Source organism: Stegastes partitus, unplaced genomic scaffold (assembly GCF_000690725.1).
Source record: "Stegastes partitus isolate 25-593 unplaced genomic scaffold, Stegastes_partitus-1.0.2 Scaffold1286, whole genome shotgun sequence".
NCBI lineage: Eukaryota > Metazoa > Chordata > Actinopteri > Pomacentridae > Stegastes > Stegastes partitus.
The window spans coordinates 1-53,308 of NW_007579017.1; the positions used below are offsets into that span (position 1 = coordinate 1).

General features: G+C 40.5%; 1 protein-coding gene across 3 annotated transcripts; it reads left to right on the plus strand.

Moving 5' to 3' along the window:
- Positions 1-9,630: 9,630 nt before the first annotated feature.
- On the plus strand, positions 9,631-50,864 carry senp6a (SUMO specific peptidase 6a). 3 transcript variants are annotated; one of them, XM_008298136.1, is made up of 23 exons: positions 9,631-9,773; positions 18,317-18,410; positions 20,541-20,604; positions 22,599-22,705; positions 23,981-24,124; positions 26,228-26,298; positions 27,730-27,824; positions 29,428-29,812; positions 33,631-33,872; positions 34,078-34,218; positions 36,552-36,585; positions 37,183-37,371; positions 38,115-38,308; positions 38,821-39,044; positions 39,985-40,101; positions 40,210-40,332; positions 40,424-40,516; positions 41,225-41,550; positions 44,651-44,739; positions 44,845-44,933; positions 45,061-45,129; positions 49,168-49,318; positions 50,057-50,864. In XM_008298136.1, the coding sequence occupies exons 1-23, from the start codon at positions 9,743-9,745 to the stop codon at positions 50,291-50,293; spliced, it is 3,309 nt and encodes a 1,102-aa protein (XP_008296358.1). In that variant the 5' UTR covers positions 9,631-9,742; the 3' UTR covers positions 50,294-50,864. The 3 variants fall into 3 exon arrangements, with proteins under 3 accessions (XP_008296358.1, XP_008296359.1, XP_008296360.1); XM_008298137.1 differs by having other exon boundaries at positions 38,875-39,044; XM_008298138.1 differs by lacking the exon at positions 18,317-18,410.
- The last annotated feature ends 2,444 nt before the right edge of the window (positions 50,865-53,308 follow it).

The window sequence follows — 53,308 nt, forward strand, 5'->3', positions numbered from 1 at the left end:
CACTTGTTTTTGTCATTTCCAACCACAAGAATCCCTTTTAGTCGAATCCACTATAAATCTAAATGTGCAATACATGTAAATAAGTTGGGGCTTAACTGTCCTTCTGCAGTTTGCAGCATCTAAGCATGTGATTCTGATCAACATGTCCCGTTTTCCTACTGACATCACAGAGTGCCGTCACTTGAATGTAATCTGTCATTTTTACAACTGACGCTGACAAGATGCTCTAAACTCACGAAGCAGATCAGTAAATTCAGACAAGAGAAACATTTCAAACTATTATCATAAGGTTGGATTATTCAAGTCAGGTGAGTCTTAACATCATGTTTTCTTTTTCTGATCAAAGGTTCAGAAACTTTCAAAGTGTTCAGTTGCCAACAATATGAATCAAAATCACATTTGTGAAGCTGTCGTGACATCACATCTGGAATATTTACATTTTAATGTGTATGGGAATTTTTTTTTAACCAACATATCCATTTGAGTTGAAGTTTGATATTATAATATCACCACAAATCTTTATTTTATCTCACACTTTGGATGTATTTTACATGATAATTTTTAAAAATTATTTTAACCCACTGATTTAGATTTTTGCACAAAATCATTATTCGTACTTATTAATAATCTTTGTTTACTAAAAAAAACAAACATCTTAAACTTCTCACTCCTCAATTAACTGTTGACTGCCGGAGATATGGAAGAAAAAATAATTTTTTTTTTCTTTTCTTTTGTTAGATAATAGTCGCCTTTCTGTCCCCTATTGTTTTAAAATTCATTTATCTACAATTTATTTGTGGGAGAGGGTTTGGTTTGCTTTCTCTTCTGCATAAGCTCTCCATTGCTTTGGATCCTTTTGCGTATCTGTCAGTAAAAGTCTGTTCATGCATACAAATATCAATTATATTTTTGAACAATTACATACATATCCTCATTTAGTTTTTCTTTTACAAGCTAAAGTCCAAAAGTGTTTCAACCTGTTGAGTGATGATATCAAACTTACTCACCTGGTTTCTCAGCACTTCCAAGGTGTCACAGCTGTTCAGTCCCAAAACGACTTCAGTCCTTATTGAGAAGTTTCCCGCCAAGAGTCACAGCATCACAATATGCTTGTTTTCTTTTCCTTTAATTCTTAAAATCCAACCTTTTTACTTTTTCTTCTTCTCTGCCAAAGTTGGAGGCGCAGTGTGAGAGCAGCGTGAAGCTTCGTCCTCTCCAAGTTTGGTCTGTAGGCTCGCTACAGAGTGTGACTTAGAACTGAGGAGAGAGAGAGCAGTGTGAGGGCAGAGATGAGAATGAACAGACTCTTTCTTTCAGCAGAAATTGAAATCAGTTCTTCTTTTTATCACAGGATGTTGAGCCTCTCTGGTTGAGGCAGTTTGTTGCCGGTCATCAGGAGTGAGACTCTGCTCTATATTTAACCTGTGCTCTCAGTCTGTGTTAGCAGCTCAACTGACTCACTGAGGCTTTTCCAAACCCCCAACAGCTGAACTATGAGCCGGTCCAGCAGCCTGACCACTCCTCCTGCTGCTCACAGCCAGGGGCTTGGCTTGGTGAAGTTAGTGTTGGTTTCATGAGGTTTGCTTTGGTTTTGTTCAGTTTAGCTGCATGTTTTGTTTCATTTCTTTGTTTTTAAATCATTTCCAGCAGCTTCACCCTTAATGCCAAAACAGTGTGATGGAACTGGACTTAGGCTGATGAATACATCTGAGTCACTGCACGTAAAACCAGCCGAGTGAAGCTGATTGAACTTGACAAAACACGTTCAATAAACCTGGAATGATAATGTTGAACCAACAACTGAGAGCTGTGGCTGTTACACTTTAAAAAACAAACCTAACATGTGAGGCAGAATGAATTCAACACTTCACGTTTATTGATTTTAGTAATTTTGTTATTATGAAAAGAAACAGATTTATGTTAACATATTAAGATGAACCACCGGTTTCCATCGTGCCTGTTGCATGTTCAGACTGTCAAAACAAATAGGCTGTGAAGTGTTTCAATTCTTAAACAAGCTGGGAAGTCTGCTGATGTGCTCGTTTTGTTTCACTTAATTTAATCAATACAGTCGACTTCATGAAACTCACCATTTCCAGTCACAACAGTTTAAGTGAGAACAGCTCCAGTGTATAACTTCTGACTTGGTCTGACAATAAAACATTTTTAAGTCAACTCAACTTGAAATAAACTGAATTTTAATCAATGAGAAAACATTAGTTGACTCCATCTAATTTCTATGTGATGTTTTAAGGCTGCTACACACTGAGCGATTTTCGGCCATCCCAGACAAAAGATAGCAACCATGAGAGGATCGTGGTGATATCTTTGGTCTTGGCTCTAAATCGGCGGTCCTACGTCGCGCTGTGAGACAGGTTCACGGACGGCTGTTTTCATTGTCTTGCGACCAAACACAACCTACGTTAAAATTCTGACAGTGTCACAGATTAGGGGTGATCATCTCACAGTGTGACGGCTGCAGCGACCTACGTCAACTAACTGACCAATAGAAATGCAGAATGAAATGACGTAGTCATCAGAGCAACACCAGCTCCCTTTGAATAATTGGCATCCTGAGTTGGCCTCTCTTTCAGAGCCACGACCACGTCCATATTCTCCTCCTTCTCCGTTTTTGGGATTCCTTTCCAGACATAAATTTCACAAGGATGAGGGCTCCGTTCAAGCTTCGCAAGTTTCTTTTTGGTGGATGGATGGCGCACACTTAGGACCTTTTATTCAACTCACGTACATCGTAGGCTGCGACTCAGCTTGAATTTTCATCATGCAATCTGCACACAGCAAACTTCATGTCGTGCCCAAAGTTTATTAGATTGATGTTGTACATCGTAGCTGTGAACTTATAAGATTGTTATAATCGCACAGTTTGTAGGCGGCCTTACAGAGCAGCAGCCCTTAAGTTGGAATCAATACCAACTATTTCAAGTTGCCTTTTAAAAATGTAATTAGTTTCTTCTGGAAAACTGCTTTTGTTATTGAAGCTTTTATTGCTATGAAGTCAGTGACTGTGTTACCATCACCCATAAACAAAGATCAGACCATAACAAATAAATAAACAAAGATGTTCTTTGATGAATAAAGATTTATAAACCAGTAAATGAAACAATGGAATGCAACTGAGATTATGCCTAATGTGCACTACTGAACTAACAAGGCCCCTTCTATGAAAGACAAAATCTTATCACTGACAAACAACTATGATTATAGAGTTATGCAAGTTTGCTGTCATTAACTCAAATAGTGCATCATTACCCCAACCAGATTTTAACACTTGAATTTGAAAGTAAAATGTCAAAGCAAAGGAAATGTCCAGGCATAATTTCAGTAAGGTAGCGGATACTGTATCTCTGTAGAGGATGGACAGTCTTCTGAATGGACTGTTTGAAACAAAGAACGTGATTTAAAATGTTCAAAATTGGCCGTAATAATACAACTTATTTACTAATGATCCTCAGAAGATGAGTCCTGTTTTAACTTTTCACCTTTTTGTGGTTCTAGTCAGCTCTTGGTTAAGCTTCAGGGTTCTGGTTTAATACAGAGAAGGTTCACAGTAACTAAGACGCCACATATTTACTTACATTTAACTAAAACCACAAGTTTTTTCAAACCCTAACCATATAGTTTGAGTTGCCGAAACCACAGGCAGGATTCTGGATGTGGACCCAGGCTTTGTACGCCCTCCATCCACCCCGACCTCCACCTCCTGCTGATTCTGATGCAGTTCATAAATGTGGCGCCTCTATCATTTAAGATATTTCCTCTGAACGTTATCCAGTCAGGAACTCAGTTGGCACCAAGAACAGTTTCATAGTATATCAATATAATTACACACAATGGTTAAGCTCCAGGGATAAAAACAACTTCAGCTTCCTCAACCCCACTGACCCAGCCATTGGTCAGATGTTACAAACTCTTGCTGAGCAGCCAAAGTTTGTTCCAAATCACAAAATTTGGAACAGTGCAGCCATAAAACAAAGATGTTTGGGCCTGAATATTATATTTGAGCATCATGAAGCTTCAATCAAAGGCTGGAACATCCTGATACAGAATACAACATATGTGATGGTGTGGATAAGAGATGTAAACTGCCTGAATGAGGGACAGAACCACCAGTGGTACAAGTCAAGATGAAGAAAAAGAAGATGTTAAAGAACGAAAGTAACTCCAGAAATACATAAATCAATCAGGCTGTTTATGCTGGCATGGTTATAGATGCACAAAAACTTTGAGGGTCTGATATTTGTCTTGATTATTTAAGATACTTAATTAAAGATCTGCAGACACCAAATATTAAAATTTTTTTGTGCCATGTTACGGTTTATTATAGCCAACAATCAGCTTGTATTTTACATTTTTTTGAGTGTTCTACAGCTCAGAGTTAGTTTGGCTCTGCTGTGTGTCAGAGCGGGTGTGGTGGCTCGCTAATTTTTCTTTATTCATTGTTTTCTTTTCTTCCTTTTTTTTTTTTTTAAATCTCTTGGACCTGCTCTCCAGACTGTCTCAGCAGTTTTACCGAAGCTGGATCAGATGAGCCTTTTCAAACACAAAATGATTTATTCGCGGCCGTAAATACAAGAACATTTGTTCCTAATAAAAGCGAGTCAGGGTTCGGCGTTGTAAATGAGAACGAGTGAGAATTTGAGCTCTGTGCTGTTACACAATGTGACAGGCAGCCGGAGCAGACACAACACAGCTGACTTTAAAGGCTTGTGTGGCGTTCAACATCAGCCCCGGAGTGATTTTCTTATCATGAAGATATTATATGAATAAACACACTTTAAAGAAATTTTGTTTTATCCTTCAACACGTTAAATCATGTCAGCACTTTGACAAATAATCACATCGTTTTATCAAACAAAGCAGCAAAGCCAGGACGGCCGGCATAATTGCACAAAAACACGCATATACACACACACACACATGTTTCTGGAGGTCATCATGTTCTTCCTGGAAACATTTAATCTTATGAAAGTGCCAAATATGTCCACACACAGACATGATGTGTGAAAGATCACTCCAAGAAATGAAACAGTTGCTGGACGGCGACGTGTTCACACACCCACACACTGACAGGAGGTCAGCGTACGACAAGGTTCAGGTTGTCCATTTGTGTTGGACGGAGTCGTGAAGACGTGAGGTTTTGTCCAACTTTTCTCTTTTTAGTCAGTTTATTATATTAAACAATATTATTATGTTGAAGAGTTCCATCACTGGCACCTCCTAGTGGTATTATCAAGAAGACATTGTGAAACCTTGAGCCTCCAAAATAGGAATTTGTTTCAAATAAAAAATACTGTGTGCTGGAGTATAAGTACATTTATATCTAATCTCTATGTTTTACAGTAAAAACTTCCATTTAGTAACGGTCATAACGCTTTCAATATTATCACACAATGTCTATTTCTAAGCGCTTTTAACAACCCTGGTGAGACAACACCAATGTCTACAGTTTGTTTTCATGTGAAAGCTGCTCATTAACCAGATTTGTAGACTGTACCAGACATATTCAAGTTACAAAAGTAGGAGTAGCCTAAAATATTCCTACAGGCATTATTTTATGTGATAGCTCCTCGAACGCTATACCTTATACAACTCTAACCACACTTGTAATAACAACAATCCAGCAGAAAATGTGCTCCAAAGTCATAGAGGCACATGTCTTTATATTTTCTCAAAAACACTTAACAATGTGTCTCCTATTCATCTGTTCATGAACACATCTCAGAAATCTCACATTTCAGATGGTAACAAGCTAACTAAACAGCTGAAGTGACAAAACACAGCTAACTAAACAGCTAAAATCACAGAAGGAAAGCTAACCACACAGCTTATGTCAGAAACATGATGAACTATACAGAAAAAGACACAAAGACAGCTAACCACCAAGGTGAAGTCATAGAACAACAGCTAACTATGCAACAACATTTTTTAAAAGTTAACTATATAGCTAAATTCAGAAAGACAGCTAACTACATAGCTAGAGTAATAGAAAAACAGCTAACTACATAGCTAAAGTCATAAAAATATGGTTAATACACACAGCTAAAGTCACAGAAAAACAGCTAGCTTCATAGCTAAAGTCATAGAAAAACAGCTAACTACACAGCTAAAATCAGACAGACAGCTAACTCCATAGCTAAAGTGAGGGAAAGACAGCTAACTAACAGGTCAAATCAGAGAAGGCTAAAGAAGGACAGCCAACTACTGCAGACTGTAAGCTATGTCCATTCATTGATAGTCCCTCAGTTGTTATATGTAAATTTTGACTGCGCGGTTACTTTTTGGTTAAATGACATTTTGGTTCTTCTATTAATTATACCACGTAATTAAACAAGGCAGCAGCTAAATCAGTTCTTAAATTCCTCTTAAAGCTAGCTAGCATAGCTAATCTTAGCAGCTTCTAGCTACAAAATGTGAATAATAATCAAACAAAATTTACATTTTTTAAAGAAACTTATTAAAATGGATGAGAAAGCTGAGAGGACAGTGTTTGTTGGTATGTTTCTTTGAGCATCTGCAGTTTTCTTGGTAAAAACTGGTCAAACTGTTTATAGAAGAAGCTTTTTTTTTTTGTTTTCTCAGCGTCTGTACTTACTGGACTCTGAACCCTTCAACACATTTCATATGAAAAACAACAGACGAACTGAAAATTCTTAACGTAACTTGAGAATGTCCCTTTAACATCTTGTAACACCGGGGTAATAGATGATGCAAACAGCAGGGTATCAGCCCTTAAACATGCAGGAGTCCAACATAATCGGTGTTTTGTTTCTGGTGCAGAGGCATCTCTCACCCACACTTCCTCCTGCACTCACACAGTTAACAAACGACCGCCACCGCTCCTGTTTAATCTGTAATTTTCCATTAATTCGAACCTCTGCAGGGACGGCAGATGAATGAGAGAAGTGCTGTGTGATAATCATCGCAGTGCATTAACGAAGGGGAAGGCCATGACTCAGTTCGCTCTAATGAGCTGCTCCTGCAACGCGGCACATTTCCCTGTGAATGATCAGACTGGGAAAGACCACATATACCTCTGCAAACGGAGGAATTAACCTTTCCTCAGTGCCGTTCTCTCATCTGACGCGATATGACTCATATACGGGGATGAGAAATCACAGGGTTTCAAAATATTTGCTTAAACATTTTGGGAATTAGTCTTCCAAAACAGATTTATATCAATCACACTGAGTCATAAGGGAATTAGCGTAGCTTAGCATAAAGACTAGAAGTGTGGGAAAACAGCTCGCTTGGCTCCAACCAAAGATCTGACAAGTTATGATGTTTAAATATCTTTATCTCAAACTGAATTAGTAATACGTGGTCCTGTGTATGTCATAAGAAATGTTTGCTCTGCGTAGCATTTGAATGGCGTCAATCTTGAACACAAAATATGAATTTAATACCTTTAAGTTGCGGTGTGTTGGTCAGACAAAAACAGATATTTAAAGAAGCTGAGGAACAGTTTTCAATATTTCCTGAAATTTTGTAGATTACAGAATAATTCAATTAGAGTGAAAAAAAATCAATTATGAAAATAACAGTTAAAATCACTATCACTTAAGCAATGTTAAAATTAGAAGAGATAAATAATTTAGTGTCTTATTTTACATTTTAAAATGTGTTTTTGTTAATTGGTGGTGTATGAATGAAGTTAATCATTCTAATTATTAATTTTGTAGTTGCTGTTATTGCCATTATTATAGAAATAAATCAGATATACAGAAAGATGTCATTCTAAGCAGTTTAAACTGTGCCAGTGTGGAGCTGTTGTCAGGACCGGAGGAGGAATGTGAGCATGACATCATGGTACTGGAGGTAATTATTCATGTCTGCTCTGTGAGGAACATCGCCATCTAGCTCTGATCATCGTCTCTTCATGAAACCAGAGAACATGAACGATGATGATAACCTGCTAATTGTTCACTATCAGGATGAATTATTGTTTATGTTTATTATTTATGTCTCTGACTATTGAATGATCCTGCAGTGGCACACCTGGGGGGAAAAATGAAAATTAAGACCCTGAAGTTTTTTGCAATAGGATTTAGAATGTGTTCACAGCAGGTGATTTTATCTCAATATGTTTGGTCTCAAAATTTCTTAAATAAAACATTATTAGGAGCTTATTTTACCCTTTATTGCTTTATTTTTGTGTCTCCTGTAGTTTTTTTAAACATTTATTTTACTGATTTACGGACATAAACCAAGTCATTTGTGTGCAAATGGCTATAAAACGTAAGTAAATAATTGTCAGGATAAAAAAAAAGTTGTCATCCAAACTCCACTCTTGTGCAGAGCAGGTTTGCAGGGAATGAATGTCACCCAATCTGAAGCTGGGAATATCCTGAAGGTACCTTCAAAATAATACAGACTGTGGTTGGACTCACTCGTCCAGTAATAAGTAATTAAATGTACATATTCAGTTAAATGTAGAGAGAATTATAATGACTGATTTGTTTCAACCTATAGGTATGAGTTAATCATGTTTTTTTTGTTTGTTTTGAACAAATGCATTTCAAAGTGCTTTAAAGTGATATTTTTCTGTTGTGAGATTTTATTTACTTTCTACTTACTTGAGTCTTAAATGATCAAAGATGCTACTTGGCCTGAAACATGAAGGCAAAAACATGAGGAGACTTGACTTGGCGAACCAAAAATAGTGGAAAAATCTTGAGTGAATGTCGTTTTGTCTTTTAGAGCTAAACTGGCGTGAATAATAAATAACAGCAGCAGGATGCCACATCTTTCTAACCAGACGGACACATTCAGGTTCATCAGGGAATCTCTGAAACAAGCTGAACTTTAAATACTCTGAGACTTTATTTAAAAGTAGTGTTTAGCTTGATACTAGCTACTGTGATTTTTTTTTTCTCATTTTAATATAACCATCAATATCAGCTGATAAAGGCTTTAAAATGAAATATCGACCCAAAATGAATGATAAAAGGCAGATAGTGACTGTCAGGCTGAGAGCTTTGTATGAAAACGTTACCTCACAATAAATATGGCATGTTGGCAATGTTTTGTTATTTTGTATTGGGCTTTTTTCTTTCTTTCTTTCTTTCTTTCTTTCTTTCTTTCTTTCTTTCTTCTTATTTTTTTTTAACATTTTAGTATTTTTGCATTTATTTTGTATTTTAAACCTGTGCCTTTCACTGGGATATCATGATAAAAGTAAGAATCTTATATGTTATTGCCACTACAGGAGAATTCTGCTGTTCACTGTAAGTAGATTGAACAAATATGTGCCTTTACTGACATCAGTAATCAGAAAAAATGAGTCTAAAAATAGTGACATATTGGATATATTCATATATAATCCAACATCCTTCATCTAGCCCTTTAATCACTTCAGATCTGACTTGGACAAGCTCTCCTAAAACCTGGGATGTGACTTTAACAAGTCCAAGAAGTCCAGAAAACTTGAAAACAGTTTTGTTTTGACCTTTTTTTTTTTCTGTGCATTGCATATCATTATTACATGAAGGGTTTTGTGTGTGTATTTTGCCAGGCTGTTGAAAAATGTCTGCAGTGGTGCCGTCTGCTGTTCCACCGTCTACATGGTTTTATTATGAAGGTGGTCCGGAAGTGTGATTGTACTTTGTGCTGCTCACTTTGCTCTGAGCAGATCGCAGCAGCAGCAGCAGTCAGGCAGCTACATACAGCCGATCTGCTGCCCTGATGAGCAACACTATCATCTGAGGAGGATCATGGAATAAACATGGCCCACAATAGAAGCTTTTTCCTTGAAGGTAAGCTGTGACACTCCGTTCTGCAGCTCCGGCCGGCCAGCAGCCATTTTACCCGCACAAAGCCTCCGGACTCCCGCTGCCAGACACAGATTCTGGTCCGTTGGTGTCAGACACCAGAATATGTGGGACCCAGAGCGAGTTGGCTAACGTTAGCTAGCCTCGTAAAGCTGCCGCTGCTCTGCACTCATCCTCAGACACTGGCGGGGTGATACGAGCGCTGCCAGGCCGGTGGCAGTGCCACATGTTCGGGCCTGGAGAGGCAAGACGAGGCGCCGGCGGGGCGGTCCGGTCCGGCGGGGTTTAAACGGAATGTGGGCTTGTAAGCCGGAGCTAACCCCGTTAGCGCTGACGTTAGCTGGGTTTGCAATGTGGGAGCTGGATGGAGCGGCAGCACAGGCAGGCCTTCCTGTGTTTGCTCTGCTGCTAGCAACCACAGAGCGTGTACACAAGCCAGAAAGATGCACAAACATTTTAATATTAACCTCAAAAACATGAAGTGTGTGAGCTGACAGCCAGACAGCAGCTGGAGGCTCCTCACTGACATGCTAACCTCGTAGCTTCGCACATTAGCTGGCTAACGTTAACAAGTTAAAATGTAAACATGAACAGTGTTTCTTGGGCTTGTTGTGTTTTTACTCAGCCTGCTTTCTCTGTCTCATAGTTCACGTTTTGAATTCACTGCCTATGTGCTTAAAAACTTGAATAACATACATTTCAACAATAATAAAATGGGTTCACCTGCCTCCTCACAAGTAGAAGTAAAGTAATTGGGGTTAGTTTGCTGCCTTGCTCAATGGCACTGCCAGCCACAGCAGTGGTACTGGGGGATGTTTGTGAGCTGTCATTTTGAATTGTCAGTATAGTATCCCAATACCAAAACAAACACCTTCTTTGAAACCTTACTTCAAGAAGTATAATAATGTTGAAACTCTTTCTAAGTAAAGACCAACCTGTGGTTATCAACATAATCACTGAAGTCATCCTACAAACAATTGTTCTGTACATATACATCCAAGTCAGGACTCATTCATTTGTAATATTCACAAGAGAATCACGTGGATTCATCAACCACTGCTAGCGATCCCCAACAAATGTCCCTTTTTTGTCCGTTTAGCCTAATGTTTGTTTGAAAGAGGAGCGACTGAGGATTCTACAAACTGATTTACTTGTGAGTTGTTTCTCTAAATGTGTGTCTTCAGCCTCAGACAGAGATGTAAGAAGTGTTTGGAGATAGGCAAGCAGTTGTTGGTTTCTGGGGTTTTTCTTGACTGAAGTTAGAATTAAAGTAATGAAAGCCTTTCTGTTTTTAACAAATAAACCGTAGCTGTAAAACATTTAACATGTTTAATGTCTGATTTAGCCCAAATAAAATAGTTTAAACTTAACCTTTTTAATCGTACTTCACACGTATTCCAATTTGGCAGGAATTGTTGAACAGCTTTCTTCACCAGAACGATACATAAATGATTGTCACTTGCACAGGGATCTCGCACGTATGTTTTTACTTCAGTTTTTAAAAAATGTGTTTATTGTTTAGGTGGATATTGAGAAGGGATGAAATAATATGAGGAAGAGATGCAACAAATATCCTTCATTCATTGTCAGGGTCTTATCCCCGCAGCGACAGGAAAGGATTTGATCTCTTGTTGCAGATTTGGAAAACCCGGCTCCAGGAATGCGTCAGGAACGCTGCGTTTCAGGTCGTTGAATATATGTTTCATGTACAGATGAGTTGCTTTTCCTCTGAGGTTTTGGGTGCAGTTAAGATGTCAATGGGCCTTTTGGATTTGAACATCATGTGAGAGTCGAAGCTCTCCGTCGGCTGCTGGAATGTCTGTCTGGATAAATCACGTCTCTGTGGTTGTAGCTGTTACAGATCCCCTATCATGGATTTGTCCTGCAGGAAATCCATTGTTAGACCCTCCGCGGACCAAATAAATGAGCGTACCAAAGCTCGGTAGGAACCTAAATGTCCCCTCACTAACATTATCAGGGCATTTGTTGTGATTTATGAAGCTGGAAAATGGAGCACAACACGGAGCTCGCAGAGTGTGGGGTCGACTCAGTCTGTTAGCTGCAAGAGATAGGAACAGGCTCAATTAGGTTTGTGCAGGATTGAACTAGATGACTGAACCAACCGAGGCAGAAGAGCTGTGGGAGCATAATCCAATATGCGATTTTTAAACTTTTGAAGATTATGTTTCTTGTCATTTAAAAAGCCCATGAAATGGATAATTCACTAAAAACAGGCAGATGTGTGTTTTTCCCCTAAATGTTCAGAGCGTTCTAGTCACTTCAGCGCCTGCTAATCCACGACTGCAGCGACACAGGCAGCGCAGAGGCATTATGTATGAGGCTGGGAGGAAAACTGGCCTAGATGCTCAGGATTTGGTTTTCTGGATACACAGAAAAAGACATTCTGGCTTTTAACGGCCTGTGTTTTGGCCACATGAGCCGAAGGGAGCTGACTCTGATAGGGCCGAGGTTCAAGTAGTGTTTACCTGCTGGGCTCGCAGCCACGTGGAAAACCTGCATTAACGTGATTATGTCGGTGATGTTTGTCACTCCACCGGGTTCAGTTTCCAAATGGAACACATCACCCGAATACGATATTTTTTATTAACTCCTCAGATCGTGTTTTCGTGGTTTAATGAAGCGAAACCGCCCCGCATTTGAATCCTCTGCCGTGTGTTTTGTTGTTGCTTTGAAAACTGCCTCGAAAAAATTCGGTTGATTTTTTGGGAGGAAATAGGAAGCCAGAATGTTGTGGCTCGCGCCGCTCGACAACATCCAGCAGATGCTGTTTGTGTTGGTTTGTGCATCAACAACATTGTGGATCGTTTCTGTTTTTGGTTCCTGAGCTCGACTGTCAGTTTCTAGTGTGAACTGATGCATAAAACAAAAGAAGGAAAAATAAGAAAATAACAGGATGGGGAAAAAAAAAAGCATGAAAATCAAACACTTTGCAGAAAAAATATTGATCCTAAGAGGACTTTAGCATGTCGTATTTGCACGGAGGCATGCTAAATGAAATCAAGTATTAAAGAAAATGCTGAGTTGACATTAAAAAGCTGTATTTAGTATATTCCTGACTGCATCTGTGGCTGTATTAGTTATGTTTGCAAATATTTGGCTCCCCAAATGAGAACTCAAATTTTGTAGGCAGCAGTCTGACAGGAATAAACTGTTGTAAAACATTTAGATTATTAAAGGCAACAACCATTGTGTCGTTTTTTGCCAAATTGAGCTGCTGTTGCTCTGTTAGCCCTCGTTTATTTATGGAAAAATGACATCTGATGTCCAATACAGTTCTGAAACAAACTTGGATTAAATAAAATCTGCAAAGCTGAAGATATTCTAACAAGTCAAACATCTGCATCATACAGAAGATGCACCTCCACTGCCTGGGACAAAGTCATCTATCATGATGGTGTGTCCACACTAATACTGGGTTTCTGCAGCAGATTTCAAATGTATAAAAAAGATAGTTTACTCTGATAACACATAGCATCTAACCACCTCTTTAATATATCAGCCAGTGCAAATCTAAATGACACTCATCACCAGGATACAGTCACTTAAATGACTTGTGTTTTACATTGGTTGATTTTTGACAGTGAGATCTGCATCAAATGAATTCTTTGCATAACTTGGGGCTGAATGATTTTGTAGAATACCTAACTTGTGATGTAATTTAAAGTCGAGCTTCAGTTCAGTGTCCTTCTGATTGATAGATTTACAACCATTTTTACGAGATGCTTTCAAACAGTTTTAGATTCCAAGGTGAGAATTTAAACATATGAACTTCTTCCAACCTGTTTTTATTACATCTTTGAATTGGCATAGATAATGGAAGAGCTGACACAAAAGCTGTGAGTGTGTAAAGTTAAATAAATAAAGTAGTAACACAGTATGTAAGGTAATATAGGACTCGACTGTAAGTAATCTCTAATATTGGAACAGGTGGTTCATTCATTGCTCAGAAGCAGCATGTGAGCAGCACACATCCTGCAGTTAAGTTGTTATGATAATAAAGAAAGAAAAAAAACATCCATCCATGATCTGTACATCGCTTAATCCTCACTAGGGTTGTGGGGGGCTGGAGTCTATCCCAGCTGACTGAGACAACCAAGCACACTCACATTCACACCTACGGACAATTTAGAATCACCAATTAACCTCAGCATGTTTTTAGACCTTGTGGGAGGAAGAACCCTGAGAGAACCCACGCTGCACGGGGAGAACATGCAAACTCCACACAGAAAGATCCCAGGTGTCCTCACCAGGAAATGAACTGGCGACCTTCTTGCTGCGAGGCAACAGTGCTAACCACTGTGTCACCTTGCAGCCCCCAAAATAAATAAACCCTGAACTAAAATGTAGCCTTTTGTCATTTGCAAAGTGCATTGCTTCACATTGCAATTTTGATTTAAAATCAATTCAGTATTCAGCCTTAGCACAGTAGCAACCAATCAGAGAGCTCCGTCAGGTCACATGTTTATCAAAAGCTGAAGGATCCACAGACACACATTTGTCTTGAACCTTTCAAACAAATGAAATGTATTCATGCAGAAATGAAACAAACAACATTAGAAAGCCACTTGTAATAAATGCTGACATTCTTGACAGGCTCATAGTACGTCAAAGCAATTTTTTGCAATCAAATTAATTTATGTTTAACATGTTGTAGCCGGCCTTCGCTTGGTAATTGACTGTCTGCCGTTGCATCAGCCACAACCGTCAAACCACCTGCCTAATACTGTGTAGTTCCACCAATACAGCTCTGACCCGTCGGACCTTGAACCACTGGTCCTCCGAGGGTGTCCCATGGTGTCCGGCAGAGGATCCTTCGGGTCTCATGGGTTTGCATAGTGGGGCCTGTAAATCTGCAGTTTCTGAAAAAGGTCAAAATAGCTGTATCGTTTAACTAATGTAACAATCTCTGTCTACATTCTGCGCATCAGCCATCATACCTCTCACTACATCTGTGAGACGCCTCCTCCAGTCTGCAGTGTGGGTTTGTTTACTCTGTAAGGGGGTGGACTTCCTCTCCACCTGGACCACTATCGCCTGGTGGAAGGAGATTAGCTTCATTATGTGAGTTTGAATGGCTTTTTGGGGTGTCGTTTGGCCATCACTGGTAGAAATCAATGTAATTCAGCTGTGTATTTTACTGCAGAGTGATAGAGGTGATTATATTTCAGCAGTGAGAGAAAAAATATTGAGATAATAGATGTTTTATCATCCAGCACTTTAGGGGCCTCATTATTCCAATAGAGCTGCGTATGAATGCACCAGCAGGCTTTAATCAATCCACACTTGGAACTGAATTTCCATGCAGACTCCTGAGAGGAATAAATAAGCAGAAAGATTGGATGGTATCAAATCTACATGAGTGAGTGATCCAAAATAGTTCGACAGTGAAACAGCACTTTTTACTCACAGAAATATGAACACCAGATATGTTCCTCTGCTCCTCAGCCTGATGGATGAATGAGCAAAGAAAGTCAGAGTTTACCCCCCTGTTAGAATTCAAGGCCCTGTTGGGAATCGGACCCCAGACCGCTGATAGCTTCCTGTGCGCGGTGAGCTTTGCTGCTGGCTGGCTGTGAATGTTGGACCACAGTAGTTGAGTTCATCCAAGGCAGGACTTATTTCATTCAGGTTGAGCTTAAATATGTCAGCTTTCTGTTCTCTTGGCTTGCCTCTTGGATTTATTTTTGTCTTTTCGGAGCAGCTTTCTTGATGGACTTTTCTCTACACAGCAACTTTTTTTTCCCCCTCCAATACCCGTTTAAGAGCTTAAATTGATTTTGCAGACTCTTCTGTAGAGAACTAGAGAGCTGCCCTCTCAGAGCTGTAGAGTCAAATGATCTGTTTCTTAGTTGACCCCGGGCCGGGAAAATTGGCAAAGGGCAGTAGGGCTGCATATTTTACTTTATCACTGCCTGAAACGAGGACTTCATGCATTGTAGGAAGAGTAGCACTCGAATCCTAATGTGTACATGGAGGAGCATCAGTGATGATACTCACTTCTTTCAGTGGTGCTGACTCTTTATTGACTTGGACGATGCAGACTCAGGCCTGAAGAACTGCAAAACCAGTTTCATGGCTGTCGTGTAATGATATAAGAGAGTGATGCGTCTTTTAGTGGCTGCAAGGTGGCTTGGTGGTTAGCATCGTTGCCTCGCAGCAAGAAGGTCGCCGGTTCTCATCCCGGTGAGGACACCAGGATCTTTCTGCGTGGAGTTTGCATGTTCTCCCGGTGCAGCGTGGGTTCTCTCCGGGTTCTCTGGCTTCCTCCCACACAGTCCAAAAACATGTTGAGGTTCATTGGTGATTGTAAATTGTCCGTAGGCGTGAGTGTGCTTGATTGTCTGTCTCTAAGTGTAGCCCTGTGATGGACTGGTGACCTGTCCAGGGTGTCCCCTGCCTTCACCCTGAGTTGACTGGAATAGACTCCAGCACCCCGAGACCCTAGTGAGGATCAAGCAGTGTATAGATGATGGATGACTGGATGTGTCTTTTAAAGTTCACACACATATTAACCACCAGACTGAAGTTTCACTATTTACTGAATTATTATTAATTAGCTACAGCTGATCTTGCGTACCCCTGCTGACGTTGGTCCACTGATATCATTGTTTGATAGTGAAGGAAAAAGTCTTCACATTATCTGTAGATGAACTAAATGGGCCACTCTATCTGCTCGCCTTATTTGTCTAAATGAAACATATTAAGAAGCATAATAAGTCACTTGGACCTTGATATTATATATTGAAATAATAACAATATACTTAGATCAGACCAGCATGCACCTGCCCATAGTCATGTGTTCTGGTAGTACAACTACATTAACTCAAAAGCATGACAAGAACTATTGAGGACTATTAGGGAGACAAGTCTACCTTTATGTAGGTGAGTTACTGTGTTTGTTGTTGAGCTGTGATATACAAACTAGTATGGCTGGACCCAAATAATCAAATATCTGAATATTTGGTTATTGTGATGGTATCCGGATATCAATTTTCAGATCCATATAGTTGCCCCCCCACATACATTTAAATGGGATATTTAGCAATTTTGCATCCCATCAGCTTCTTTTATTGTTGTTGACTGTATGTAAAAATTGCATTGACTGGTAAAGTTCAAACCATTTTGGACTGAACTGTGATGGATTTTTATTTTTTGTAAGCTTTCTGTCACATCCATTCATATCAGTGGATTTTGTCAATTTTTGACAGTTGAAACCAGAAGTTTACATACACTGTATAAAAGGACACACAACCTTTTTTTTCTCCAAGCTTCCCCCTTTTCCCCCAAAAGGAAACAAGAGCAATAAGGGCAAAAAAGTCAAGTTTAAGTTCAACAAAACAAAAGAAAAGGCCCCAAAAAAGAAAGGCCTTGGCCCCGGGGGCAATTACAAAACGGAAACCGGCATTTTGATGTTGCTTTTGGAGTAATGTCTCCTCCCTCTCTGAGTATCCTTCCAGCCCATCTCAGTACAGGACTGGTTTCACTGTGGATAATGACCCTCTGACCAGCTTCAGCAGCATCTTCACAAGGTCTTTAGCTGTTGTTCTGGGGTTGATGCGCACATTTCACACCAAAACAATTGTTTAAGGTGTGCCTTAAAAAACATGCACAGGTGTGCCTCCAATTAACTTAAATGTTGTCAATTAATCCATCAAAAGCTTCCAAAGCCATGACATCATCATCTGGGCTTTCCCAAATAGTTTGAAGGCATCTTAGTGTATGTAAACTTCTGACTTTGAAGAAAGTAGTAAAAAGAAAGTCTCTAAAAAAAGTTCTCTCTCTCATTATTCTGGCATTTAGCAAATAGAAATGATTTTGGTAAAACTAACTGACCTATAACAGCAAAAGTCGGATTTAATGTCAGACGGTGAGAGAAAAAAAAGGCTTTATGTCTTTTTATACAGTGCATGTAAACATCTGGTTTCAACTGTCAAACACTTGAAAAAACAAAGTTTACTTGTAACCTTCAACGTTTACCTCAAAATATCTGAGATTGTGGTTTTGTGCATTTGAGGAAATTTCACCTTTCATTCGTAACTCTGCTCACAGTTTGGGGAAAATTCAGACAATTCCACTGATTTGAATGGGATTTCCAGTTGAAAATGAGAAAACTGAAAATATTCCTGAATAATTGAACCCATGTTGTTGACCTACACTCATGTCACAGATTAGAACATTAAGCGCTTTTAGAATGAACTACTTACAGAAGGATACTGACCACACATTCTCATTGATCATGATCACTAAACAAATTAACCAAATCTAAATCACATAATAGCGTGGCCTTTGATTAAACTTGACTGCAGTGACATGAGTGTAATTCTGTGGAATGATGCTTTTGCAGTTGCAGCAGGTTTCCCCCTTTTGCTGACTCTAACCAGTTCTTCATATCGTCTAGCTGAAACGACCAGGCCTGAAATGTGGCTTCATATAAATGGTCATTTCAGCTGATGCCTGTGTTGTGGTCTGTTCTGCCTGCACTGATGCGCTTTATTATTCAATTCAAGCCCTGGATAGATCAGAGACAAGGCGAGATGGAGGGTACAAGCACAACTGGAGCTTTTCTCTTTCTGATGACAGTGAAGAGGAAAGGAGACATGAGTAAGCACTTCTGCGGCCCTCGTTTTTCAGCACTGCATCACTCCTCCACCACACAGCTCTCCCTCCACACACGGGCAGGAAAAGACCTCAGCGGCACCTCTGCTGATGAGCAGGCTATTCCCGTCTCTCATGATAAACTCACTGGTCTTTTAGCACAGCAGTGCAGATCCGTGCGCTCCTCTAAACCGCCGTCTGCATGCAAATCCTCTGCTGCTAGGGCTGGACCGACACGTTGGCTAATCAGGACGGAAGGTGGAAACAGTAGTTACACCTGCAGAGAAATGTGGCTTTCCTTTTAGCTTTCTTTCTTTTTTTTAAATTATTGAAATGTTTTTTTGTATGTTTAGGCTCCATATAAAGGTAGCAGGTAAAGGATTACTTTCTGTATCTGTTCAGTTTATAAATTATTAAAAATAGTTTCAAAAAGCTTTTGTAAAATGTTCGATGCCCTCGTTTGTCTGGCCAGCAGCATGAAAAGCAAGGACAGCCAGTTTACAGTGATATAAAACTAGTGCCAACAGCAAGTTTGCTCAACAAATAACTAATTAAACTATCGTCAGAAATTATAAACTGACCCAACAGTGTATTATTGAAATATTTTTCACACCTGCTTCCAGTCCCGTGCCGTCGCCCTCCTCTCTGATTTGGACAATAGCTGGGTTTCCATTCAAACTTGTAACCAAATTTTTTAATTTAAAAAAAAAAATCTCCGATAGGGAAATAAAAAACTCTGTAGCTTGTGCCATCAAACATCACAAAAAAGGCAGGATTTGAAAGAGCACCAGTCAAAAGTATATCAGAAGAAGTTAGGGAAATGTGGCGATGGTTACAGCGTCCTCATCGCTCCACGTACATCTAATGATCTCATTATTTAAGTCAATTTAAGTCTATCTCTATTGCACGAATCTCCTATTAATAATACACTAACACTTCTGCCTTGACATTAGCAATTCATTTAGATTTTTAGCAAATTTTCTTAATTAGCAAATAGCAAATTGATAACGGATAAAAACAGGTGGATGGAAGCAGTGATTTCTTCAGTCAACCAAAGTCTGATTGGTGGGCTTATGGGGATGTCATCTTCCTACATAGTGAACTTCCAGAGCTTCTTACAGAGAAAACAATCTTTGGTCAGTTTTTTTTTATCTTCTGTTGCTACTGCAGCTTTGACGTTAGACATCATGTGCTTGAAAACTGATTGGTGTTAGATTCTAACACATTGGAAGTAGTGGATTCTGTGAGACGTGAAGCTTGTTAACGTGTGTTTGCGCCTATCTTAATCCAAACATTAACAAGTCATGTCTTCTAATGCTTAACCCCAGCACTAACCAGTTCACGCTACCTGCTCCTGAACATTGGACTCCAATGCTTCACTTTGCTGGAAGCCTGCTGGCTGTAAAATGACGTGTTGAGCTTATTGGAAAGCTGCTTCTCTTGGTGCTGGTTTGAAGATTCCCTCCTGACAAGCTGAAAGAAAAATCTTTTTAGATGTCTACCTATATAATTTAAATGTAATTATGATATATTGGCTGAAAAGTCTTTTTAAGTTAAGTAATCAATGGAAAATAAATAAATAGAAAAACCTTTTTGGTGCCCTTTGGAGAAAAAATAATATAATGATGACAGCATTATGACTGATTGGTCACATCTGCGACTGTAGAAATACCCCAAAACACTTGATAATGTTGTATTTTTCAGTGTGAAAGTGATAAATTCTCAGCTATTGTAGGGCTGCACGGATTAATCCTAATAGTGTTTTTGTCAGAAAGTGGCAATCGCAATTTTGCAGAGTCCAAGATCATTAACATTTAGTTTTTATTTAACCAACAATCCAAAACCTGAAGATGTTCAGTTAACCACCATATAATTCCTTAAAATGTTACCGTCTCATATTCAGCTGTTTACACGTTCAGTATGAGAATAAACAAATATAACCAGTGAGGATAATGAAAATCCATCGGTCAAACCCTACGGTCCACCCTGTCCTCATCAATGTGCAGATGTGTCATTTTATACACACACAGACACACACACAGACTCATCGAACCACAATAAATATGCTGAATATAATTTATTAAGGCTGAGAATACACAGGATTTTCACCGTGTCCTCTTGTTTCTCTTCTCTCAGTGTGAGTGTGGTGAGCATGGAGGAGATGGACCGGCAGCAGCCGACCTCCCCCGAGGAGAAAAAGGTAAAGCGTTCACTCTGTCCTCTCTCTCGTTTCCTGCCTCCCTCCCCCCCACGGTACCATAGAGTCCCAGCGGGGCCTCAGGGCTCTTCGATCACCCCTGCAGTCGGTGCAGATGATGCCCGAGCCTTCCTGGCGCCTGGCGCTGCAGGGCAGTGGCACCCAAAGGACCCTAGCAGTCCATGAGCTAACACTGCTGAGGCGTTCTGGGAGTCATTTTCAAGGGCTGCTGCTGCTGCTGTTGTTGTTGTTGTTGCTCTCGGTGAAATGTGAGTGGTGGGTGTTGGCCTCTGATTGTTCCATTGAGGATTATATTCATACTAAGGTTTTCTTTTTTTTTTTTTCTCAGAATTAAATAATATGCTTTTGTATGCTTTGCACAGTGCCGGACATCATAATGTTGTAATGTCAGTCTACGACGTTGATCAGAGTGAAATTTCATGATAACTATTGAAAAAGCTTGGGTGAAATTTGCGATCTAGGTTTTCCTGTAGCCTCACCAGCAGGTTTAGACTTCCACTTGTCCAACACTTTGGTTCATGCCAGGAGTTCTTGACAATCTCAGCCTGCCAACTTTGGCTCACTGAAATGTTTACACACCTCTCAATGTGCAAATCTGTACATACAGTACTGTGCAAAGGATGTAGGCACTTTATATGTTTAAATTCATGTCCATCTGGGAGGCGTCTGATGGTCCAAAATTTATTCTGCAGCAGGACAACGAGCCCAAACATTCAATCGCTCATAAAGAACCATCAGTCAGCCACAAGAAGAACAAGGAGTCCTGCAACAGATGGTGCTTTTTATTTAAACGGGAAAAGCTGTCAAGAGTGTCTGGCCAAAGCCGGTCTCTCACACACTCATAGTTTTCTTCTCTTTACTTCCCTTTCTGATAAAAAAAAAAAAATTAATTATTCCTGGCATTCGTTTTGAAGGCCCTCCAAGAACTTTTGCACAGTATTGTGTGTTAACATGTAACTTGCCAGTTCCCTGAGCTGTACATAGAAGACGGAGGTAGCCTCTGGAAAGTGCCTTAAACCTGCATTCTTTACTTTAGCCAGCAGAGGGCGACTTCTCTGGGTGCAAAGAAGTAAGATTGCATAGAAGTCTATGAGAAAATGATCCCACTTCTCACTTGATCTGTTACCTCAGTAAACTTTTTCTTAATAAGTTTATGGTCTCAAGCTGTAGTGTCAAGCTTTCTTTAATACAGAATGATGTTCATTTGATACATTATGGTACCATTTAGAATAAAATACAGATAAAAGCAGGATCTATTTTAGGTGTGGCTACCTTGTGATTGACAGATCACCACTGTATAAGTGTCAGATCTACCGTTCTGTCATTATGTGTGGTTTCCAAAGACCAACATGGCGATGACCAAATACGGAAGTCAAAGGTTCAGAATGGTGCTGCTGCACCTTGCTGAGGTTGAGCTTCCTGTCAGCTGCCTGGACTGGGTGTCACTGGAGGGTCTCAGCACCGGCCTTCATGTGCACCCAACGTAGAGTCCATCAGCCCTCAGAACAGCCTCAGGTTGTTATGAAGTAACTCACTTCAGGAAACCTGCGTGGAATCCACAGGGAGAATAAGACGAAGGGGCTCCATTATCAAGGAATAGGAAAGGCTCTTATGATCCAGGGACCTAACTTTGTGTTTGCAACATGTGCTCTCATGGCGGTCTGCGTCTAATGCTTTAAGTGCTTCAAGGGAAACTATCAAATATTCTATTGAACTACTTTCTTACTGCTATGGATGAAGTGTTGCTGGTGCATGTGGCTATTGTTTTGTTGCCCAGGTCTAACCTGTTATAGAAAAAAAACCTTCCAAATGTTTGGCTGGTAGAAACAACAAATCACACATCCCATCATCACCATTCACAGACGCCCGTTCTGGGTAGAAAGAAGCAAAACTTAAAGGTTCAGGTGTTCTTTAGTGTGACTGTCGACCTGTTCCCCTTAACTGACGACCCTCTCGTGTGTGTGTTGTGTCTCCAGTCTCCCACTCTACGGCACTTCACAATGTCTGATTCCTTGAGAACATATGAAAACCGGCCAAATAATCACATGAGGCCTCTGAGCAAGCTGGCACCCAAAAGGCTCGGGTATGGTATATCCTGTTTATACAAGCTCTGCTCTGCTTTTCTAATAAGTGCAGTGTTGCTTCACAGCTCTAAAAAGTGGAGAACATGATTGTTGTCATGTGGTTTTGAAATGAAAACTCTACAGGGGTTTTAAAACAGATTAAATAAATAAAGAAAAAAGAAAAGATGGTTTTGTTTCCTCTCCAAACAATAAATTAAGTAGGAATCAACAGGTGCATTTTTGTTGCTTTTAATTCTTTTGTTTTAACCTGTAAAACAGAAAAAGAATAATTTCTGCCATGTTTTTAGGAATAAAATGTTCGATCAGTTAGGCTATGATTGACATGTGAACAAACCTCATGTTAAAAACCTTCAGTTTATACAAAGTGATAAAACAGGAGAGTCTGGTGTATGTAAGTGCTACTGAATGGAGATTTGGAGGAAGTAGGTTTTAAAGATAATAAAGGCTTGTTAAATTCATGTTTATTGTAAACCACTATTTGTAGGTAAAACATTAACAAAGAGATGTTACCATGAAACTCCCCCAGTTGATTGCTTACAGTAAAACTAGTGGTGCACGATATATTAAAATATTAATAATATATTCTGCCGATATCCAACAATAAGATTCCTGATATCGCGATAACCGGAATTACCGATGTCGATATTCAATTTTTGTTCACACTGAAAAATGAGTCTAAGTACGCACTGTGAGAACGTGAAAACTATTCAAAAGAAATTAGACCACATAATCTTCTTTATTACGTAGCAAAAGTAAATTATGTTTAAACATACTTCAACATATTTTAAGTCCAGGAACATTTGAGTAAAAACATCTGCGAAATAGCAGCAATATTAAATGTAGAGACGAAGGCGCTAATGTTAGACAGTCATCTGTAAATTTGTTCATCAGACTGATACCGATGTGGTCCCTGATATATCGTGCATCCCTAAATAAAACACTTTTTTGTTTTGTTTTCTGGAATTCTATGTTTAATATGCAAATTTGCTTTTTCCATTGACAAATAAATTGTAGTAAACTAAACACCTTAATCTGTATTTTGGATGCTTTTTTTCTCCCCTCTAGTCTAAAAGAATTTTGTAAGACAAATATCCTAAAATCTGAAACGTGCCCAGTGCATGAACAAAAGTAGTGTTTCCCTGTAGTGGTTCTACTAAATGAGGATTTAAAAGGTGAAACCGTTTTTAGCTCATCATAATAAATTTGACTAAGTACTGCTTAAGTCACTTTCAATGTGACGGTGTTTGACTTCATGTGATCTTCCTCTCCTACAGCGAAGCCCCTCTCACAGTAGCAGCGTCCCCCCCCATGCCCAACTATTTCATCATCAGTCCCACGTCTTCACAAGGAATCGTTTTACAAGGACGGCACTTTCAGCACGCACAGATGCCCTCGGCAATAAGAAAACCAGTTCAAAGGTAAGACGCGGCGAGTCCGAGCAGCACTTGAAATTTGTCCTTGCTTGTTGTTTTGGGAAGGAATTTATTTAGCAGATCGAAGAAGAAGAAGAAAAAAAAAGGAGGTCAGTTCTGTTTCCCTGATCATGCCGCTCTCTGTTCTCCTCTCTGAGACACAGCTCACTTCTGCGACTGTAATGCCCACAATAGTACCATGGACTCTGAGAGTTAAGCCCTTTTGTTTTGGCCTGGATTTGTTTACACATTAGCAGACTGGCACCATTAGAAGTATGCCAAATGAGCTAGTAGCTTTTCCTGTTTGCAGAGTACTCAAGGATGTGCAGACTACTATTGCTGAGTTATTTTGATACTGAGGAAAACTTAAAAATGTGGTGATTCCCAGTCAAATTCTGTGCTGCTGTTCTGATTTCTAAGCACATTTATGGACATTTCTTTATAGTTGACATTGGAGTTAATGATGTTCTTGGAAAATCGAAGTCAGACTGAATCTTGAGCTTTAACAGAGTTATGACTCCAGGAATCAGGTTAACAGCCTCCATGTGACCTGTGTGAGGACAGAGTTACTGGAAAATTACACATAAAATTTAGTTTGAATATCTTCGGACACATCATCTACATTTAGTTTGAAGAAATGAGAGAGTGTATTTTCTTGAACTAGATGAAACTGAGCTTGTATTAGATGCACACGAGATATTCTTGAATATAGATGAAGATCATTTGAATGTGAAACTGTGCTCCGGTTCATTACGTTCATCTTCTGGATAGATGTGAGTCCAACGAAGAAAAATCAGTTTAATTGAACTGCAGGCTGTGGGGAAAAAAAAAAAAAAAGAATTAAGGCACATGAGTTGATTGCATTAGTGAGATGTTTCTCTCTTTGATTTTCATCTTCAAGCAGCCTTGATTTGAAGGAAAGGTAAGACTTTGATCCTGCCACATCACCCAGAGTGAACCTTTGTTAACAAACTGGATCTCATTTCACGCCTTTTTCACATCCCCCAGAACATCGAAGTCTTCATTTATTTTAGGGTTCGTTTTTGTGAGTCAGCAGCATCTCTGCAGTCGTACTGTCATATTCTGTCAGTGTGTGGTTTCCTTCCCTTTCATGATATGTTGGTTGTTGTGTGAAATGCAGTTTAGGTATGACTGTGACAGAAACTAACTGCCTACAGAAGTTAGATGAAAACCTCAGACTGCACGGTGATGATGTTCAACGCTTTGTTGTTTAAGTGGAAGCAAGTGTGTGCTTCCAGCGCTGTGTACTGGTAGTTTGTGTGTTATCTGAATGTTGCTGAGGGGGTTTGACTTCATTACATGCGGACAGAGGATCACCGTCTTAAGGTTATCTCTAAAATTTGGGCTTGACTGGACACAGGTTTGATGGATTCAGGCTCAGCTGGAGCTGGACAATGTTTTTCAAGTGAAAATCCATCTTTTCAAGCTAAATGTTGAAAGTTTCTTATACTCCCAGTGAGTCTTAATTCACTTAGAACAAAATTTTAAATTTCTAAATGTAATTAAAGCGTGCAAGATTTTCAACATTAAAACCGCAGAGGAATTGCTGAGTTTCATTCATTGCAGCTTAACATCATCTGGCAAAATTGACTTCTGTTTTTTTTAGCACAGCAGGGAGAAATCATCACTCCAACCCAAAGCGGTTTTATGTGGCATCAAAGGAAAATTACCAGTGCAGGAATTATGTTTTGCTAATTGGAGTTGAACTTACTCAATCATAAAAAAACATTTTTTATTTATTTATTTTTTAATTTAACCTTTCAGTAAGTTAATGGAGAACTGGTTGTCATTTTCAATAACGACCTGGTCAAGAGGCGGCATACAAACGACAAAAACAGATTACATGTGCATAGGGCTACAAAGTTTGTCAATTTGCTTAAACTTTAGATAGAGAGTGAAAAGACCTTAATTTGCTTGAAATGTTGCCACAAAAATCAACTGACAACTTTCCATCATTTATTTACCCTAATAGATACTAAATGTAAAAAGTTGAAAGCCATTATAAAGTTGTTGTAGTGTTAAAGCCTGCTTCAAGCTGCTGGTGGATGAAGTGATTCACTGACCAACTTGTGCATTTGTCCCCTACAGAAACGACTTCTCCACCACACAACAAGCTGTAGAAGTGGACAGCATCGTCCTCACCTGTCCAGAGGTCCCAGGTAGAGTTCACAGCCTGCTGATCACATCACACAAGGTTTCTTTAAAGCCATTCTCAAGCTGTTTTTGAGCAGAACAGTGTGCTGGTGACTACAGGAGGGAGGCTGGTGTTGAATTTTGATGGGCACACAGTGTTCCTCTGGCTGGGAGAGAAGGACTAGAACATGAATGTGTGTGTGTGCATGGATGTGGTGTGTTAAGCATCTGTGACACAAGTGTGTGTCTCTGACATGAGCACTGCTCGCTATCTGTGTATTTGTGGAATATGTGTGCCAGTAGCTTGTGCAGTGAATTAATGTGACAGCCAGCAGGGCTGCAGATCTGGAGTGAACTTCCTCCCTGTTCCTGCCAGAGGACGACGAGATCTCTGGCCTCCCAGATTAATCCTCCAACCTCCTGGCTGAGGGAGGAGAACTTAAGAAACATTTGTTTGGTTAGCCTTGGTTCACAAAAAACTGTAAAATTAAAGTGAACTTGAAGAGAGGGAAATCCCAACACAGTTTTTGTGATTGTTCAGTTTATTTTTTATGTTAGCAGACAAACAAAATATGATTAAAAGGATACTGAGACACCTCAGAGAGAGAATAAAACAGAGTGCAGTTCTGCAGTGAGATGCTTGTTCAAGCTCTGCTGTTCAGAGTAACAAGCTATCAGAGTCAGATAATGTATGCAGATACATAGATTCATAATTGGTGGTCTCATTTTGGTCCGCAGGGCATCCTTTCCACTTAAAAATGACATGTACACTTTTACAGTTTCAATTAATAAGCTCATCTGAGACGCCTTTAGTTATTACTGCTCACAGCAGCAAGATTAACGAGATAGAGCTCTCACACTATCCCATCCGAGGTTTTACCTCTTAGGCTGCAAATAAGCTGGGCTTTTTGCAGAATTTTAATGAAACCTGAAAAGGAGTCATCAGGCAGAACTCGAGGCTGCAGCTTCGGTTTAAAAAGCAAATCTATTTATCTCTGTTTATGATTACAGACAATATTTGATAGACTCAGTAGAACATTAGATATAAGAAACTGTGGCTTGTTTGTGTTTGTAAATCACACCAAATGATGTTACGTTTGGAGTCATAATCTTGGAGAGGGCAGTGTAGTAGCCGGTTGTAGATGCAAAGCATGTTTAATTTTTTGATACTAGCAAAAGCAGTACTGGCATCAGCAGATTCTGTATGTTCACTGTTCATTTATGGGTTCTTTTACCCATCGAAGACACAAATATTGGTTCCGTCGCTTCAAATGTAATTCCTAAGCCCCGCCCCCTTCTTTGTCTGAGGTTTTTCTGTTAAATTACTTTCTTGCATTGAAAGAATTGCTACGTAGTTTATTGTAACGTTTCCTAAAAAGTTGGGACTATGTAAATCAATATAACATATTAATAAATGAGGAACTTTGTGTTGATTGTTTTGTGATTTTACCTTACAGAAGAGGGCCCCCTGAACATTAAACGTCGCGTCCAGCAGAAGAGGATTCCGTTGGATGGCTGCCGTAGTTTTCCCTCAGAGGTCAAAGCATCAGAGGTTTGGACTTCAGTACCCAGAAATCATGACATTCGCACTTATTTGTGACTCACTTAAAGGTTCTGATAGTTGCCATCTCAGTCTAAGCTGGAGGAGGCAAATCTAGGAAAGTGACCGTTTCCAGCAGCTAATTTCTTTTCTGTTTTAATCCGCCTGAAAACAAACATTTGAAAGGATTCATGAAGAAGTTTTTGGGTTTTTTTGGAAAGGTGCAGGCAGCTTGCGTTATATGCTCCGATATATATTTATATACTTTTTGTGCAACTTCCTGTTTTCTCTAATCTCTTCAACGGACCCATAGAAATATTCCTACCAATGGGAAATATAGAAGGTTGGAATAAATCAGAATTATCCCTTCAATTTGAGATGTCATGTGCACCCTCTCACAAAGCTGGGCTTCTCTCCTCTCTCTGACAACACAAACCCTCTGCCTGTGCATCATCATCAGTCTCCTCTGCAGCACACCTCCACCACTGCAGCTGGATCCACAGATAGACACAGAGCTACTGTAGATCTGAGCTTTAATCCAGAGCCTGTTGTTCTGCAGTGCTTCATATTAAGCTGTTCTCTGAGGCGGAACGTGCTGTGATCAGTCGGTGACCTTTAGAAACTGAATGACGGTGTGACTTAGAGGTTGTAGCTGCAACTTTCACTGCTGTTTTCTTTAAGTAAATACAAAAATAAGAAGTTTGGAGTCACAAAATGCTAACTGAATCTGATTTCAATCACTCTTAACAGCTGTTTGGAAGTATTTTCCAATTCATACCACTACAAAGTGGTGCGTCCAACCGTGATATTTTACATAAAATTTCCTGATAGATATACAATCTAGCAGCATGATTCTCCTGTTTACTCTCTGCTTTACATTAAAATACTACACCTGATGTTTGTATTTCACATTTAAGGTGTTCAACACAAATTAAATAGCCTTGTTGAAGGGGTCGACTTTTGCAAGTGTCATGTTTCATGTCCTGCAGCCATTTGGCTTCACTCTCATAACGTTGTTTTCATGCTGTTTCCACTCAGAACGTTTGAAGCCACTGTAGAGCTGAGAGTGTGACACCCAACAGAGGCAGACGAGGTTTCAGACGAGCTGGTGAACATAGTGTAGCATTTAGCGGTGACATGTTTTTTTCAGAAGTTGATACAAAGCAGAGCTAAGGGAGAATGAATCTTGGATTTGAATGCTGATTTGGTCCATTGAATGTGTAGATAGACATGTTCTCGCTAACAAGTTAGGCGTACTTCTTCAACAAGTGATATGTCAGTGTTGTTCAGTGCCCTCAAGTGGCCAAAAAAACATTATTCAAGTTCTTCACTCCTCACTTTGTTTTCTTGCTTGTAGTGAGGATCACCTACAGTTTCAGCTCCTTTTAGCTCACTGGTTTGGTTTTAGAGCAAACTCTAGCATCGATCCAGATGTTGTAAACCAAAACAGAACTGACTGAACTTCCACTCACTGGATAACCACAAATATGAAGGTGGCAACTATAGCACATGTGCAAGGCGATAAAGTCAGATGTTTGTGTTTTTCCGTGCTTTGTAGAGCTAATGCTGCTTTTACAAGTTTTTTTTTTGTTTTTTTGTTTTTTTTTTGTGGCAGCCTCTCCGGCCAACCGCCTACGAAACGGTGTGCATGAAGTGCAACAAGCCGAGCGAGGACAGCAGCAAGTGTCAGACCTGCGGGAGCAGTTCGGCGCTGCTGTCCTCTCAGCAGGCCACGCTGTCGTCCCCAACCCCCCGACCCCCCATCAGATCCCAGCCCTCCCCCGGACCAAACAGCCTGCAGCAGAACTTCAGTAAACCTGCCACAACCATGAGGGCGCAACGAGGAGAGCCTCTGCCCATACGGATCACGACCACCAGAGCGACCCTGTTGCAGCTAAACAGCAGCAGGGCCCCGCTGTTAGCCGGGACGTCGAACTGCTGCAGCGCCAGGAATCCGCCTAAAGGGAAGAGCAGCCAGCAGCACGAGCTTAACGACCCCAGTGAGTAAAAGAAATACAGATGAAGGAGGAGAAATGTTGAAGAGGTTAGTTCTCTGATGATGCAGGGGAAAGAGAGAAGGCCAGTTGTCTGCAGTAACAAAAGGAAGCCAGTCAGGGATCTGGTTAAAGCTACATCTATATTGGCAGAGTTAAGTTCCTTTAACTTACGAACATCTTCCTCTAGAACAGTCCAACTTCTGCTGCTGTAATTAGGGCTGAACGATATGTAAAAAACACATTCGTTTTTTTATTTGACAGATATTTCCATTCTAATATTAGTAATGGTTTTAGTGTAAATTGTAATTTTTGCGTTTCATTTTCACTGAAAAATATAAGAAGTGATGATATGATTTTGCTGCAATCTGTACCAAACAAGCACATTCCCTTATATCTAGACAGTTTGATTTATAGGCTGTAGCACCACAATGCTTCATCTCAAACGGTTTGTTTTGACACATACTACCTTTATCAAAAAATTGCAGCTCCTGCGACTTGGATGTTTGACTTGTCCATATTGGGATTTTGACAACATTTCCATTAATTTTTCAGCCCTCGCTGGAATCAATCAGAAAATGCGAAGTGGCTATAAAAACTTTTAAAAAGCTCTCAACCAAACAGCGATTAAAATAATAGATAAGAAGAAAGATGAGAAGGAATAAGGAGAGTATCGAAGTTATTGATTTCACAGAGGTCACATGTTTGTGTCATGACACGGTGCATCATGTCAGGTGACGATTCACATGGAGCCAAACCCTGATGATTCTCTTTCCCTGAATGAAGAATTAACTAGTAATGACTATTTATTTTTTCTGACAAAGGCTCAAAACATCCTTGTTTGTATAATCTGTGAATGGCTTGTTGATTGTAGCCCTTCACAGGAGACATGAGCGGACGTTTTACCTTTAATACCACGTTCGATATCCGTCATTTAACAGACGCTCAGTAAGTCGAAACTCTCTGGAGCAGCGTCTGTGCAGATTTCAAGTGGGTGTTTGTCTCGCATTTGGCTCCTGGCAGCAGCTTTGTCAACCAGCGGGGATGAACTTGGACTGCAGTTCAGGACGTTCCGGACTGTTTGATGCTGCTGCCATGTATTCAGCTGCCTCACTCTGTTGGCTGCTGTCAGGCATATCGTGTCCCAGACTGAAGGGTACAAGAGTTTTATCAAGAATCTCTTAATTTTTGCTTTGATTTATGATGTGGAAGTCACACACCATGGATGCAATTTTAAGATGCAGTGGAGGAAAGGTTGAAAGTTTGGCAAAGCAGTAGTGCCAAAACCTGTTGTTTTATATTACGTTCTCTTTGTACCAGTGAGATATCATCACCGTCTGCCTCCCTGAGTCTGACTCCTTGATGTCTAAACTAAAGGAGGTGGAGGCAGCTGTATAAGCTCCTGTGTTCTGCTAAATGAGTACAAACATCAATGCCAGAGGCTTCGCATCTACCTGTGACACTGTGAATAGCTACAGAGAATGCAGAGATTGAACTGTCACTTCATAATCTGACAATTCACTGCCTGTCTCTGTGCCATTTTGTAGGACTAATAGCAGAAATGTACTGTTAGTATTCCACCAATGCAACAGAGGAACCTCTATTAGATCTACAAACAAAAATGAATCTCATCAGTGTTTTCCAAATCATCAGACGCCAAAGCTAAACAAATTATTCTATATTAATTATTTTTGTAAAAAGACTGTAACTCTGTGCTGTCAGAGCTGGAGATTTACCAAATTCATCCTCATTCATGTTAGCGTTTGTGTGGTTAAAAGGCATTTAATCAGTGTGCTTACAGGCTCGTTTTGATCAAAGTTACAACATCAAATCAAAAACTTGACCATGAGCAAGGTTTGTAAGTGACTTTGAAAGTATTTAAACAGACTGAACTCACATTTCTGTCATCACTAGATTATTGGAAGTTTTTCAAGTATGAGTAAGACGAATATTAAACCACAGTGAGACACCGGTACTGTAGGAAAAAGTAAGACAGGACACATTTCAGTACAGAGTTTTTCAAGTATAGGCAGCATTTCTTGAGCCCCCACAGAGAGGAGTCAGGAAAATCAGCAGCACCAGAAGTAGAACAATTGAGAATAAAAGCAGCAGAAATATGTTAGAAAGCAATTTATCAAACAACTGATGAGCAAGAAAACTGATTGATGTACAACATTGACATCCAGCAGTCACCGTCCCTCTCATCCTCACTGCTATATTTAACACAAGGCTGATGCTGGACGACCAAGTTTAACTGTATTGTTGTGACTGGGCTTGAATGCTTCGCTGTAACGCTCCTCCTGATGTCCAGAGTCAGGCTGTCCAGCTCTTTGGACTCTTCTGCTGCCTCCTTTTCAGGCATTTCCACATAGCTAGTGCAGCAGTAGGTAGCAGCGTGCAGCTTTACTGATGGTTTACAGTCAAACCATCAGAAAAAATGCATAGATTTCTGTCAAATAAGGCAACACAGACTCATTGCTTTTATGGACATGAACCATTCATGCGTATTGTCACCCCCCAAATGCCTGTGAGCCAGGAACAGTGTCATACACAGCATGTGAAAACCTCTTGTGTTGTGCTGTGCTTCTGAGGAAGTGATCCACCTTATCTGTCGGTGGTCATAGTGCTTCAGCTCATCAGTTTATATGATTATATTGCTTCCTACTAGTGTCACCGTTTCATGTAACATACTGCTAAAGCTTCACTATTTTGTCACATGAATTGAGGCAAATTTCTGTGGAAAGACGTTAAATCCATACTAAAATATACAATCAGTGGATAACTTTGGCAGATTTAGCTTCATTCAGCCACCATATTTCATCAAATAGTGAGTGAGTCTTTGTTCAACTGAAATGCAGAAACTCTTTGAGTGGCTGGCCTTAGGGGTGGGCGATATGGCAAAAATATCATATCACAATTTTAGCGGCACATATTTGGAGAGCAACTCCTCCATTTGGCTTTCAGCCATGGCTCTCCATGCAGGTACCGCTACACACACAAACAAGGAGGCAGGTAAGAAATTGCGCCACTGCCCGTAATTCGCTACGATTGGTCGGTCAGGTTGACGACATAATACATCTGGTGGGTCGGTGCATCAGCATAGAACTGCGTGACCTAAACGATCCATACGATCTCCTCACTTTGGCAGATCGTCTACACGTTCAAATCGTTCGCGATCTAATATCGTCTTATCGCGCACCCCTAGCTGGCCTGTATCAGAGGCAGGCCTTCATTTCTAAACCTCTCTATATAATCACTAAAATTAGCCATATTTTAGTATGAAAAAAACCTTTTAATCTGCTTCCCCTGAATCTGCTTCATTAACGTTTCTTCATTATTCTATCAATGCTACAGTGAGGAGCGACTCAGCCTGTGGAGAAACCACATGCACATCTTTTTTCTTTCTTTCACCAACAAACAAATTATCATTTTGTATACACGTCATCGCAAACACCGCCAGAGATCACCCAATGCACTTAAATTAGCTTCCCTATTTTGAAATGGAAGTAAACAAAATGCAATTTAAACTACTGATCTGGACTTTCATAGTGACTCGGCTTTTGAGTTACTCCAAGTTTTTATTTTAATGTGCAGTGTGTCATTAACAGTAAAACTGTGTGGCAGTGTGAAAACATGCTTGAAAACATTTCTGGATTCACATCTGAAAATGCACCTGCACCAATTCTTAACTCAAGATCTCATTGACATTTGTTTCTGAGAAGCGGCATACCAACAACCAAACAGTTTCCATCCAGTAAACAACTCCAGAGTTCAGGTGAAAAGCTAAAAAGTGTTTAAACAGGTTTCTGATGTTGCCTCCTCAGTCGTCCTGTCCAGTGATGATGATGAAGAGGAGGCCGACAACGCCAGCACGGGCAGCGTCAACAGACTGGACAGCGTTTCCCCCCGACCCGCCGACTCTGCCCACTCCTCTCCGGCGCCCTCTGGAGGCAGAGTGGAGGCAGCGGTGAAAAATGCTGGAGAGCAAGAGGAGGTGAACACTGAATTTTTCGAAGACGTCAACATGAAGATCACAATACCACGGAGAGCCCGGATGAAAGATCAGGTGATGATCCGAAGCATCATGAGAGCATTTTAGTGGTTTTAATGAGCTCACTGCCTCACTAATGCTTCACTACTGAGCCACAAAAGAGGAGATTCTTCTTCTTCTTCTTTTTCTTCTTCTTCTTCTTCTTCTACTAAATTACCTTGATGAGATTTTCCAGTAAAGTTCAACTAAACTGTGTTTTTCTGTCTCTTGTTTTTTCCAGTTTGGAAATCAACCCCCTGACCAGTTTTCACCAAGAATAAAGAAACCCAAATTTATGCCCAATAAGTGTGACAGCATCATACTGGAGTGTCGGAGTGTAAGAGTAGGAACTCTACGCAGGATGGTGACGAAGCCTGTTGTCGTGAGTCTTTTGGCTATTCTCACACTAAAATATGGCTGTCAGACTAAGGTGACAGTTCTTTTAGCTCTATGTTCCCAATAACAAACATTTCTAAGTTTCTCATAATCCCATATATATGATACATGCTAGCATCCTGGTTATGGATTCCTGCATGCTGTTTGTGCAGGAGCCCGTCATGTTTGCAACACAAAATAGCAGTTTAAACTGACATTACCAAAACCGTCAGCCTAACCCTAAATTAATTTGGTGGTGGCTATTAAGAATCAGGCCACTTTAGCTTCCAGCAGGTTCAGCACGTTTACATGCCAACATCCTCTTCACTGAGAGCGACAGGAAGTATTAAACATGTCCTCCACTTCAGCTGGTGTCAGGCTGTCACAGTCACAGAACAAGGCAGTGGTGACTGGTCTGATAGAGTCATCATGATACAGTTCACTGACCCCATATTGTTCTTTTTCTGGCTGTGTGACACACTTGAACTGTTTATGAGACCATAAGAGCACCAGTTATGTCACTTGGCTGAAGCGGAGCCAACACAGGTGGTTGGCAGCAGTCAAAAACGAGGATAATATATATACATACAACAGTGTCCCAGTTTCTGTCAGAATGGTTCAGCCAGCATATTTGGATTTCTCAAAACTTGGATGAGGGCTTATCAAGGTTGCTAAAATTACGATATGTTTACATGTGCAAACACGAGAACAAGGTACTTCAAAGCCTTTTCCACAGACAGTGAAGAAATGTAGTGGTTTAAGTCCAACACCTGTTGGGGCTAAAGAAAGTCACTTCAAGTTCATGTAATCAGGCTAATTTGATACAGACTCATGTGGTCTAAATAAGTGTTTATATGTGCCATTCTTAAATTGATTTTCTGTGAACTTCCGATTTTTGGACCGAAACTGGGCAATATAGTCAAATAATGTGGCAGCACGCCAGAGAGTCGGTGCTAAACCTTGGCTTTCCCATCAGATGCGTATTACGGGAACTCTGGCCAAGCAACACTTCAGACTTAACTTGAACCTTGTTGATTTTTGCTTTATGTAGCCAAAATAACCTGAAGACTAAATGAAATAAGCCTGGCTCTTTGGTAGACTTGCTTAATAAAACAGGTGCAGATCATAACCGCGATAGTTCATGTGAACACAGTCAGACATGCAGAGACAGTAGTCTTAAGCACAGCAGCCCAGATGTCCCAATCCCTGGCTAATTCATCCGGCTGTATTTGAAAAAGTGTTGTATGAAAACACACAGTTTTCACACTGCTGTATAGATGATTCATCTACATGTTCTGTGTGCCACAAATTCTCAGATATACACTTCCTGTCTTCAGGGGTGATGGTACCAAATCCTGAACACATGGGAGCAGCACAACTCCGACATGTCTGACCACTCTAATTTGTCTTTTGGAATGTTTCTCTGCCAGAAAAACTTCAAAACTGCAGCTAAAGGAAGGGCAGGTGCTACCGTAGGTTATAGAAGTAAAGACTAGCTATATACAAATTAGCACAGTGATACGGTACACAGCCCTATGGCTATGCTAATGTTAATGGAGTGACATTTAAACTTGCGGCAACAAGAAAACTAATTTTAGCTAAGAATGCTGAATACTCATCACAAATCCAGATGTAGTCAATTTGTTCCCCTCCAGGTTTTCAGAGAGTCACCAGAATGTGACGAGGCAAAGTTGATCAGGTAACCGTAGATGTCAGGCTGTCCGTGACGGCTGTTTTGGTACTTTGGAAAAGCATCTCGGGGCCATTATACGGCTCAGTAATTTTTAATCCATAAAGGTTTGCAGTTTAGCATTCAGTGTCAATGGAATTAAAGCTTGATGTGAATTCTGGTGGCTTGAAACCCATACTAATGGCATTCTTATATTAAACTGAAAGAGTCAGGTGGTGCCTGGAGTTCAGTTAGAAACAATGCTGTTATGCACTTTTCAACTGATCGACCTAACTTCAAGACTTCATGCAGATGTTTCACAATTAATATCTTGCAAAGGCTCATTATGTTCCTTAAACTGCTAGAAGGCTTTGAATGTGAAACAGATGACATGTTAACAGCAGCAATGGCCAGTTCATTTGTCAAACTGTTGATAACATACGATTAGATCTAAAACTTAAAATAAAAAGATGCAAATTAAAGTACTTCCTCCTTTATAAGATTAAAAACTGGTATTCACTGTAGTGTTTTGTGAGAATGTAACTTATGAAAAGCCCCACAAATTGGCAATGAATCCTTCAAACTGTGTGTATGTTTCAGAAAAACTGTACCTTTGAATTGAAAAAAAAAAGGAAATGTTAAATTAAAGTCTGTTTCTTTTGTCTTTTCAGTTTTCCATCGACCACATCCAGCTGGAAACTGAAGGTATGAAGTAGCAGCGACGACTTCAGCAAATACTACACTGTCAGCACAGAGCTCCTAATCAGACATCAGTGGAGTGTGATCGCACCACAGTCATGATCGCTGCCCGCTGCCTCAGAAAGATGCAGCTGTGCAGTTTACTGTTTGTGCTGGTCAGCAGAGATTAGTCGTGCACATCTGAGGCAGCTAGAAAATATACAAAAACCTCCAAAACTCCAGCAAGAAATCTGGACCATTTCAGGCAGCAATATCCGACCGTCGGATGAGGAGGACCGACTCCTGATTAATTCAGCTGGAAAGGGACTTTTTTGTGATTTATCCATTACTGGAAAAAATTAACTTAAATATTTGGCATCACATAGAAGTCACAAATTGACCTTGTCTGCATAAAAACGGCCTTCTCCTTCTCAACACAATTGAATTACTGTGATAGTTAAATACTCCTTTTACGGTGACTTTAAAGCAATGTGATACTTAATATGATGAAATCCAATTTTAATACTGCCCGTGTTCAACTGTGTAAAGATTTTTTGAGTCATTTATTTTTCTTTTGTGTGATGAACCGTCACTGATTCAGTCACTTTGGATGTTTGTTGTCAGGCCCGGATCGCGGCAGCGTGGAGAAGGTTTGTCTGCAGGCGTCAGAGCTGATCAGCTGCGAGTGGTGCAGCGTCCGGAAGCTTCCCGTCTTGTTCTTCCAGACGTCTCCAGCCGAGTGCCTCCGTCTGCGCACACAGCTCGACATGTCCAAGGAGAAGGGAGGCCAGTGGTACGACTGCGCCGGGGACCGTGAGTACAGAGCTGCACAAATCTCTGGAAACTACAGCAGTGTTGATAGTCCACCATTTCCGCCTACTGCACAAACGTTAAGCCAAAATGTAACCAAAATGGGCTCTGCCATCTTACACTGATGACATCATTTGCTGCCAGAAGCTGCACAATATTAGAACAAAAATTACATTGTGAAAAAAATCGAATAGTTTTTCCTTGTTATGCCAGAAATCACTTGATTTTTCTCTACAGTTTATGGAGAGAAAATGAAGTCAGCTGGGAGAATAGTTGAGCTGATCAGTAAAACACCTGCACAGCTTGTTGAAATGAAAGCTTTTGTTTTATAGATCCAGACCACAGACCTCCAGTCAGTTGAATTTGCCTCAGATGAACTCAGATAGCTCTTTGTTTGAAAATGTTTTATACAGGAAATGTAGTTCACAGAAAAGAGAAAATGGTTCAAGGAACAATTTGAGACCGATGCACACAAGAAGTAAAAATTATTGTAAAAAGTTGAAAAAATTACTATTATTGTTGTTGTTGTTATTAAAATAATAATAATAATGACAACAGTAATAAAACTATTTAAAATTGACAGAGAAAAGCAAAACCGTTTAATTAATTCAGTCTATCAGTAGGATGTGAGAAAAGCTAACAAGCTCTGAAAGCTTTCTACATTGACCCATGTCTGGATTTCTCGACTGCAGCAAACTGTTTGAATGAGTCTTACTAAAAGCAAACTTTCTGTTTTTTGATGCCAGAGTCGGATGAGAAGTACATCGTCCTGATCTTCGAGAACGGCCTGGCGATGAAGGAGCAGATGATCCTGGAAGACATCCTGGGTGAGATCGGCAGGACCAACAACCTCAGCAACTTCCCGGCCAAGCTGCCCTTCGAGGAGGCCAACATCCGGCTGGTCAACTACAACAAGGCGACGAGGCAGAAGTGGGAGAAGGTTGGTGTTCCACATTAAACCCATGATGATTTACTGTTGTTTTGCCTGGTAATATTCTCAGTCAGTTGAGAAGTTGAGCTGAGTAATCGACTCATGTTTACTGTTTTGATGATTCAGTGTCACCTGTTGGGACAGATTTTCCTGCACCTGTCTGAGTGCTGTTGCTATTGATCTCTGAGTCTGTTTTTTTCTGAATCCTGCTGCTAGAATTATATTCACCAACCTTTCCTCTTGTTGTTTTGAGGAAGTTTGCTTGTGGGGCCTAATTTTAGGGTTTTGATATGCTAATGCTACCACCAACACAATAAGTTAGCAGGTGTCACAGGATGTTGCCATGGCAATGCACTCTCTGTCAGTGTTCTTTGTTTTGGATTAGTGTTGTATCCTGTAAAACTTTCTGGCATTCTTCCACTTTGACAAATTTGTTCTCAGGCCAGATTTGCAGAAAATTCCTGGTGAGACAGTTGCGACTTTTTTATTTTTCATCGTAAATTTCTTGCCCCTCTGTTCAGGTGAAACCAGTGCACGCTCCTACCAAACTGATACCTGTCTCCCCGGTTACCAAGGTCACCCCGGTCAGCAAGGTCACTCAGGTCACGCAAGTTTCCCCGGTAACGCCCGTCAGCATGCCTGTACGCACACGGATGGCCACCCGCCAGCAGACCAACACCTACTTTGAAGATGAAGACGAGGACATGACCGACCTCCAGCCCACCTTCTCGGGACCAATCGTCAAGTGAGTTACTCCGCTGTCAGCTGCTGTCAACGTCCATATGGTGCTGGAGCTGAGGTAGCAGCATTACTTGGGAGAAATAAATACCAGCTACATTGTCCTAAATAAGATAATGTTGGCCACTGTGTTAGCCTAAATAAGATTACATTTGCCCCTATGTCAGACCAAAAAAGATAACGTCAGTTGCTATGATAGCTTAACCAAGATAAGGTTGACTGTTTTGCAAGTCCAAGCAAGACAGCATTCGTCACTTAGTTAGCATAACCAAGGTAACATTGGCTGCTATGGTAGGACAAAGAATAGATAAGGTTGGCTGCTACATTAGTATAAACAAGATAATGTTAGCTGAAGCATTAGCGTACGTGAAATATTTTTTGCTGTTATGTTGCCTAAACAAAATAATGTTCGCAGCTACATTAGCTTTAGCAGTATGCATTACAGGCTACATTGGCTTTAACAATATGAGTTACAGAGTACGTTAGCTTAAACAATATGCGTTTCAGGCTACATTGGCTTTAACAATATGCGTTACAGGTTTCGTTAGCTCAAACAAGATTATGTTACATGCTGTGTTAGCTTAAACAAGATAACATTAGACACTGTTGGTCCAATCAATAAGTGTATTAAACACAAAAAACATATTAAGAATAAATTACAGTATGAAACACAGTACAATGACGGACAGATGAACGCAAACACAAGGCAGGAATCAAAGTCTATAAGCCTGAAAGAGAAAAAAGAAAACAGTACAAAAATCGAAGTAACGCTAGCCACTATGTTGGCTTAAACAAGCCAATTTTAGCCTTCATGAACGTGAGAGGAGCGTTGCTTCAATGGCTGCATCTGTCACTGGTCAGTTATGGTTCAGGATGCTGCGGGAAACGTCAGTAATGCTGCTAATGTTGCTGTCATACTGTAAAACTTACCAATGTTTGTGTTCCAGGTTAATGGTGTACCCTCCTCCTCCCGCCAAAGGTGGCATAACAGTCACTAATGAAGACCTCCACTGCCTTAATGATGGAGAATTCCTAAACGATGTTATCATAGACTTTTATTTAAAGTAAGAATTTATGTAATTTCTCACATAAAACATGATTTATAGAGTTCTTTTTCCAAAGTGACATGATGTTGATCTGTTACTAACATTGTTTTTTCTACACTGTGTCAGATATTTAGTTTTAGAGAAATTGAAAAAAGAAGATGCACAAAGAATCCATGTGTTTAGCTCCTTCTTTTACAAGAGACTGAACCAGAGAGAACGAAGGAACGTCCCAGACACGACGAACCTGCCGTGAGTCTCCAGCAGTGCCAACACGCAGTGTTTTATCAAATCACATTCAGAGACTTTTCACTAATAAACTTCACTTCATTTGGTTTCCCAGAATCCAGAAAAGGAAGCACAACAGGGTAAAGACGTGGACCCGGCACGTGGATCTGTTCCAGAAAGACTTCATTTTCGTTCCCATCAATGAATCGTAAGTACTTTGATGGATAAAGATATTTTAACCATTTCTTTGGTACAAACTTAAATATCATAACAATTGCTTTGTAGTTTACCATGAAACTTTAATGTGACGTTCATGCTTAATCCCACTGACATTCGAGAACCTCTAACTTTTTATGTAGCGCCACCATGAGGTTGACATACATGTTTTCTATAAGATGGATTGTCAACAAATTATACCAGAATTGTTTGTGAAATATTTAATTAATAAAGGGATACTAAAAGAAAGGACCAAAGTGCCAGGAACCACTTAATTTTCTCCTGCTGTGTTGTTTTTGGGTTTTTTTTTGTAACCTGCACATTTTTAAAAAAAGAGATGTAAATCTGTGTCAGGTGCAGGTTATGGGGCGTGTTAAGGTTAACGATGAAATTAGATTGAATTAAAGGGTCCCACAGTACTTGTCAAATTAGAAGAATAGTTGTAGAACCTCTCAGGGAGACAGTTCACGTCACTTCTATGACTCATAGCCAAGTCAAAAATGGTTACGGAGCTTGAACTCTCTGGAACATTAGCCATGTTCTTCCCAACAAATCTTTAATTCAAGTGTGCTTCTATATAACTGCTGTTACTGTTCAATTTTTGATACAAGCTGAATTGTTCCCAAAACTTGAATTATTGATGTTCTGCTCTGTTCTTAACTTCAGCACTTTAAATGTATCTAAACTGTTGTTTTGTCAGAGCTCACTGGTACTTGGCAGTCATCTGCTTCCCGGGCCTCGAGGGTCCAGTGTTTGAGCAGAACCCGTTGTATCAAGGCACGATTCCAGCCTCCACCTCAGCTGCTGATCTCCAGTCAGAGGAGAACATCCCGGACCACTGCCGTCCTCTGTCCCCGGACAGAGACGGGCTGGACAGCTCCTCGGAGCAGCCGTCCCCTGGAGTCCCAGACGGGTCTGCGGAGGGACAGGCTGACAGTGACCTCGCCATAGAAAACTCTGCCTTCACAGAGGGGGGCCAAGAGCCGTCGGGCAACGGCCAGGTCGACCCCGAGCAACAATACACAAGTGAGTCGATGTACAACGTTTGGTGATGTGAATTCAGGACTTTTAACATTATTCAGGGTTGGTAAAGGAATTCTAAAGGTACACATGTGATGGTGAAGTGAATGGATGTAAAAATGCTCCCTGCAACGGAAAGGGCTTCAGTCTGCTACGAACCACAGACTGTATTTAAAGATCGATGTAGTGAGATTGAATGTCATACACTGCTTTGGATTGGAGCCAATTGGAAGCTCAGAGATGCAGCTTATATAGACCATTTTTTCCCCTTTAATAGATTAGGAGTGTGGGGTGATGCCTTTTACAGTTTATAAACACACCCTGCTACCTCGGACTGAAGCAACAGCAGCTTACCGGAAACACTGATTGGTCCACACATAGGCTAATATTAGCTACTTTAGCTACATTGTGCTAACAAGGCAAGCATCATAATCAACCCTAAACTTAGCAAAATATTGCTGGCTGCGTTGTGTGATAGTCTTAGTACAACTGTTGAACCACAAACAGTTAACTGTTAATCACTGTTAATTCTTCAAACTGAAGCCACAAAAGTTGAGACAGGGTGAGTTCAGGAGCCAGACAAAGTAGCAGGTAACTCATCTGCCAATCACAGCTGTCATTCAGCTCCTTCCCATCACCAAAGCCTTTTAAAGGCCCCAAGTCTTATTAACAGAGCAATATTAATCACCAGCGCTCCTATTAGAGGACCTGAACTTAGCGATTGAGACCATAATGATTTGTTGACAAAAATATACAGTCGTGACTCGATAATCCGACACTAAATGTAAAACCTTCTTTTATGTCGGATAGCAAGGCTGTTAGATTGTCAAGACAGAGGTCGAGATACAAGGAGGGCTTGATGCTTGAAGGCTCATTTGTTGTTAATTCTTTTTCATAGTTTTTATAATAACTAGTAGGGCTGGTCAGAATAGCACTTTCTGGTCTCTGGATATTTAGGCCCAATTAATGATGAATATCTGAACATTCGGCGTAAACACTGAGGACGCTCGCTGCGTGTGACGTCGTTGTGTCCTCTTCTGCGCATGCGGAACATTTTTGGGTTGTATGAAGTTCACACAGCAGATCACATACAAGTCATATTTAATTGGAAAAGAGAACAAACTCGCAAAAAACTGGATTTCACAAAAAAATACGAATTGAGCATTAAGTCCTGCAGTCTGAACGTAGCCAATCTGTGGGATTGTTCAGTCAGATAATACACTGTTGTCCTTATTTGTGACATAAAATGTCATGTCGGAGTTGGAATCCAAGGCTGTCGGTATGTTAAGGCTATTTTCTATGGGTTCTGTTCGTTTTTCCTAAAAACCTGTTGGATAGTTAAGTTTTCAGACTGTTAAGGGTCGGATTATCAAGTCACGACTGTATTTGTGTGGTTTTAGTGTTTCAGGAGAGAAGTTGATGAGTTTCTGAAATGTAGCGAGTTAAAAGGAAAGATTTTTGTTTGAACTTCAAGGTACTACTACTGCGGCTTCAGCCTGAGGACGTGGTGCATCACTTTGAACACAGTGGTAATTCAGGTTTCCCATCAAAGTGATGTCTGATCGTTCGCACTTTCCAAACAGTCGGTCTGTTCTATAGTCCAACATAAATAGGATGAAAAGGATAATGTGCAGTTTGACTTTTAGACCTTTGATCTTACTGCACGTCAACACTGAACACGTAATGCGTGCGACCTTTTCGTGGAGCAGCTGCTGCATCACTACACTTCCACTATAATCAATGAAAGTGGCAACAGCAGGCTTGAAAGCAGCACAGAAGTAGTGCATATGCACTGTTCAGGTTCGCGCTGCAAACGAAAAAGCAGATCAGTCTTTAGTTTTTGCACGACTGTGACCATTGTGTGTTAATATGTCTCAAAAAGTGTCCATATTTATTTTATAAATCTACTGGTGTATGGGGAAATGATAACTTTGTATTAAGCCAGACTTCAGTTCTGGGGTCTTGATCACCCTGTTAGCATTTATTTGGTGCTGATAGTTGTTTAGTAACTTCATGACTGATGGGGTCTACTGTCGTCTGCAGATGTTAACTTACACATATTAAAGGAACTTATTGAAAAACTTTTTTAAAAGTTTTACAGCGCTGTTTGGTCCAGAAACTGAACACACAACAGTGCCAAAATGCAAACTCACCATCTTGTTTTATCACAACCCTGCAAGTCATACATGAGCTACAGGTAGTGCCAGTGAAAAGATCAAATCAGTGGCACATCTGCTTTGTGAATGATTTGCATCCAATACATGTTCAGTGTAGCCATAACTTCAGAATTTCCACCATCAAAGGACAGCTTTCAAATGGTTTGCAGTAGCTGATTTTATTAATCAGTGATGGTAGGGACTGATTTTAATGTAAAATTTGCTAAATGGTCAGCTGGTGTCACAACCCGGCAAATAGGCTATAGCAGAAAGAGGGGAGACGACACAGGTATTGCCATATTTAAACGTAAGCTTTTATTAACTGGTTAAATTAATAGTGAGATGTGTACGACAGTGATATCAGTAGTGTTGGTGCGGATGCCGGGATACGATGTGGTGCAAGGTGTTGTCTCATGTAAAGACCAAACCAAAATGACAAGCCCAAGTCACATGCATGAGGAGAGAGAGCAGGAGCTGAGGGGTTGGCCCTTTTGTAGCCTGGGCCCAAGTGCACCAAGCAGGTAGGACCCCCCCAGTCAGTCTCCAGCAGTTTGAGGACCTGAGGAAGCAGAGCAGACAGCCAATGTGCCCAACCAACAGACTAGGTGGAGACGTCACACTGGTGAGCTCTAAGCCTTGTCAACATGCACTCTTGGTAACCATTGTGACAATTAAAAATGTGAAAATCTTGTTTTTTTCCAGCATAGAACCAAAAACAAACAAACAATAAACTTAAAAATAATTTGAGCATGACACGTTTCCATACCGCAGTGATCCAAGTGAACCTGCTGCAGCTTTCTCACATCTCACTCAAAAACTGGTTCTGTTGTGTAATCCAGTGACAAGAAGTAATTCAAATGTCCCCAATAAACAACGACCTGATGACACATTATAGAGGTTATTTATCTAATGGTGTGTTTGTGTTTTTGTTTGTGGCTCTAAATTTTCAGGTGAGTTGCACAGAATCAGTGTCTGTTACAGTTCAGGGAAAGCAGACGACGACACCTACACCTTCTCTGACGACCAAAGCTCCTGTCAGGTAATAGTCTTTTTCTTTAATTTACAGCCTGTTCTTTCTCACCTCGCCTCATTCGGACTCTCTCATCTGCACATTTCCTGAGTTTTTCTGTCTGCATGTGTGCAGGATGAGTGCAGCGACGACGGGACTCTGGCTGAAGACGCTCTGAGCTCCGACACTTCGGGTTTGGCCTCCAAACCGAACCTGTGCAAACAGTGAGTGGATGCACTTGTGCGTTTTCACCTGCAGGAGGTGCTGCTGCTCTGCTAAAACAAACAGCAGGGTGAGCATGAGGTTCATCACAGCAGTGAACACTAATGGTTTTTCCTGTCCCCCTTTCAGGCCTTGTATTCTCATCATGGACTCCCTGCGCGGTCCGGCCAGGTCCACGGTGGTGAAAACTCTGAGAGAGTGAGTCTGCAGCTGCTACACGTGTACTGACGAGCAGACAGATGGCATTTCCATACGTTTCTTTATTGTCGGATTCTGTAGAGCAGTTGTTCCCATCCTGTTTGCCCTGTTTCTTTATAAACAAGGCAGATTCTGCTTGTGGCCCCTGTCAGAGGTACAGTAGAGTTTTCCAAAGCTCCACAGCAGGGAACACAGGTGAAGCTAATTTCAGTAATAATGTCTCAGTTCCATCAAGTGTCCCAGTTAGCTGTGACAATGAGACTGCACACACAATACAAGAACCCTAGAACTGGCTCACCTTGGAAAATGCAGTCATTTTGAATAACATCTACTGTGCCTTTGCTTTTCTTGTGGTGACAACCCAAATTGTCTGCTGTGGGGAAAAAAAGTCCATATAATATATGAATAGAATAATAGGAAAGAATAGAATACTTTATTGATCCCCCATTGGGGGAAATTTACATGTCACAGCAGCATCTAAAAAAATATAGAAAGTACAAGAAACTAACAATAATTCAGTAATATACATCCTGGTGTCGGCACACAGCAGGTCCAAGGCCCCACCGTCTCTGGCTGGACAGTCCACATACTGGCTGAATGTGGGGAGAGTGGTAGAGAGAGATGTATGATTAAAGTCTCCTGAGATAACGATCAGAGACTGAGGGTGTGATGTTTGCAGCTGGGACACTGAACTATGGAGGAGTTCACAGGCTGTAGCAGCATCAGCCGAGGGGGGATGTAAAGTAATCTAGGACGTGCGTAAAACTCCCTCAGCGGGTAAAACAGCGGCAAACCAACTGCCAGCAGTTCAACATCCTTCGTGCAGCACCGCTCTTTAATGCTAACATGGTAGCATTACACCATCTGTCATTCACATACATGGCGAGTCCCCCGCCCCTCTTCTTACCACTCTCCCTCCAGCTCCGGTCCACTCTGACCAGGTGAAATCCGTCCAAAGTTACGAGCGAGTCTGGAGTGAGTTCGTTCAGCCACGACTCTGTGAACAACATGAGGCTGCACTCCTGATACTCCCACTCCTACATACATTAAGTTAATCGTGATAATGCCTTTCTGAGATCAGATCGTTTGAGGTTTCTTTTAAAAACAAATGGGTGAATACTTACAAAGTTTGAAAAGTTCTTAATTCAATCATAAAAAGTTTTTTTTTTTCTTTTTTAATCTGTGAAGGATGAAGTGAAAATGCTTTCAACCCTCTGAACACCAAGCAGTCACATTCGTCAGATTTTTACTGACTGTGGGCTCATTTTCACTTCAACGTAAAGTTCGTGCTTCTATGGAAACAGCACAACTATGGCTAGAAGTGAGAGAACTAAAATGTGTTTTTTTTATGCACTATAACAAAGTTAAAATTTTAGTGAAAGTTGAATAACTTTAGTTATTTTAGAAAATAAAGGGGGGAAAAAACTGGAATCAGCCTGTACAACATGTTCCAAGTGCCCAGAGGTTGTTAACACAAAAAGAAAAAAAACTGGTGCCTCTACATAGTATAGATATTCACACACCTTTGAAAGTATTTGCTTCCATACTTGTCTCCTCTCTGCTGTGTGAAAACACCGCCTGCAGTTCAGCTGAATCACCCGAGGCTTCACAGTGACGCCAAGTAGTGCAGAATTATTTAGTCTTTTACATAATCTGGTTCCTGGAAACAGTTAATTTCTTTGCAAATTTTAATTGAGACCTTTAGGATAAAGTGAGTTCAGTGACATATTATCAGGTGAAGCTTAGCCTTGGATGATTTTGACAGAATGACACGTTGACAGTGATTACGTCACGGATAATCACAAAGTTGTCATTTTGGTAAATGGTGTCATTTTGACCGGTTTTATAATAAACTTTATTTGTATGTCACTTTTTAAGAACACGATTCACAAAGTGCTTTTACATAAAGAAAAAACAACATTTATAAAAGTACAGGCAAACATTTCAAATATAAAAATACACACAATAAAAATGGAAAAGAACAGAGTGGGTCACTCTTGACTGGTGGTAAAACTGATTAAAAAGACGACATCACAGGGGAATGAAGATAAAGGCTGAAGATAAAAGTAGATTAAGAAAGTTGAAAGAGAAGGACGGCAGGTAGTACAAATTTTTTTTTAAAAAAGGGAAAAGAAATGGGAGAAAATCTAAAAGAGAAATAAAAGAGAACCTCACTCGAAAGCAAGTCTATAAAAGTGGGTTTTAAGAAGTGTTTATAAGAAGATACTGAGTCTGCCAGCCTTATTTCCTCAGGTAGGTCGTTCCAAAGCCGAGGGGCCCTCACAGAAAAGGCCCGGTCACCTTTGGATTTGAGCCTCGACTTTGGAACAATCAGGAGGAACCCACCTGAGGATCTAAGGCTGCATGTGGGGATATACAGGGTTAACATAAGGCCCTGGCTAGCTACAAAAGTGATCAGTACAATCTTAAAATCAATTCTGAAACAGACAGGGAGCCAGTGGAGAGAAGCCAGGAAAGAGGAGATGTGATGTCGCCTGTCAAAACCAGTAAGGACAAGTTTTTAAGGACAACATGGCTTTTAAACCCACTAGCAGCTTTGAGGTTCAGAGTGTCGGCGTTGAATATGTGTTCATGAAGGATATCAGGCAAACTGTGCTTCAAAGTTACCAACATGAGCCATTAGTTTATTTTGTTTATTCATAATATTTTGAATCTTTATTTCTGAAGCCCTTTTCAAAATCCAAGTTACAAAATGTTTCACAGGACAGAAAATTAAAACAGACAAATCATAAAATCATCAGATTTGAAAGAGATTAAAACACAATTTGGTGGATAAAGACAACACAGTGTTGAAAGGCTCTGATAAAAGTCCGTTTCAAGAAGAGACTAAACGAGGTCACTGACTCAGCTGACCTGATTTCCTCGGGCACATCGTTCCAGAGCCTCGGGGCCTCGACTGCAAACACTGTGTTCCCGTTCGTTTTCAGCCCCGTCCCCCCGGACCAGACAAAGACCTCTGCTCAAGGATCTCAGAGTGCTGAGAGTTGAGACATAGAACTGGGAGAGAGGCCGTTACAGTGGGACAGAGTTAACGACATGAAACATCCTGACTAGTACTGTAGGATTATTGGTGACAGCATCATTTTGCTCCTGTTTGTTTTTGGAGGTACTTATCAGTATCAATATGGAAGTATTTCCATATTAAATTGTTGTTGAATTCACTGAGCATGTCTCTGCAGGTGAAAGGGTGCCAGCTTGTCTTTGTAGAGGCCTCAAAAGTCTTCAAAGCTCTTTTTTTTTATATACAATATGGCGACTTCCTGATACATGATTGGGTTTATTGGAAAAAGTTTTTTGGTTCTTTTCCATCCCAGTGTTCATCTCATGACCTCTCACGTTTCCATTTCATGACCCCTTTTGTGGGCTCTGACCCACAGGTTGGGAATCAGTCCCAGTGGCGGTTAGGACGGTTGGAGATACTGACGTCTCGAGGATTTCATCCGATGTCCATCAGTCCAACTAGAAATCAGAGAGAAAGACACAACGACTAACTGACTCACAATAGTGATGTTTTGAACTTTTCTTCAGTATCAGACTGATCCAGTTACAGTAACATGATACACTGCAGACAGGAGGTACTAATAGTTAATTTTGCATAGTTTTGATTGACAATTTGCAGACAGATATAAGCTAAAGGCCTTAAGTTGTGTATCATAGTGTAACTCACTGAATACACAGGAACAGTGTGTTTCCTCCCATCACAATGGAAGCTGGAGTGTAGCTCAAGACGATCTTGGACTGTCGTAAGACTCCATGTGTCCCATCAGCATGGTTCTTTAGTTCCTGCAGCATCAGACTTTTAAAACATGGCTGTAGAGGATGAAACCAAAAAGATCACCAGTGAGGGAGTTTTCCTATCACCTCATCATGTACCACAAAAACAACTTCAAAGATGAAAAACATCATATACCATGTGGATTTCTGAAGAGAAGTCACCATCATTTACTTTCTACTTGGAGAAGCCATGCTGCTGCTGCTGCTGCTGCTGCTGCTGCTGACTGCCTGTGTGTGTTTCAGGTACCTGGAGGTGGAGTGGGAGGTGCGTAAAGGAAGTCAGCGGAGTTTTGGGAAGGATGTGATGAGGGGTTCCAGCCCACGTGTGCCTCAGCAGGATAACTTCAGCGACTGTGGAGTTTACATCCTGCAGTATGTGGAGAGCTTCTTTGAGGTGAGGCCGTCAACATGCTGCTCTGGCTAAGAAAACAGAGTCAGCCTCCATTTTGCTGTTTGTTGCCAAGTAACACTGATGGTATTACTGAGCGTTACTGACACTTGAAAACCCAGAATATTGCCATGGAAGGATTTTAATATGATTTTACCAGTGATATTTGATAGCAGCATTAAAATGAATTACTTGCATGAGATCTTTAATTAGGAGCTACTGGGCTACTATTACATGCTAAAAACTATTTTAAAAAACTGACCTATAAGATAGCAAGTCAGAAACATATAATCCCAGTTACATAGTGAACAAACAAATGGGACACTGTAGGACGTACAGGGATTAAACCTGCAAGGAGGCAGCGACATTTGATTGGTCGACGTCATAGCCGGCATTCTATTGGTTGGAGACTTTTGACAGGGTTGTTTAACAGAAATCCAGAAACAGTTCTGAGCAGAACAGATTTTCACCTGAGTGGGGGCTGTATCAGAGAGAGGGCAGGGTTTAGAGGGACAACATTACAAACTGTCAGTATAAAGTAAAGAAGTAATGCTTTCATTGATTAAAATAGAAGAACAACTAAATTCACTTGTTTTAAACGGTGCGATCATCAATTTTCTGCTTTAATCTCTCATTATTGTCATTTTCTACCTACAGACAGCCCTGGTCAGATTAGCAAATAAAAGCAAACATACACTTCAAATAATAATAATTTTCTTTTTTTAATTTCATGTTTTTATGCAGAGTCCGATCCCCAGCTTCCACCTGCCTGTGAACCTGTCGGAGTGGTTTCCTCAGCCGAGGATGAAGACGAAGCGCGAGGAGATCAAGGAGCTCATCCTGACCATTCAAGCGCAACAGGAGCCGGGCAAGAAGGAGTTGGACCAGGTTGAGGCTCCCGCGGACCCTCCCGAGGAGCCCGAGATCGAAGAGACATTTGGGTCGAAGGGCAGGCCGTCAAACCTACCCATCAGCCCCTGAATCCACCCCGCCCTCCTCCTCCTTCTCCTCCTCCCATCACTCCCAGGTCCACGGGGGCAAACCTGATTGTACGCTGCTGGTTTCACTTCGACGTGTCTGAACGGTCCTCAGCTCCCTCCATTAACCACAGACATCAAACCACACCTTTAAATTTGTATTGAATAAAACATGTACTGTAAATATGCTGGAGTTTTTCCGCTGCCTTTGTAATTTACTGTTTTATGACTCATTCATGAAGTGGCCCATTAAGTTATGTTTTCATAGATGTTCTTCTCTCCAGGAGGATCTGTGCAGAAGATACTGTTTCGCTCTTGCATAGTTATTTTTTATGCTTTCAAGTTGTGTAGAGGAAGATAAAAAATAATAATAATAACAAAAAACAGAGACAGTTGCTGTTATTTGTAAGTTAACAATCCACACGTCTGGAAAAAAAAGAAGAAAAAGAAACTGTTTTCAGAGAGCTCGTTCCCAGCTCATGAGTCACATACGTAGTTCAGTGCTTGTTGTGTCTCTTCGATGTGGAGTGGATGAATTTTCAGCATTAAAAGCAACGTTAGATGCAAGAGCACCACCTGTCGCCTTAGCTTGTCATTTGTGCTGTGTGCTGTCGGAAAGTTGTGAAGATTGTGTATGTTCAATATGTTGATGATGTGTGATGTGTGGGGATGTTTTTGATTATTTCCAGGTTCTGAGACACTTCATTTACGTGACACAGTGTTCCAGGGATTCAGAAACTATTCAGTCCTCATCACGTCTACGCACTTTGAGTTGTAGATTTATTTTTATGAATAGGATTTATGATGATGGATAAAACTGGCATTTTTCCCCTCATTGATCAACAATCAGTAACCAATCATGACAAAGTGGGAACATGTCTTTTTTTTTTTTTTTTTTAACTTTTGCAAATTTATTCAAAATCAAAAACTGATGTGTCATTTATAGAAGTGTTCACAGATAATCGTGGGTTCTGTCAAAAATGATGTGAAGTGTCTCCTGGACTTTGGCTGGATCACTCTGGGACAGTCAGAACCTTCATCCCAGTTTCAAGTCAGCACTTTGTCTTCAAAGACCTCTTTGTGTTTGGCTGCATTCATCCTTCCCACAGTTCCCACCAGTCTCCTATAGCGAGCTGTTTAAACTTTTATTAGCGAGGCTGGATATGTATTGCAGTTATTCATGATTCAGTTCCTTCATTGTCAATAAGAAAATTTCAGATATCCACATTATGGTATGTGTGGTATTTCACACATACTATACACATATACATTGTAATTCTCGTTTCATATAGCTACAGTTGAAGTCTCTTTCTTCTAGCTCAAGCTGTCGGTAATTCCCCTGAATTCAACTTCTTGACTAAATTTGAATTAGTCAAAATAATGTAAATTTGTCAAGCTGGAGTTCTGCCAAGTCAAAATAAAATAACAGACAGTACAGATGGGAGTTTTGACTAGGCAAAATGATGCCGTAGTTACATCAGGAGGTACGACAAGCTCCAACATGCAGCTTGCTTTTCAAGCAAACTATTGCACGACAACTGCAACCATGGTTTACGGCCTAAGGCAGTGTTCTAGTAAATTCTGACCACGAGTCTGATAACTCCCTGCTAATAAGCTATTCCTATTTTATAGTATTAGCTAACAACCACAGCAGCCACCGTAACTACTGCTAACACGGTTCAAATGTTTTTAGATTTTATATTGTGTGAGCAGCATCATGCACAGCTATCCAGACTAGTCACAATGACAAAATTCAGCTGTCTGCAGCTTTTGACCAGTCAAACCTGACTTACAGACTGTTGTTTGAATTGGTGATGCTATGTGTAACTAGAATAAAAGATTCTGACTAGCCACAGCATAATTAAAAGTAATCTAAATGATGTTGTTGATATCTGTAGTTTTATTTCTGGACAGTAAAATTCAGCTATTAAATGTTAAAGCAGCTTGACATGTTTCTGCTGCTGAGGCGTACTCTGCATGATGCTGCCACCGCCATGCTTCACTGTAGGGATGCTCTCAGCAGGTGGTGAGGACAGCCTGCTGTTCAACGAATGTAGTGCTCAGAGATCTGCCAAAAATCTCTTTTTTTCCTCGTCAGACAAGAATCTTTTTCAACCTTCTCTGGGTCTGTTAAGGGTCAAGAGATTTGGGATAAACTGTTGGCAGAAAATAATCATGTTTTCATTAATGTATGATCACCTGTTGCTATGCGTCTGTGTTTTCATGAACCTAGAATGAGGCCACCAATCCAAACACTGGCTCGAGGGGTTTTTAACATTGCATTACTAACGTTTCTCCTGCGGCTTGGAAAGAGAAGGAGCATTAGTATGGTTGCAATTGTCAGCCTCACCACTAGATGCTACTAGGTCTTACACACTGGACTCAAAATACAGCTACAACACAGAAACACTTATACATAGTCTGTAAGCAAATGTCACTTATCTCTAATCTCGTGAAGACAGCCGGTTTACAGTCAGAACAGTACAAATGTTCAAAGGAGAATTTAACTGCAGGCGTCACAGGTGGAAATGTGTTAACTATTCATCATTGAGAGCAGACAAAGTGTCGGATGAAATTAAAAGCACTGAGAGGTGTTGAGGTATCAGTTAAAGTGTCGTCATGGATGAATTACGGCCAAAAGTTTCAGAGGGAGACACAAAACACCACAGAGACACTTGATCCCACCACAAAGAGACACAAAAACAAAAAGAAAAAAAAAAAACAACCACAAAACCACAATAAAGAGACATAACCTGCTACAAAACCACAAAAAACCCTGATTCAAAATCTCCACAAAGACACAACACCAAAACTAAGAGACACAAAATGACCAAAAAGATCCAACGAGGAGAAATGAAACTACCACAAACACACAAAATGCCCATAACACCATGACAAAGACAATCAAAACAACCACAGTGGCACACAAAAGGACCACAGTGACACATGATTGTACAAAGACACACATTAGGACCAGAATAAAAATACAAAATGACACTGAAGCAATGACAAACACCAA

Bases quoted from the DNA above. Each gene is read 5' to 3' on its own strand.
- senp6a (XM_008298136.1), top strand. From the start codon at position 9,743: ATGGCCCACAATAGAAGCTTTTTCCTTGAAG. The intron at 39,045-39,984 runs GTGAGTTACTCC...TTTGTGTTCCAG, and splicing joins TTCTCGGGACCAATCGTCAA to GTTAATGGTGTACCCTCCTC. The intron at 44,934-45,060 runs GTGAGTGGATGC...TCCCCCTTTCAG, and splicing joins AAACCGAACCTGTGCAAACA to GCCTTGTATTCTCATCATGG.